The 72,089-nt window shown below is 35.2% G+C and overlaps 2 protein-coding genes across 3 annotated transcripts; both read right to left on the reverse strand.

The window, feature by feature from the left end:
* Positions 1-41,271: 41,271 nt before the first annotated feature.
* On the reverse strand, positions 41,272-45,333 carry LOC131039731 (receptor-like protein kinase FERONIA). Of its 2 annotated transcripts, XM_057972571.2 has the most exons (3): positions 43,750-45,333; positions 41,644-42,602; positions 41,272-41,535 (listed from the first exon to the last, which is right to left on the reverse strand). In XM_057972571.2, the coding sequence occupies exons 1-2, from the start codon at positions 45,306-45,308 to the stop codon at positions 41,666-41,668; spliced, it is 2,496 nt and encodes an 831-aa protein (XP_057828554.2). In that variant the 5' UTR covers positions 45,309-45,333; the 3' UTR covers positions 41,272-41,535; positions 41,644-41,665. The 2 variants fall into 2 exon arrangements, with proteins under 2 accessions (XP_057828554.2, XP_057828553.2); XM_057972570.2 differs by having other exon boundaries at positions 41,272-42,602.
* A 3,222-nt stretch (positions 45,334-48,555) lies between these two features.
* On the reverse strand, positions 48,556-52,351 carry LOC131039737 (receptor-like protein kinase FERONIA). Its single transcript, XM_057972576.2, has 2 exons — positions 50,718-52,351; positions 48,556-49,514 (listed from the first exon to the last, which is right to left on the reverse strand). Exons 1-2 carry the CDS (start codon positions 52,244-52,246, stop codon positions 48,581-48,583), a joined length of 2,463 nt encoding a protein of 820 aa, XP_057828559.2. The 5' UTR covers positions 52,247-52,351; the 3' UTR covers positions 48,556-48,580.
* Positions 52,352-72,089: the final 19,738 nt, after the last annotated feature.

A 72,089-nucleotide genomic window follows, 5' to 3' on the forward strand; every position in this document is an offset into this window, starting at 1 on the left:
AAGGGGTCACACATGCATGACCCCTTTGGACCACATATGACCCCTTATAACATCCTAGTGTACATATGGCATTCCCCTTAGGATTGCATATTACAAATTTTATAATTTTATAATCATATGCCCATTACAAAAATACAATGATCTTTATTTTTTTGAGATATGGAGTTCAATAACAAATAATTTGTCAAAAAATTTAGAGAAGTTGCATTCCATTTTGTAGATCTATAATTATTTATACGTTATAATAAAATATAGGTCTAATTTTTTTTGTTATTGGTCCTTATAAATTATACACACACACACACACACACACACATGTATGTATAACAATTAGCTCATGTCACTCCTACCTTGAGCTCTGAGCGTGTGCGTAGGAGAGATTCTTTCGATGTTGTTAGTGGACAGATTAGTTATGGTTTTTTGTAGATATATGTACATGTATGTATACATGTGATGCCCTCCTAAATGGCACAAGGTTAGCCAATGATAAACAACACCAAAGACACAAAAACCGTTAGTGTTAGTCAATCAAAAACTAATCTATGAAGGCATACCAAGAGAGACACTAAAAGCATGCTAATGTATCTAATAAACGAAAGAAAGATTATGAGGCATCTCCAACTACCTCTTAGCATGGCCTTAGCTCCTTCTCCCTTGTTCCTCTCCTCTCCAAGTTCCAAAATAGTGTAGCTCTCAACAGCTTTTTGCACTATGGATGCTTATGGAGGATTGAGATTTAATATTAAGCTTCAAATATGAAATGAAAAGCTAAACACTATGCTATTGATGCTAAAATGATTGATTTTACCAAAAAGACAAAATGTTAGATTGCTTATGCTAAATGCTCTCTAAAATGTCTATAGCCTAAATGCATACAAGTTTTCAGGATGTGGATTATGAAGGAATGGGTTCTATTTATAGGAAAAATGGAGCAATGGATGGCCAGGATTGAAAGGTTTAATCAAGGGTCAAGCTTGAAAGTTGGGGATCCATGTGCACAATTGGCACCAATAAAATAGTGACAAGTGTCAACACAGGATTGGGTTGAGAGAAGAGGTTGGAGGCATTAAAGACCTGAGAAGACCTCATGGTTATCAAAGGCTAAGGGTCAAGTCTAAATTAGGATTACCCACTGGATTTAGGAGTTAATGCAAGGATAAACCTTTGTGCAAATGATTAAGAGATAATCATGGTCAAAGCATTAAATGCTTGATGAGACCTTTGGGTTGGGTAGAGGTTGAGTCAAAACAAATGTTTTAACCATGTGGGAAGGTTTGGGTTAACCATTAATGGTTATTGGAGACTTTGTGGATTAAGTGGTTGAAAGTTGAAAGCCTTTAAAAGTTATCAAAGACTTTGAGCCATTTAGTGGTTGAAGACTTGAAGCCTTTAATGGTTATCAAAGACTTTGAGGCTTTGAGAAGTGACTCCATTTTGTTTAGGAATGTGACAATAATTAGGGGATGGATTAGGCTAATTAGGAAGGGGTTAGAAGAATCTAGAAGGGGATTAGATTTTGCAAGTGGATTTGGTGGGTGAGGGAAAATAGGATTTTATTTAAAATAAAAATTCATTTATTTCAAAATGTGTGCAAGTTGCATTTGTAGGAAAATGCAAGTGGGGGGGGGATAATGATTTAAATAAATGTTTTATTTAATTTATTTAAAAGAGGAAAAGGGGATTTAATTAAATAAATTGATTTTATTTATTTAATTGAATGGAATTTGATTTAATGAATTAATTAAAATAAATTGCATAATTTATTTAATTAATAGAAGAATGTTTGGGGATGAATTAATTAAATATTAATTTAATTAACTGATTGCTAGTAGATTTTTAATCAAATAAATACGAAATATTCATTTAATTAAAATGGACAGATTTGTGTGACTACATTTGCCCCTCTTTGAGACGGTGCGGTTTATCGTGTCATTTCAAAGAAAGAAAAATAGGTGTGAAGAAATGCCCCATAAAATGTTAATTTAATGGGTGGTATGCCCCCTCGAGAGATGGGCCGAAATTTTTTGAAAAATCGGGCGATCTCTCGAAAAAGAATGAAAAGTGGAGGGGAGGTAGAATAGAAGAAATTAGAACTAATGATGAAAGAATGGGAGAAAATGGAGTGAATATGAAGAAACAACAAGCCAGCGAGTACCCTGAGGTCATGCAAGAGATACATAGTAGATATAGTGTGGGGTTTGGATTGATGCTATACAATTGATCAAAATTGGTTGGACAATCTGGTGCAATCGGTTTAATTGCCCCGGTCAAGTCAAAGTGTGACAGTTGATGTCAATTGGTCGCTTGGACATGATAAAGTCTGAGTAAGTGAATCAAAGTGACCTGATGAGACTTAGGCAATTGATGCAATTGCCCGATGAAGTCAAGGTATATGAAGCAAAATACTCGTTGAGACGTAGACAATTGATGTAATTGTCCGTTGGATTGTGTTTGATTGGTTGATCAATTGATAGTGTGTGCGTGGGATGGATGATTGTGGTGAATCATAGCAGCCCCGTTGAGACTAGGTCATTATGATAAATGCCTAATGTAGTTTAGGATTACCATAATCGATTACCTGCTGAGACCCGAAGATACTTGATTAGAGTATCTGTTGATAGTCTAGGTGTGTGTGAGTCAATGTACCTGTGCAACCAGAGTAACTTGCTTGGCTTATTGGATGACTTAGCATAGGAAACACAATCCCTCCTATTTAGAGATGGATGGTGATGAACGTGGCTTGATTGGGTTGATTGAGAAACGATGTAGGGTATATGATGCTGATTATCGAGATGGGGAGGGTTGGGGGGGTTCGATGTTAGAAGAAATGGAGGACCTATGACTCATTCCTATGGAAGAAGAGGAAAATAGAGTATGCATTATTATGACTATGTATGCATGATATGTAGCTATTATGAATGTATTGATGGGTGGAATGCAACGAAATGCAATATATACAGATGAGATGAGATGACGATCCATAGTGCTCTATTTTCATCATTGAGCTTTAAAATGTTGGAAGAGAATACAAGCATCTTGACATAATGATTCAAGATGACCAGAGTATTTCTTACATGGATTTGATATAGCAAGTTAATACAAGCAACTTGATATAATGGATCAAGTTGACCAGAGTATTGCTTGCGGAACAGACAAGGATTATCTCTGTTCATGCATGACTTGGATCGTCCTCCTTGATCTTAGGCTGATCATATCCTTAGACAAGTGCATACCGTACTAAGAGATAAAAACCTTTATCCAGTTTGGATGAGGTAGGAGGAACCAAAGAAAAAGCATTGCACCTGCAAACAAATAATATATACATAAAGAATAAAGAATAAGGATCCTTGGTAATGGTTCATGCCCATATGGTCGGGGTATACGCTATAGTCAGCAAGCCGTAATGATCTATGACTGCATTTTGCATAAGATCACGTAGCTTAGTGAACTTCCCACGTAGACACCATTAGTACATGCCCCAGAACTTCATCGGAAGTAATGTGCAAACGATACAAAACAATGCTGCAAGATCCCGATACAGATAAACAAATGATTGTACTCATAAATCAACCAAGTATTTGATAGCTTAACATAATTTTCTTGTCAAAGAAAACATCATCTTGTCTTTGTTTTTGATAAGGAAGGATGCATCCTTGTTGAAAACAGTTTGATTGTTGATGTTGATTGTGTGGTTGATTGGTAAATGGTCATTGTGTGAGTAGTTTGTCAATGTTTGTTTTGGTATCTCCATGGATGGGTATGTTCAAGGTGTTGCCATGTTTTTGTGTGATTTTTCAATGGTTTTGTCGATGTTTTTGGATTTTGAATTGTTTTGAATGTTTTTGGTATTTTTGCGAGATATTTTTGAATGTTTTTGGATTTTTGATGATTGTTTGAATGAAGAACTTAATGAATCATAAGACAATGTAGAATCCACTTCCATCAATAGGTTAAGGGTATTGCCCCCAATTTTTAGACCTGACTATGAAAAGGTGGGATACTAGACGCATGGAGTATTTTCTTAATGACAGATGAATAACAAGCCATGGCTTTGGATGGATGGATGTATGTATGAAGTAAATGTGATCGCAACAAGTCCGAAAGACAATGGAGCCATAGCCCTTACGAGTGGCGCCTGTTTGCCAGGTTTTCACCATCGCACTTACCCAAGGTGCCACCAGAGTGGTTGTTCACCGTTTGGATGCATGATTTTTCTTTACTTTTTTGAATGTTTTTGTATTTTCTTCAGGACATTTTTCTGAATGTTTTTGGTATTTTCTGATATGCAGGGGAGCCTGATGCTTTGTACAGCTTTATGTGTAAAACCGTTTGAGGTGCATGCTATTGATTGGATCTGCAAGCGGTTCTCCTTTTGATGTAGCCAGCTGATATGCCCCGGACCCGAATACAGCAGTGACAACATATGGGCCCAACCAGTTTGATTCAAACTTGCCTTGATGTTCTTTGTTTGGTTGGTTGTGACGATTCTCTCATAGAACAAGATCACCTACCTCAAATGTACGAGATCTAACTCGATGATTGTAACTTCTGCTCATGCGCTGCTGATAGGCTTTGAGGTGATTGTATGCAGCTTGTCGCTTCTCATCAAGTAACTCTAAGTCCTGTAGACGAGATACTCTATAGGCTTCATCATCAATGAGATTGTGCAAGGAAACTCGTAGTGACGGTATCTCGACCTCAATAGGCAAGATAGCTTCTGCATCATAGACCAATGAATAAGGAGTTGCACCTGTAGGGGTTCGAATGCTAGTTCAATATGCCCATAGCGCTGGATTTAGTTGAACATGCCAATCACGACCGGCATCATTGACTATCTTCTTTAGGATCCTCAATATGTTTTTATTGGATGCTTCGGCCTGACCATTGCCTTGTGGGTAATAGGGAGTGGAAAAGTGGTGTTGGATATGAAATTTCTCACAAAGTTCACAGACATCCTGATTTTTGAAAGGGAGACCATTATCTGTGATGATGGACATGGGCACACCATACCGGCAGATGATGTAGTTGAGGATGAATGAGGCGATCTTCTTGCCGGTGACTTGGGTAAGTGGAACAGCTTCGATCCACTTTGTGAAATATTCGGTGGCGGTAATAATGAATTTGTGGCCATTGGATGAAGATGGATGAATCTTACCCACAAGCTCAAGGTCCCATTGACAGAAAGGCCATGGTGTCGTGATTGGTTGCAGTTCCTGAGCTAGTGCATGTATCAGGTCGCCATGAACTTGACATTTCTTGCATTTTCTGACAAAGTAGTAGGAATCCTTTTCCATAGATGGCCAATAATATCCAGCTCGCAAGAGTTTCTTGGCGAGTGATGGACCACTTGAATGAGTCCCGCAAATTCCTTCATGTACCTCTTCCAAAGCCTTTGTTATCTCACCTTGTTCCAGACATCGAAGGAGAGTACCATGAAGACCGCGTCGGTATAGGGTTTCAGCAATAATGGTATATCGAGCAGTTTGGCGAATGAAGGTTTTTCGTTGGTTATTCGATTGGTTGGGAGGAAGGGTATGATCGCGAAGATAGGTGTAGAACTCACCGTACCATGGGGATTTAGGACCGACAAGGCGACATATCATCTTGGATTCAGGGATATCATAAGCGGGGATCCAAAGCTGTTCGACCAAGAACTCATAACGTGTTGAATTCTGTGGAAGATCTAGGAGAGATGCGATGGTAGCCATAGCGTCAGGAGCTCGATTCTGATCTCTTGGTATCTGCTCAAAAGTGATAGTAGTAAATGATGTCTTTAGAGTGTCCACCATTTGCTTGTATGGCATGAGTTTATCATCTTTGGTCTGATATTCATCAGTTGCTTGTCGAATGACTAGTTGGGAATCGCCATATACTTGCAGTTCTTGTAATTTCCATTGGATGGCTAACCTAAGTCCTGTGATCAAGGCCTCATATTCTGCTATGTTGTTAGTACATGGAAATGTGAGCCTATAAGACTTCGGGATGCTATCACCCTGAGGTGCGATAAACAGAATACCTGCCCCCGAGCCGTGCCTACTGTATGAACCATCAAAATATAGTTTCCATGGTTGTACTATTGTGATCATGAATATCTCTTCATCTGGAAAATTGGAAATAAGAGGATGATCGCCTATGAGTGGTGCATCGGCCAACTGATCTGCAATAACCTGACCTTTGATAGCTTTACGGTCTACATACTCGATGTCAAATTCACTTAGAATCATCACCCATTTGGCCAAGCACCCTGTCAATGCTGCTTTGCTGAGTAAATACTTGAGTGGATCAATCTCTGCGATGAGTTGTACCTTGTGCGTCAACAGATAGTGCCTCAGTTTAGTGGCTGCTAAGATTACTGCTAGGCAAGCTCGCTCAATAGGTGTGTAATTGAGTTCATAGCCCACCAGTGTGCGAGAGATGTAGTAAACAACACACTCTTTTCCTTCTGCATTATGTTGTGCCAGTAGTACACCCAATGCTGTACTTGTTGCTGAGATATAAAGTAACAACGGTCTACTTGGATCTGGTGGCATCAACAATGGTGGATTCATGAGATAGTCTTTAAGTGCCTGAAATGCTTGCTGGCATTTGTCATCCCACTGAAAGCGGATGTTCTTGTGTAGCAGGTGTGTGAATGGGTGACACTTATCAGCCAATTGTGCAATGAATCTTCGGATGGATTGAAGCCGCCCTTGAAATGTCCTTAGCTGACTGATATTCTTTGGTGGTGGCATGTCCATGATTGCTTTTTCCTTTGCTGGGTCGACCTCAATACCTTTGCTTGAGACAATGTATCCTAGAAGCTTCCCGGAGGTCACTCCAAAGACACATTTCTTTGGGTTGAGTCGAACATGGTATTATTCCAGTCTATCAAATATTTTATCTAAGATGTGGAGATGTCCTTCTCTGGTGAGTGATTTTGCTAGTAAGTCATCCACATAATCTTCCATCATGGTATGCATCATGTCATGGAAGATGGTGGTCATTGCTCTTTGATAGGTTGCTCCTACATTCTTGAGACCAAAAGGCATTACATTCCAGTAGTAGGTGCCCCATGGACAGGTGAAGGCTATCTTATGTTGGTCCTCTAGTGCGATCTTTATTTGATTGTATCCTGAAAAGCCATCCATGAGTGAAAGCATGGCATGTCCTGCCGTTAGATCCACTATGATGTCGATATTTGGAAGGGGGAAGTCATCCTTAGGATAGGCCTTATTCAGATCTCTGAAGTCGGTACAAATGCGGATGCCCCCTTTTGGTTTGCCAACTGGCACGATGTTGGAGATCCATTCTGCATAATCAATTGGTCTAATGAAACCAACATCCAGGAGTTTCTTGAGTTCTATTTTGACTAGCACTGCAATCTGGGGATGCATCTTACGAAGCTTCTGCTTGATAGGTTTGGCTCCTTCTGCTACGGTGAGGTGATGCATGACTAAATCAGGATCAAGCCCAGGCATGTCCGCATATGACCATGCAAAGTTGATCTGACGCTGCTGGAAGAACTCTATAAATTTAGGCTGTTCCTCTGGAGTGAGAAGAGATGCCAGATGTATAATATGAGGATTTTCAAGAGTCCCCACATTATACTCTTTGGTTTCCTCGATGAGAATTGTTGATCGTTCCTGTTGTGTACTATCAGGGAGAATGTCAAACCCTTCATCCTCAGGCGCCTCGGAGAGGTTTTCACTGTTGGATACGCTCTTTCTTTTTACTTTTGTCGGATCAAATAGTGTCACAGTGTGGTTTTCACTGGAAGATCCATGTTTTATTGTTATATTTTTGTAGCTGAAAGGTTTGGCATCCACCCCGAAGTATGCTGCACTATTAAGTTCGATGGCGAATCCAGCTTTGTGATCCCCGCTTGGTAGGTTATCCCTTAATTCCAAAAAGTCAATGATAGCCTCATCGTTTTGGAAGAAGTCAAGACATGGGGGAGTTGGTTGGTTCCATTCGATGAGTTCAGGGTGGACAATGGGCATTACTTCATCGACTAGGTTAAGTTCGTTAGAGGTATCAGTGAGGGTTAAGATGTTATGGTGAAGGTCGTTGATGGTACTTTCCCTGTCAGAATCAGGCGTAGGATGAGACGTAGGGTCTGTGGAAGATGTTTCCAGTTCAGGAACCCAAGTGGTCTTTATATGTGCTTCTCCATAAATAGGGATGTCTTTGTGTGGGGGAGGTGGCGATGTGTCTTCCTCATCTGAAGTGTTAAGCTGTACTGAATCAAATTCCCACTCATGTGAGTCGGTCTCTGAATCACTTTCTAGCATCCGATTACTATACCATACTGGGATGTCTTTGGAGTTAAACACGGCAGGTGTGATTGGTTTATGTATCTTTGTAGTGATCGGTGCTGCAGGAACTGTGATGGGGTTTAAAGGATTTGTCACTGGAAGTATTGGCAGTGTTGATTTAGTGACTTCTGTTAGAAGGGCTGGTGCCATAGATGCTGCTGCGGGTTCTGATATAGTTGCTGCTGCTATTGGTGTTATTGATGGGATTACTGGTTCGTTTGGTGGGATGATTGGTATTGTAGATGGTTGTGGTGGGTTTGTGAGCCTCGATGGGGCAGTGGGGATAGTGTTTGATGGTGCTTTGATTATGAAAGGTGTCCTCTTTGCAGTAGGCGGGCAAAATGGTTTGCTAGGTTTTCCTTTGAATCTGAGTTTAGGAAGGATCTCTTTTTCAAAACCTAGGCCTGTATTACCTTTGGGCTTGAATTCTGGTAGCAGAGGTTCATGTTGTCCTTGTTTGCAGTATCCCAAAGCACTCTGACCATCATATCCCATTCTTTGCATAATGAGGAGGCCTTTGCCATATTGTTCCGTAGGAAGTGTAACTTGTGGTTTGTCAGTGGTGATGGGATCTTTATAGATCCAGTCCACTAGGTCCTCATCTTGTGTTTCTTCCTCTTGACTCTTTCCAAGGACGAAAGGCGTCAAGGCACATGCTGGCGTGATTAGTGGTTGCTGGAGTAACTGTTGTGGTTTACCATGTGTTCTAGGAGAAGTGGGCATTTGTCCCACACAAAAGAGCTGACTCAAGTTGTATTCTCCAGGACCTTCCTCTGCTATTTTCATCTTAAGCTTTTCTTGCTTTGGTATAGTGGTGTTCGAACTGGCAAGAGAGGCTGGACTTATATATGATGTGGAGGAAATGGCTTCTCTATTATTAGGAACAGTAATCTCTGGTTGATGGCTGATATTATGGCAAAATGCAAAGGGGTTTGCATCGCCCAGAATTGTGATCTTTGTACCGTTATGTGGGAACTTGATACATTGATGGTAGGTGGATGGAACAGCTTGCATGGCATGTATCCAAGGTCTCCCTAATAATAGATTATATGGCAGAGGAAGGTCCAGAACCTGACAGGTGATGTGCTTTACCACAGGGCCCACTCGGATTGGTAGTACCACAACTCCTTTGGATGAACGCTCTGCATCATCATAGGCCTTGATGGTGATCTTCTTGCGAGGATCCACTGATTCTATTGCATATCCCAATGCTGTGACCAACTATAGTGTACAAATGTTTAGGCCTGCTCCATTATTGATCAAGACTCGCTTGATCCTGTGTTGGTTGATAAAGCCTTCAATGTGTAGCGAAGCATTATGAGGTTGTTGGAAGGAAGAGTTGTCACTTTCGGAAAAAGTGAGACAAGGTGATGACTTTAGATTTCCAACCATGGCTTGAAATGGGTCCGTATTCAAGTTTGCAGGGACTGACGCCTCTTGGAGTGCTTGATCCAAGATAGTTTTATGAGATGGTGATAGGCGCAATAGCTCTAAAATGGATATAAGCGCAGGCGTTTTATCTAAGTGTTCCACAAGATTGTACTGCTTTGGGACGGAGGTGGTGCCCTGTGGAGCTGCCTTGATGGTGACCTTACCACGACGTGTAACAACATTGCAATTGGAGGTGGGATTTTTGAAGGTTATGGTTACAATTTGTTCACTGGCATCATACAGATGATTGACAGTGTAATTATACGCAGCTTGCGTATAATCAGTGGTATCAGTGCCTCGCCGGGAAGTGGAAGGACCCCTTTGATCTTGTGATGGAAGTGGATTCTTGAACATTAGATGATCATTATTGGTTGTTTTTGGGTCATGCCCTTCAATTTCAATTTCTCCTCGGTCAATAAGATCCTGAATGAGATCTTTCAATCGGTGACAATTACTTGTCTTGTGTCCTCTTCCTTGATGGAACTCACAATGTTCCGTATCTCTCCACCATGCCGGTTTGACCTGAGGCTCATAGTTTGATAGCTTAGGTAGAGTGACCAAATTTTGAGAGAGGAGTTGTCGCAACACTGTTTCAATGGGTTCCCCTAAGGGAGTGTATGTGCGTTTTTGTTTTTGTGGACGAGGTCTTGGTTCATCATGAGACATGATGCGACCTTGATTAGGAGGAACATTTGTGCTACTCTGAGGTGGAGGATTTTGTCCTGCAAACTGAACCACAGGTTGTGCATTTTGGATAGTCTGAGCATCCACTACTCCATCATTGACGACATTCTTGTTTTTGTTCCAGAAGTTCGGTTTATCACTATTGAAGCGTGGGCGAGGACCATCTTTTGGTTCATTAAAGATTTTGATGAGTCCTTTCTTGATGAGTGCCCTTTCACATTTTATACCTTTGGTGATCATATCGTTAAAAGAATCTGTGTCTTTGACATCCAGGTGAAATTCCATTTCTTCGTTTAAGTTGGAAATGAAAATTTCCACTAGTTCTCGTTCAAGTAACTGAAGAGAACGTCTGCTAGACATTTGGCGCCATCGTTGCAGGAATACTGAGAATAATTCACCTGGTTTTTGTTTGGTGTTGCATAGATCAGCCATGGTGATGTCGCGTTCAATATTATAAGAGTAATGAGATAGGAACTTCTGGATGAGTTCCTCAAATGTTCTAATGCCACCTGGTAGTCGGGAAAACCATGATGTGGTTGTTCCTCCCAAGCTTTGGGGAAAAAGGCGCATTAAGTATGTGTCTTCATATGCGACTTTGAGACAAGCGGAATGAAATTCTCGGACATGATCGCGGGGATCTCCCTTTCCTCTATATTTTTCGAATTTTGGTGTTTCGAACCCGCGTGGAAAGGGTGGCATATAAAGATTCCTATCAAACGGATAGGGACAGATGTCGTTAAGTGAGAATTGATTGGTCTTAACACCACTATGAAGTTGTTGGGCGAGATTCTCGACTTGTTGCCGCAACATCTCCATTTCATTTGGAGGAGGAGGTGGTGGATTACCTCGAGGAATGTTATATCTGATGTGATTTCTACCTCTTTCCTCCTCATGGCGACTTTGTCTTTCTGATGCTTGTCTTAATTGGGCAAGATCAAAGTCAGAGGGGAGTTTGGCTCCTTCTTGAGCGAGTTTTAAAAAGTGAGCATCTGCGTTGCTCCTGAGTATTTCATCAAACAATCTGTTAAAATGAGGGTTATGCTGAACCCTTTCGATTGTTGAAGGAGTGGGAGTACTTGGGTTTTCATCATTTATATTTCCTCCAAGTGCTTCTTGAAATTCATTGAGATTTTCGTCTTCTTCTTCCTCAATTTCTATTTCTCGTTGCCTTGTTCGTGATCGGGTTTGAGCCATTTTGTTTGCAAGTTTGTTTTGAAGTTGATTGAAGATGATGATGAGTTGGTGATGAAATGAAAGATTGATGGTTGGTGATTTGTGTTGTATGGGGATCTCTAGCACTTTAAGGTAGATGTAACCGAAATTCCTTCTTTGAATTGCTTGTTTGTTTTGATAAGATTTGATGTGATAAGGTGTAGAGAAATCTGAGATGTGTTACAGATTGGACTACCTAGCAATGAGAGGATTCACTCATGAACTAGTTTTAACCTGCGTAGATGTGTCTCTTAGGATGAGCTTATCCTAGATGTAGAAACAATCTAAAAAGTGATGTGATGTGTTTGATTTCAAGCAATATCTAAAAAGGAATCTTGGGACAAGAACCTCTTAATGATTTTAGAGTTTTGGGATGGATTGATGATGAAGTGATGATGTATGAATAAGATGCTGGATGTTTTGTTTTTCAACTTTCAATAAAAACTTTGTGTCACAAATGGGACAAACTCTTCTTCTTCCCTTTCAGGCATTGGTGGCACTTCTCGAGCTGTGTTGTAGGTGATACAGATGTTTGGGAAGAAATTGGGATTAATCTTTCCTCCTTGATTTTTGTGATAACTCAGAGCTCTATATTGCATAAAAGCTCTGCGGTTCAATGATTCTGAATCAAACTCGTTTGTTTTACCTTGAAGGTATAGATGCATGTGATGTAGAAAGACTCTATGAGAGACAAAGATTTGTCGATTGATATAGAAGAATTTCCTCCTTTTGATTAAAGCCTTTGAGCTCAATGGTCTTCTTTTCAAGTTGATATTCTGATGACACTTCTTCTTTCGCAAGATGTGAAGAATGGTCATAAAAGTTGTGACTCTGTGTTGTTTGCACTTTGTTTTTGGTATTTTTGGTTGTGTTGACCGATGTTGGATGAATACTGTGTTTGTGGGATTGATTTTCTGATTTGATGTTTCTTTGACAAGAAAACAAAGCAAGCACACAAACACCAAAATGTTGCCTCAAAGGCACAAATGAGTATGGGTCTAGATCAACCCAATCTTTGGACTTGTATATGACCCTTCCTTTAGATTTATTTTAAGGTGTATTTCCAAAGCCTGAAGTCGGCTCAATTTGCACTAGGTCTGTAAAACGAACACACTTCAAACACTTTTTATCCCTAAGGTCAAATGGCCAGTTGTGATAAATTTAGCCCACGTCTTGATATTTCTTCGACTTTGGTACTACATACCTTATGAATCCCGCCGTGGTAGGTAAGGATGTGATATACTAAGTCTTGCACGAGCATAACAAATAGATGATCCCTATGATGGGGGAGTCACCACTTTTATCAAGCCAAAAGTGACTTTTCAAAAAGCTATGTTTCTACTCAAGGAAATATGTATGGTGAGTATCTTGGGAGCAAAACCATCTATGCTCTTGCACTAAATTATATCTCAAATATCCTCAATCAATAGAACAGGTGGGCTACTATTTAAAGGTGTTTAGTCATGTTCGATGTTTTTGGACATAAGTTCATTCTGCAGTGACTCACTTAAGAGCCTTGTAACTGGTGGTGGGGCCCATTTGTCCTTTCGGCCAGTTACACTGTAGGAACAACTATACCCAAGGCTACAGCTTTCGCTCTTACCTGATTTCTATAGCGGCTCGAAGGATTTACCGCTCGAGGTCGTTCCCAAGAGTATCGATCCCTTGGCAGGCCTCTCTTAAAAAGATAAAATTTTGAGTGTTACTAACACTTTTCTCTTGCACCTAGGACCACGAAAGCCAAGGGAGAGGATAGTGTGTGTTAGAAGTAGGACCACCCGACTGACCTTTGTGCACAAGCTTGCCAAACACCAAATTCACTTGTTCTTTTTAATCCATCATTGCAAATGTGATCTAACTATTTGGAGATGTTGCTCCAATAGCCATGGTGTTCTTTTTAACTTCAAAAGAAATGTGTTTTGTAATCTAGAATTCGAAAATCCTGGTCAACTTAATGGAAAACACGTTTGCTTTGAAGTAAAAATCATTTTTGCAAAGAAAATCAAAACAAGTGGTTTGTAAGTTTTTAACTGCACCAAAATTTGAAGTGTGGCTTGTGATTTTTAGATTTGATGCAAAAAAAGAACTTTGTTTGGTTGATTTTAAGCACCAATAGAAAGATGAGTCCTAACTAGAAAACAATGAAATTTTTTTGTTTTGTAGTTTTATGCAAGAAAAGAACTTTGTGTATTGCTTTTAAGCACCAATAGAAAGATGAGTCCTAACTAGACAACAAAAAAAAAAATTTGTGTTTTTCAGGTTCTTTTTTAGCACTAAATGACAAATTTGTGATTTTTATGGTGAGTTGTTTAACCTGCATGAACAAAAACAAATTAGTAAAAATCGCTGTTCAAGGGGGGCTTCCACAAGCCTAAGATACTCAATTTTTCGGTTACAAGGCGACTTGGACAACACTCTGTCGCAATAGCGCTAGTCTGTGTTTTTACAGAAGCGCTAATTTATACAATAGCGCTAGTCTGCGTTTGAGCAGAAGTGCTAATTTAAACAGTAGCGCTGAAAGAACAGAAGTTACAGAAAGACAGAAGCGCTAGAATGTTTCCAATAGCGCTAGAATAACAACAGAAGCGCTAAAAAGATTTCAACAGCGCCGAAACTTTTATAATAGCGCTATTGTAAAAACAATAGCGCTAAAAGAAAAATTGTCGGTAGCGCTGAAACGTGTGCAATAGCGCCGAAGCGCGACCTGTGTGGCACTTTCAACAATCAAACATGTTAGTTGGGTTAAAAAAATTTGTTTTTTAGGTGTTCGATTCACGTCGGGTTCACCAAATGATGCCCTCCTAAATGGCACAAGGTCAGCCAATGATAAACAACACCAAAGACACAAAAACCGTTAGTGTTAGTCAATCAAAAACTAATCTATGAAGGCATACCAAGAGAGACACTAAAAGCATGCTAATGTATCTAATAAACGAAAGAAAGATTATGAGGCATCTCCAACTACCTCTTAGCATGGCCTTAGCTCCTTCTCCCTTGTTCCTCTCCTCTCCAAGTTCCAAAATAGTGTAGCTCTCAACAGCTTTTTGCACTATGGATGCTTATGGAGGATTGAGATTTAATATTAAGCTTCAAATATGAAATGAAAAGCTAAACACTATGCTATTGATGCTAAAATGATTGATTTTACCAAAAAGACAAAATGTTAGATTGCTTATGCTAAATGCTCTCTAAAATGTCTATAGCCTAAATGCATACAAGTTTTCAGGATGTGGATTATGAAGGAATGGGCTCTATTTATAGGAAAAATGGAGCAATGGATGGCCAGGATTGAAAGGTTTAATCAAGGGTCAAGCTTGAAAGTTGGGGATCCATGTGCACAATTGGCACCAATAAAATAGTGACAAGTGTCAACACAGGATTGGGTTGAGAGAAGAGGTTGGAGGCATTAAAGACCTGAGAAGACCTCATGGTTATCTAAAGGCTAAGGGTCAAGTCTAAATTAGGATTACCCACTGGATTTAGGAGTTAATGCAAGGATAAACCTTTGTGCAAATGATTAAGAGATAATCATGGTCAAAGCATTAAATGCTTGATGAGACCTTTGGGTTGGGTAGAGGTTGAGTCAAAACAAATGTTTTAACCATGTGGGAAGGTTTGGGTTAACCATTAATGGTTATTGGAGACTTTGTGGATTAAGTGGTTGAAAGTTGAAAGCCTTTAAAAGTTATCAAAGACTTTGAGCCATTTAGTGGTTGAAGAATTGAAGCCTTTAATGGTTATCAAAGACTTTGAGGCTTTGAGAAGTGACTCCATTTTGTTTAGGAATGTGACAATAATTAGGGGATGGATTAGGCTAATTAGGAAGGGGTTAGAAGAATCTAGAAGGGGATTAGATTTTGCAAGTGGATTTGGTGGGTGAGGGAAAATAGGATTTTATTTAAAATAAAAATTCATTTATTTCAAAATGTGTGCAAGTTGCATTTGTAGGAAAATGCAAGTGGGGGGGGATAATGATTTAAATAAATGTTTTATTTAATTTATTTAAAAGAGGAAAAGGGGATTTAATTAAATAAATTGATTTTATTTATTTAATTGAATGGAATTTGATTTAATGAATTAATTAAAATAAATTGAATAATTTATTTAATTAATAGAAGAATGTTTGGGGATGAATTAATTAAATATTAATTTAATTAACTGATTGCTAGTAGATTTTTAATCAAATAAATACGAAATATTCATTTAATTAAAATGGACAGATTTGTGTGACTACAACATGCGTTACAATTTATATTTAAATTTGTATTTAACTCTACTCGGATTTGATGTACATGTGTCTAGAGAGATAGATATATTATATTTAATATTTAAATAAATTCTACTTTTGCAGGGTTCTATTGAACATCTAGACTCTCACCAGGACTCTCCCTCAGATGGTCACTTTGTTCGTGGCCGACATGATCCCTGTTGATTTGCTCCAGACTTTATAGCTCATTTGTTTATCTTTTTATAGACTTTCATATTATATATATTCATGCATGTACATGAAATTTAGACTAGATTATACTTTATACCTAGTTTGTGTTTGATCAGATTATATATATTTCATGCATGTATGAAGTTTAGACTAGATTATACTTTATACCTTGTTTGTTTTTTATTAGATTATATATATTTCATGCATGTATGAAGTTTAGACTAGATTATACTTTATACCTGGTTTGTGTTTGATTAGATTATATATATTTCTTGCATCATGTATGAAGTTTAGACTAGATTATTCTTTATACCTCGTTTACATGTTTGATCAAATTATATATTTCATGCATGTATGAAGTTTAGACTAGATTATACTTTATACAATTTGTGTTTGATCAGATTATATATTTCATGCACATGTAAATGTTAGATTATATATTTCATGTGCACATGTACATGTTAGATTATATATGTACTTTATGTTCCATGGACTGGATTATATATATCGCATCATTTGTATTTGAAGATAATTAAATATATATATGATTGAATGCATGTGCATGTTAGAAATACTTATGTACACTTTAAATATATATGATCAAGATGCACATGTTCTCTAAAACTTTCAAATTTATATATATATGTGACTGAATTTACATGTGTACATGTAGATAGATTACAAAAAGATTGATTATGTTTATAATTTATAAATTTTAAATTTTAAATTTTACTACATGTAATGTATGTACATACAGTAGATATGCATTAATTTAAAAGAACATGTTCAAACAAAAGAGTATATCCACTCCAATGAACAATATAAAAATCACACTTGTTAATTAATATCAAATGAATAAACTAAACTTAATACCATGTACTAAATAGTTCACATGGTATGTGCTTCTAGGTATGTATACAAGTTAAATAGTTCACAACATGTACATGTCCTAATTCCATATATCACTTTTACACATTTACATACATTCTAATTAAATATGCATTTTTAATTAAATTATTTTAACTAGTGACTTACAAATTACATGCATTTAGAATTAGATACAATACTATATACATGCATTTAGAATTAGATATCTACTATATACATCCTAATCAACTGCATACATCACCTGTCTTTTAACACATTTTCAACTTGAATACACATGTCCCAATTTACTTTACATACGTGCACACATAAATATTATTTTTAACATACATACAAATTAACTTCATACATCCTAATTTGATATAATTAAAAATTTCATGTATTTAAACTTTAAAAAAAATATGGTCTAGACATGTAAGCCATATATATATATATCCAAGTTTCAAAACAAGTTAAGTTCTAGAATTTATCAAGTATTAATTCAATTCATGGGTTGAACCACATGTACTTTGGATTACTAAATATATATAGTTCATACCACATTAAGTGGTTCAAAACGCTCTTCAATAACACTTAATATGTTGTCATGATCTTCATTATCTAGTCTCCACTTTTGAGACCACCCGCGACATGTAACTGTTTGAAGAATTAGGCCAACAATAATGACCAAGTGGCTATACTGATATACCTTGTTGTCAATTTGGTATTCAGTGAAATAAATCCCGTGTTGAACAATTTTAACTTGTTTGAAATATGTCCCTTGCACTACAACTGAGCCTACATGTACATGTATATAAGAAATTTGAGAAATTAAAAATTTGCACGTAAGCGATTTGTACATACATATTCAAATCAGTTCAAAACTGTGGGAAATGACATTCCATCACTCATTTCAGATTTTGATAACTTCTTTCTCTCTTCTGTGCAATGCAATAAATAATAACTAACACCTTCTATATTTCTATCTTTTGCTATGACTGCAAAAATATCTCCTGCAATTTGAAACAAGTTAAATAAATTCTAAACATGTCATTTTTAAGGAAATATTTACATGTACGCAACATTTTTTAAGGAAATGTGTGTGTGTGTGTGTGTGTGTGTGTGTGTGTGTATGTCATATGTACCTTTTTTAATCAATCTAGAAATATGATCATAATCACTAGAAATCAAAGGAATGTCTTCAAAGTTTTCGTCCTCATATGAATCCTTGTATGTGTCAGAAACATCTAGTGGCACCAATTTCCATTCACTAACATATCCAAGCTCTTGATTCTTGCAATCAACATAGTTTTCCAAAATGCAATCAGAACAAAAACATGAATAATCCCTAGTGTATAATGTCCATGGGCGATTATCTGTACTCATGACACAATGCAAAGCTCTTGTCCTCTCCATGCTCTTGTATCCATGCATTGATCTTCTATACACATCTGCAAAATGTACATGTGTACACGAAAATGTACATGTAGATCAAGTTGTTAAATTGAAACATTTGAACTAGGAACATTTTTTTTAAAATTTAAAAAATTAAAATAAAACACTAAAAGAGAACACGTACCGGTTATCTCCCAAAACACTCTATATGGAATGGGTTTTTATGTTCTCGATGATGATTCACTAGGATAATTAGGTTGATCAAAGTGTTTCTTACACCATTCAACAACATCATGTGCATCTTCTATACGATCTCCTGTGTAATTTATTTGATGCTTTCTTAGAGCACATTTGATACAATCTCCTGCACCATCATATTCACCCTTTCCATGACCACTCTAAAAAAAAATCCAAACATGTGGTATTTTGTCATTTCGATGATATCTACATAGTGCATAAAATGGCCTCGAAGATTTGAATTTTTCCGCACATACATCAGACAAACAAAATGTTTAACTATTGTTATGCCTGTCTCTTTCAAATATTCAAAAAATTTCTTAAAGCAATGTTGTACAAAAAGTGTGTCATGCTCCTTATCATCACTAATATAGAAGTGGTACTCTTTCTTAATGACATGATTTTCAAATGTACTATCTCCACCATCCAAATTCATTTGTGCATGTCGATAACACACATGCAACAAAATAGTGTTTTGCTTTGAAAAGTAATACTCTAATTGAATCTCTTTTTGATGTGCAAAAGAGTAATTCTCTGCGAAGTCCACTACGGATAGAATAGTTCCAAGTGGGAAAGTGTCTCTTAATCTTTTAAATTGTTCTGCTTGCCACTTGGCAAAAAAACCATGGCATATGTATGGTTTTATCAACTTACGAAAATTTTCCATAAATGTTCCAATAGGTATTTCCTCTTCTACATAATCTAACCTTGTAGATTCCTTTCCAAATTGTGTTTCAATTTTTTTGTACTCATAACTCTTACAATTTACCATCTTCCTCATGTCAGTATCTTCATCTCTCAAAGGCAATTTAGCCAAGTCCCCGCATGTTCCACAAATTCCTCTTATGCAATTTATTTGACCGGTTGCATTATCATCTGATTTATCACATAAGATGGATGCTATGAATTGACTTGTTCATTTAGGAGGAGCATTTTCATAACCATCACTATCTTCTCTAATCTTTTGAAACACCTGATAGTACAAGTCAAATTCGATGTGAAAATGACAACAAGAAGTTTCGAAAACTTTGTTTAACTTCACATAATATGGCCTTAATCGTTCAAACATGGTTTGCCCAATCTTTATATGAGGGTTTGTTTTAGTAAACAACACATACAATTCATGTTTTGTTGTGTCTATCCAATGTTTTACATTGAGATCATAACGATCAGGACCAATCCTTTGCTTGATAAAATCTCTATTGTTTGATGAAGGACGAGTATTATCATTCCAAAAACTTGTCACAAAGTTCCTAACAACATCTTCAATTCTATCAGAATGAGGAGCTCTACACATAATTGCCCAATTCCCTTCTTAGGTAGTATCATCCAAACTCTTTCTCCTTTTAACATATTTTGATATTGTCCTTCTACTAAAACCAAACTTAGATGATAGTGAAGCGGTTTGTCTTTTTTGAGGCAATCTTTCATTTACTAAAGATGTCAACATCACTCTTCTTGAAATGGTCTTATCTACTATTTGAGATTTTTTACCAATGTTCACCAAACCTTTCTTAACATTATCAACAGTAGATTTTTGTAGCTGAGAAGTTTTCCTCTTTTGACTTGTTGTATCTATACCCAACAATTTCAGTGGATCTATTCAGTCTTTACAAGTAAGTACAATTGATAACAATTGAGCTTTTTCTAGTGTAGTATCAAGATTGTTGAAATGAGACATTATTTCTTTTGCACTTTTATTCATTGACCTCCTTTTAGTATGTCTAGGTTCTTTACTGAGACATTTCAACTCATCCACATCCATTTCAAGTAAATGATCTAAATTTTTATAAGAAATATTTCTCTTCACCTGTTTAGCTAGATCCACAATATGCTCATCCATACAAGTGGTAGGAGGTAAGGAGCCTGACCCCTCTCCTTCAACCTCCATTGGTTCAACTTGGACAATCTCCTCCCTATGTTCATCAACTATATCGTGTTCTTCAATAGGTTCGTTTGCCTCAACTCCCGCTTCAGAACTCCCTTCTTCTCAAGCCCTTTCTGCACATAATTTAAGATGACAGAGAATATTTTTAATGCAACGAAATTTCGAGTTTAATTTGAAACCAAATTTTCAAGACATTTAGTAAGACGTTTAAAAAAATTGCAACCAATACATATATCTTGAAGGAGATCAAAATATCCCTATCGGTTGAATAATAGTAATAATAACTTTTCTAAATTTAATAATATTTTTCATTTAAACTATTTAAATCAATTTAGAGGGAAATCAATAATTTATTTAACCTAAATAATTTAAGTTTACTAAGATTACTTCAATATTTATAAAAAAAAAACAATTTGACCCTTAGTAAAGGTAAACTCAAATTAAAACATAATCACAAATAGAATTCAATATTTATAGGGTTTGATTTTGTATAGGAAATAAGATAAGTTTCAATCTAGTCTACTATTCAATTAATCATAATGTTACAGTTCAATGTGGATTTTTATTTGATGTTAAGGATAAGGGCTTAATTTGGCTTAGTATTCAATAATGTAAAGTACATTTTATTATGGTTTGATATAAAGGTTAGGGTTTATGGTTAAAGTTTAATTTGTTTTAGTGTGAGGGTTCAAATTTGTTTACGATTTATATTCAATTTTATATATGGTTATCATTTAATTTTTTTTTCCTTTTCAATAAGGAAAAGGGCTATTATTCAATATAAATAAGTGTTTAGGTCTAGTTTGGGTTACTGTGTAATTAAGTTTACCATTAGGATTCAATTTTGTTTAGATAGTTTTAGGCTTAGGTTTAATTAGGTTTAATCTTATAGATAGGTATTTTATTTACATTCACAATTAGGGTTCAATATTTAGTTTTTTGTTTTGATTTGGCACGTAGAGTTGGTGTAAGGTTCAAATTGATAGATTATTCAATTAGGTTTAAGATTAGGGGTGAATTTGGCTTAAAGATTTGTGTTAAAATTAGGGTTCAATTTGGTTTATTATTTAATTACTTTCAGGGTTAGTGTTATAACTCTAATTAAATTAGGTTTAGGTTTAAAGTTCAATTTGTTCTCAGGTTAGGATTAGGGCTCAAATTTATTTAGTGTGCAAGTAGGTTTAGAGTTAGAGTTAAATTTTGTTTAGTAATTAATATTTCAAGAAGATGATAATTATTTTAATAATTTTTTTCTGATGTTTAATTCTAGATTTACATGAAGAATTATAATTAGTTTATTATTATCGTTTAATTTATGTTATTCCTTGCGTATAGTGTTACGGTTAAATTTTGTTTTGCGTTAATAACAAAGAAACATAAACATATAAAGTGTAAAGAAATATTGATGAGTTATTTTGAAAACCTCAATCTCTCACTAATAACACATAAAATAAAATTTTGATATTATAAATTCCAATTTTGAAAATTAAAAGTACAAATATTTTGATGCATGCATACGATAAAGGTGGTCATATTAATTTGTTATGTCATAAAAAGTGGACTATAATTTGTCACATGTGTATTTAAGACCTATTATTGCATAATAGACCTCCTAATTTATCACATGTAATACTTGTCCTAATATGAGATCTGCATAATATACCTATCTTAAGGGGACTCTTGAGTATAATCTGAAATGTTTTTGCAGACATGAAGTCATATAAATAGAACCTAAATTATGACATAATAGGTTCTAAATTTATGTCACATTTAAGACCTATAATCAATGTAATAAGTCCTAATTTATCACATAATAGGCCTTGTTATTAAAATTAATATGACCACGTATGCAAAAACATTTCACATTAATATACTTGACTCCCCTCAAGACAGATACAGTATGTGATATTAAAGGACCTATCACATGAAATTAAGTACATGTCTTAAATATTCAATATAAGTTAAAACCTAAATTATGACATAATAGGTCTTATTAATTTTATGAGTTAATAGGTCTTATCTATTATAAATGGACTTAATTATATAGGAGAAAAAGTCAATTACACAACAAGCAAGTTAATGGAATTTGAAATTTGCAAATACACATATTATTTCAAATTAATTATGCTTTCCAATTAAAACGAGATTATTTTTAATCCGTCTATTTCCAATTAATTTAATTAAGATTATTTAAATTAATTTTCATTAAAAATATTAGATAAAAAAATATTGAACTAATTAATACTAACAAATAAACACTATTTTTGGTATGTAATACATATAAAATTAAATAGAAATAAAAATAAAAATACATACTTGCATCATGATATCTTTGTCTTCTTTGTTCTCGATATCTTTGTTCCATTTCGGGAGAATAATTCCTTGAAGTTTTATTTTGCATTCTCTTCTTGTTCCCCATGCTTTTTAAAAAACCTTCAAATATCTTCAAATTATTATCCTCAAAATAATTTTCAAATGTCTTCTCTCATCCAAAAATGTGAATTATTTTAATCATTTGTGTGTTAAAAAATGAAAAAAATTATGTCTATTTATACGACTCTACTTAAATGTTAAAAAAAATATATTGCGTCGACCAGGGTTCGAATGAACGCTGACAGTTATAAAAGGTTGGGTTCGCGTTACAAAAAAGTGTGGATCAAAATTTAGCGTGTGGTTTCAAGCAAATGGGGGTTCGCTTGAACCCATTATGGTTCGAGCGAACCCCCCTTCGCTCGAATCCCTGTTCATTCAAACCCTCTTGTTAGAGGTTTCTCCCAAATATTTTAGAGTTCTAAGGAATTTCTGACTTTGGACCTCTGGTTCAAGGCACAAATGAAATAATCTTGATAGCCCAAAAATATTATATGGTAGTACTTGGAGCAAGCTTTCCAACGAGTATAATTTTATTGCATTTTGAATTTATTATGTTCTTGTTTTCTTAATTTTATGGAATATTGTTTTTTCACCAAACATGAACTTCTCTGTTCAACGCATTGGGAAAAATAGGAAACTAATTCAAAAAAATTCTGAAAAATATCTAAGCCCCAGGTATTGATGTCTTCTTTCTAACAAAAAAAAAATATTAAATTTCAATATATATAGAACAAGTTATGTGTTCAAACTTAAACCTATGTCTAAATTATGTCTAGTCGGACTTCAAAACTTTATAAAATGAAAAATATTGAACATATCACTATCAAACCAATTGCAAGCCTTGGATATTGATGTTACAAAGCAAAATTCAAAATAATTGTGTTTTTATCATTTATAGAAAAAAAGTTATGCATTTTGGGAGGCACATCACTCTTAAAAAATGTAGTTTGTTGTAAAAAACTACTTTTCGAGGGAGATGGAAATTTTTAAAAAAAATCCTTCAAAAAAAATTGAAAAAAATGTATATAGAATCTACAAACAAATGCTACAAATCACTAATTTACATCATCTTCAAATTTTTAATAGTTTAAAAGTTATAGTTCTCGGAAGTTGAAGATTATTTTAAAAATGTTCATCTCAGTGTCAAAAGTGGCAAAAAAGTGGGAACCATTATTGTGAGTTCGCAGCAGTCTCACGAGACAAGCTATGGATTGGTATGCACATTTGCCTGAGAATATAAAATCTTGGAATGAATTGGCCAAGAAATTCATTTCTCATTTCACATTCAACATCGACAATGAGATAACCATATCAAATTTATGCAACACAAAGCAAAAGCTAGGAGAACCATTAATGACTTTCTTACAAAGATGGCAAGGCCTGGTTAGTCGATCGTCACTTGACATACCAGAGGAACAACAAGTCAATTTATTTATTCAAAACTTGATACCGGAAATGATGTATGAGCTTAAATTGAAAGGTCCTAGTACTATTGCGAAGCTCATTAAAAAAGGAATGGACATTGAGGATTCTCTTATTGCTAAGGGGGTTATTAAAGTAAACAAAGACAACAACAATCCAACCAACTAGGGTGATAGGAATAAGTTTTGGTCCAAAAACAAGAATGTCACTAATGATGGTGTAGTTGATACAAGAATCGTAAGTGCTAGTCAGCCTAAGTTTGTTATAAGAGGACCAAGTGCTTTTAATGCTTCGACTTTCCAATAGACGCAAAATCAAACAAGTAACATTATCCAACAACCATTAAATCAACAATGTAATCAACATCAAGAAGGTCAACAACAAGGTCAACAACGTAGACCTTTCAGATCAAGAGACGGGTCTCCCCGTCTATTTACACCATTGGGAGATCCTATTGAATAGGTTCTGAAACAGTTGATTCAATCTAATTTCATTAAGTTGTCGGATATCAAAAAGAAGCCACTAGTAGAACCACATTGGTGGAATGATAATGCATATTGTGAATATCATCGGTCTAAGGGACATAAAATTGCATCATGTTTTCAACTAAAACACCTTACTCAAGATTTTCTCAATCAAGGTGTGATTGAGGTAGACTCATGCACTAGAACTTCTAACACTGATCATACAATTTTCAAGACTCCCTTACTTGATCATGACAAGGGAAAAGCCTCCTCTTCAAATTCAAATAAAAAAGGCAATCTAAATTATACTAGCACAAGTCACAACAATGCCATTAATTTTTTTCGTGCGTCAGATGAGTGTGTGTCAACCATAAGAATAAAAGAACAAGATCCCTCATGTGCAATGACCACTTGCCGATCCAAAATAGTTTGAAAAGGAGCACTTTCCAATCCTCCTAAACCAACCCCAACGAGCCAATACAATCTCCTTGACCATTTGGGAAAAACATCTACACAAATTTTGATCATTGAGTTGTTAAAAATGTCTCCCATGCATCATGTTGTCCTAGACAAAGCCCTGATCGAGTCAATGGTACCTAGTGATATTGATGTTGACCAATTTCAATCTAGGATACGACACCTTGCAACTTCCTAGCATGTTGCCTTTTCATACAAAATATACCTTGCGATAAAACCCATCATAATGATCCCCTCCATCTTGAAGTGTTCATCCATAATTACAAAATCAGACAAGTTTTGATAGATGGTGGAGCAGGCCTAAATGTATGCACTATGAGAGTCATAATTGGCCTTGGTTACTCTGAAAATGACATAGATCCTTCAAGGAAGATAACAATAAAAGCCTATGATGATGTTGAACGCCCATCGAAAGGAGTGATTTTTTTGCCTATTAGAGTAGGTCTAGCAATAGAGAACACTTTGCTACAAGTGCTATAATTGGATCTCCCCTATAATATGATTCTACGTCGTCCATTGATTCATGCAATGAAAGAAGTTCCTTTCACCAATAACCAGTGTCTTAAATATTCATACAATGGAACCGAGATAACAATTCCTGGAGATCTTAATCCATTTCAATTTTATGCTAACCTGAAGGATACTCTGCAATAGCAAGTCCCAGTAAATAGAGAGGCGTCCTCGCCTAATTATGTGGATCCCAATACATTGTTAGAATCTGTCAAAGGTAAGATGAAAATACAAGATCAAGATTGCAGAGAGTATTCAATGTCCCAAACATTCCTTATTGGCAAGCTACCTATGTCACCAAAATCACATGGAAAACCACATTTGTTGCAAAAGGAATCCAAAACAATCATCCAATATCAACCTCCCACTGCATTTACAAAGCGGAGTGAACTAAACAAAGAAACTTTGGATGATGACATATCAGGATGGCTCTATAAAGATGAAGCAGATACAACAAATACTCCACCTATCAAATTTCCAGTAGAACAATATGGAAAAGGGTTTACCATAATGCAGAAGAAGGGATATGATGGATGTAGTGGTTTGGGACCAGACAAAAAAGGAAGATTAGAGCCTATCATTCCCAAGATGCGACATAAAACTTTGGGTTTAGGTTTTGTAGAATTGTGAATCAAAACCTCATCAACCAAAGTGACTACATGTGAAAAAGGGTGTGATTCTGATGATGAAATGACACCTGAGGACACCCATTCTAAAATTGACTCTAATGAATGGGAGTGGGACTCTTATTCCTCCAACTCCTATGCCCTTGATAATGTCTTCATTGACCCTGACAATTTGCCTATGGAAGACAAACATGAAATTCCTCCTCCCCCCAAAACATGCCCTAAAGCTTGGATAGAATCATTTTGGAATCCTACCACTCAATCTAACATAAGTCGCTCAAATAGTGATACTACTGACATTCATATCTTTACTATCTCAATTGAAACCTTTACTGAAACCGATGATGACATGCCCCTTATATACCCACAACTTATCCAATGCGACCAACAAGGACCACTTCAATTAGACTTCTTTGAAAATGATGAGGCAATAGTAGAATTCCTTGAGCTTAGAGAAGGCATACCACAAGGTGATCACAAGGCTGGATTTGCTATTGATTTAGATTTCACAACATATTTTGGGGAGTCAACTCCATCTTCTAGTTGCAAAATTAAAAAAGAAAATAAAAAAGAAAAAAATCAAAAGAATAGGTCTCCAGGTGAAAACCGCAAGGCACCCTCTGACCACAAAAAAGTAAAAAACAAAGGACGTACCTATGGATGATTATCTCTCTAAGGCGCCCAAAGGTGGAAGATTGGACATAACCCCGTTAGGTAAGGACAAATCAACATTACTTGTGGAAATGACCAAAGAGATAAATTTGGGTACACTTGACAACCCCAAGGTCATTCATTTTGCTACTTCATTGTCAAAATAAGAAATAATAGATTTTGTCAAATTTTTCCTTAAGAAGCAGATTAATTTTGCATGGTCTTACACAGACATGCCCGACCTCGATCCATAACTAGTCCTTCATCATCTACCACTGAAACCAGGTGCCAAGCTCATCAAACAAAAACTGAGAAAAATGCATCCGCAAGTGCTAGATGTGGGCTTTATAAGACCAATTGATTGCACTGAGTGGATCTCCAACTTAGTGCTAGTCAGCAAAGCAACTAGGGTCATCAAAATTTGCACTAATTTTAGAGACTTAAACAAAGCATGCCCTAAAGATGACTTTCCTCTGCCAAATATTGACATCATAGTAGACATGACAACTAGATATGAGATGTTGTCACTAATGGATGGTTTCTCCGGATACAATCAAATCCAAATAGTTCCCGAAGATCAACACAAAACTGCCTTTAGATGTGCTTGGGGAACCTATTGTTGGAATGTGATGCCATTTGGCCTCAAAAATGCAGGAGCAACATATCAGAGAGCCATGACAACAATTTTTATGACTACATGCATACAATAATGGAGGACTATGTGGATGACTTGTTGTGCAAGTTAGTTACTAGAGATAGTCAGCTTGGTATTCTTGGCATGATTTTTGATAGAATGGAAGAATATAAGCTTAGGCCGAATCCCAAAAAATGTGTTTTTGGTGTTACATCTGTAAATTATTAGGCTACATTATTTCTCAAAGAGCCATAGAAGTGGATCCCACAAAGGTAAACGCAATTATGAATATGTCTCCTCCTACAAATCTCCGTCAGCTAAGAAGCCTTCAAGGCAAGTTACAATCAATCTGGCGGTTCATAGCTCAATTGGCAGACAAGTGTCACCCCTTCCAACATCTACTGCACAAAGGGATAGTTTTTAAATGGACCGATCGTCATCAACATGCATTCCAAGCTTTAAAATATTATCTTCTATCACCACCTGTCTTAATGCCTCCCATAGATGGAAAGCCCTTCATTTTGTATATCTCTACAACAAATACAACATTAGGATCTCTTTTGGCCCAACAAGATGAACAAGGCAAAGAGCGGGCTATTTATTACATTAGTCGGACGTTAGTGGGCTATGAATTAAACTATTCTACCATTGAGCAGACATGCTTGGTAGTTGTATTTGTAGCTCAAAATCTCTGACATTATATGCTAAATCATAAGACCTTATTGGTATCCAAGATTGATCCATTGAAATATTTGCTTAGAAAAGCATCTCTCACAGGTCACCTAGCAAAATGGGTCATAATTTTCAGCGTGGTTGATATTGAATAAGTTGAAAGAAAAACAATAAAAGGACAAGTCATAGTTGATCAACTCGCAGATGCACTTGTCCAAGATGATCATCCAATGTTGACTGATTTTCTAGATGAATCAGTCTTTGATGTCACATCTTCTAATGAATGACAATTATTTTTTCATGGATTCCACACTAGATTTGGCTCAGGGGTAGGTATCTTATTTGTAACCCCTCAAGGTGATGCTATTCCAAAATCCTACAGGATAAATTTTGCTTGCACCAATAATATTGCAGAATATGAGGCTTTGGTTACTGGACTCAAAATAGCAATTCAGTGGCATATTACACATCTGGAGGTCTATGGAGATTCTTAGTTAGTCATCTGCTAAGTAAATGATGACTATGAAACAAAAGATGAAAAGCTTCTCCCTTATAAGCACATGGTAGAACATTTCAAGACAAAATTCATTGCTATCTAATTTAATCAAGTCCCTTGCCTTCAAAACAAATCAATAAATTATATGGTGACTATTGCCTCTATGTTGGATATGGCTAAGAATATGAACAAATGTGAATTTTTGGTAGAGCAGTTGCTGGTCCCATCTTTTGAAATTTCGACATCAGATCTGGTGTGTGTCCTCATTGGTCCTAACTCCTTGTGGTACAATGGAATCTATGAATACCTAAAATCCCAAACCATACCTCCAAAACTTCCTACCAACCAACATCGAGCCTTTATTAGACACGCTGCCAAATATGTCATCATCGGTGATACCCTCTATCGTCGATCCTTTGACCAAACCCTCCTCAGGTGTCTGGATTCTAAGGAAGCACAAACAAAATTATACGAAGTTAACGATGGCATATGCGGGGGCCATTTCACTGGTCTTAGCTGGCTAAAAAGTTGGTTTGAGACAAATATTATTGGTCGACAATGAAAAAAGAAGCCCATGACTTTGCTAAGAAGTGTTATAAATGCCAGATGTATGGAGATTACATTCACGCACCAGCACAAGAACTTCAGCCTGTCATATCTCCATGGCCCTTTTTTTAATTGGGGCTTGATCTCATTGGAAACATCCACCCGACATCAACAAACGGACATAAGTTTTCATAACGGCCACAAAATACTTTACAAAATGGATTGAGGCTATACCCATGACCTATGTCACTGACACACAAATTTCCAAGTTCATCTTGAACTATATCATATGTGGATATGGAGTTCCTCTTGCTATAGTCATTGACAATGGTCGTCCATTTAAAAATAAAGATGTTCGCGAACTCTATAAGAAGTTTCACATTCAACATCGCTTCTCAACCCCATATTATCCACAAAGTAATGGCCAAGCTGAGACATCCAATAAAACCATTATACTCAAAAAGGTTGTCAATGATGTTGGCTGAGATTGGCATGTGCAGTTAAATCTAGCTTTATGGGCCTATCACACTTCTATCCTTACCCCTACTGGTGCAGCACCTTACTCTTTGGTGTATGGTGCAGAAGCTATCTTACCTTTGGAGGTCGATATTTCATCCCTATGAGTCTCCTTATACCACCTAATAGATGATGAAGCATACAAAGTTTCTAGGTTGCATCATCTTGAAATGCTAAATGAAAGGAGTTAGACAACTTTGACACATTTGCAAGCATATCAAAACCTTATCCGTCGTACCTATAACAAGAAAGTCAAAGGGCAACACTTCAAAGAGGGAGACTTGGTCCTAAAAGTCAACCCAAGAATTCACAATCTACTGAGATTATCAAGGGAAAATTTGAACCTAATTGGGTTAGCACTTTCATCATAATTGCAACATATGGTTCAAGTGCTTATCAGTTTGCAACCCCAGAGGGTGAATCACTATCAGATCCAGTGAACAACATGCACCTCTAGAATTATTATACATAGGTTTCTTTTAGCAATTCTTCAATATGATCCTGAAAAAAATGACAAAAAAAAGTGAAAATGCAAAAAAAAAAAGGTCAAAAATAGTGAAGAAAAATCATTCACCCTCTAGTGAAAACCTGGAAAACAGGCGCCATGTGTAGCAAGGTCGTTTCTTTTCCGTCTACCATGATTCCCTATGTACATAGCACAAATTTTTATCACGCCTATCCATTTTGATTTGACCCAGTATCCTTCTCTAGGCTCATGATTGGTCAGCATCAATGTCTTTCTCGGTCGATTGCCAATCCTTGTACATATGTTTTCTATCCTGGTCACTGTACATATTTTGGACCTCACTTGGGGGCAAATCCATTCTCATGATCAATTGATGGAGTTATCATAGTGAACACCTCAGAGGCTATGACATGTACATAACTTATAAAGTCCTAAAAAAAAATCCCTAAAAATCAAATAAAGTCCTGAAAAAAATCCAAAAAAACAATACAAATAAATTCCTGAAAAAATCCCTAAAAAACAAAAAAAATGTCTTGAAATAATCCAAAAATTGCAAAATGTCCTTAAATAATCCAAAAAAAATTGCAAAATGTCCTTAAATAATCCAAAAAGATCATAAAATGTCTTGGAAAAAGAACAATAAAAAATAAATAAATAAATAAAACTCAAAAAACCCTAAGAATTGGAAAACATGAAAAATCCAAAAACAATCACTTTCATTTCATTTCACCAATAAACTATCCATTTTGTACCTAGATAGACATCTATGTGGACATCAAATAGATCACGCATTAAACATTACGCTTAGAAATTCACGCATTAATAGATGACTTGTTCAACCAACCAAGCATTCAAACTGATCGAACATGCCCTATCAATCAACAATATCAACATCGGTCCTTTGTCAACATTATTGTGGGTCTTATGTAGGGTGTGGTATACTCGAAACCAGACTGTGATATGTCTTAGACGGGGTACTGCATTCCCTAAAACTAGACAACATGATTGTCCTTTAAACACAACATTCTCACTTTTGGTAATGAAGATCAAGATGTTTGTTTGACTTGTTTGAACTTGTGAATCTTATTTTTCTTTTATTTATCTTTCATCATGTTCCTATGCTACTCGTTGATGTCACATAGTGATTTAGAGTGGCTAGGATGGCTCATGATCGTTTTTATTTTATTTTCTATTTGCGAAGTGTTTCTTAAATTTTTGGGGCACGTATGTCTTGGGTATCTGTGATAAGTGCGTTCTCTTTGTGAACACCGCACATACCTTGACCCTTGACACACATATTGTCTTAGATTGTTTTGTTTTTTTACTCATTCCTTGTCTGTAATGTGTCTGTTTTACGCAAAGGGATTCCATTATCGCCCTGACCTTCGTTGCCATGGTGCATCACATCCATTTTGCCATATCAAATAAAGGTTCTCACCTATTGTTTGCATTTGTGAAAGCAAGATTTCATCACATTAATCATTCTTCACTTCTCACTAGCGTTTCTTCTAGCTAACATTTCTCTATCCCATCAATCCTTCTATCTATTCATCAAATCAATCATTCTCATGCTATCTATTCCATCCGATCAATGGAGAATTTCTTCATTTGATATCAATCAACCATTTTTCTACAATCCATTAAAATTCTTCCCTTCTTATTAACATTTTTCTCTTTCATCATATTTTCTCTTTCTAACATTTCTTCTCTTCTTTCGAGAGATCATTCATTTATTTCATGCATAAACAATCTCTTGAGGGGGCATCCCACCTCCATATCTCAATCTACTAGGGCATGATATTTTTAATTATTCTTTGAAACAACACTCATAAATTGCATTGTCTCAATGAGGGTAAAAATGTAGACACTCAAAATTGGTCATCACTCCTACATCGCTAACCTAATTTTTAACGTGTCTTCTATGTCGCATTTGATCTTCATCATATGTCGACATTATGTCATTCTTCTAGTTTTGGTTCATTTTGAATCCAACCCTAATCAGTCTTGTTCATTCACATTTGGTCCTAAATCATTATGATTGGTATTTTATCATTTTCAAATCATTCGAATTGGTCTCATCTTGACAATTAGACTTAATACCCTCTTTGTTGATAATTAATTAGTCATTAATTATCAACCTCTTTATCAATCCATTTCAATCGGTCCTCTGTGACACTCTATCAGCCTTTCATGGCACTTTATCAATCGATCTTATCAATCTCTTATCAAAATCATTATCAATCTTGAGTCTTTTTCGATCTTTGTCCTATTTTGTTGTCAACCTCAGTCAATTGTAATTAATTTTTATTAATTATTAGCCAATCAATCATCACTATTAGGACCTAATTCAACAATCGGGTTGGTATTTTAAATTATTCAAATCATTTCCCCTAGGTTGATTAATTAAATAATTAATCAATCCCCTTTCTTACTAACATGTCCTCCCTTTTCAATAAATAAATGAATATTTATTAATTCTTTCACTTTTTTCCTATTAATTTTTTTATATATAATTGGCTAATTTGAGTTATATGTGGAATTAATAATTTTAAAATTATTAATTCCACCTAATTCAAGTTTAAATGGAATATTTGGAGTGCAAATGGAAAGTTTCCATTTTCTTTTTGATTTAACGACTTTTTCTCTTCACTTCTAATGGCAATTTCTCTTTTAACTCATCCTTGCACGAAATCTCAACCATCAGATTGAGTTGATCTTGTTAGTAGCAAAGAGGAGGAAAATGGAGAGTGGGGGGGGTGTGTTGAATCAGTTTTCACCAGATCTACAAACTTAATCACAAATACAGATCTGATAAACTGCAGTAATAACAAAGATAAGCAAATTGAAAGCACAACACAAAGATTTTGACATGGAAAATCTGGTTAAGAAAACAACCACGGTGGGAACCTACCCAGAGTAAGATGATACTCTATAGTAGTATGTGAAAATATTAAAATGGGGAATGCACATGCATTCAGGCACATTGCCTAGAGCTCACTGCTCAAAAGATAATGGCCTAGAAGGCTACAACCCTCAAGGAAGTCTCACTGACTTACAATAAGATTTGGACTACAATCCAGAAAATATGAACTAAAAGAATAACATCTCTAAATGCCTAATTACAGTTCCAGTTAAGCACAGATGTTTTCTCAGCAACACCAATCTTTGCTCAATCACAATGCCGAAGGATGAATCACTTGATCGCACATACACAACTCTCTAATAATGCAGACACAACCTCGATACTTAAATTACATGAATATATCACCTATATATACAAGTCATCAACCTTGATAACAAGGTTGACTAAACCCTCAACTCACAAATACAAAATTACATCACATGATACAAAGATCGACCACCGGACCAATATAATAATTTACATGTCATAACATGGACCTAATTCAAATTCCCAAATGCTCAACACCACCGTAAATCATGCCAAGATCAACCACAACATGCTACACCACCAAGAAAACTGTATAACACACAAATCATCACCGGTTCATAGAAACCATCAAAAACTCGCACAACGTTTAATGCGGATCACCAGAACAAATAGGACATGACTAGGAAACACTAGCAAGCACATTATATTTATCAAAAACAACTACACCAACACCACTCATCAAATCTTCATCTGTCAATGTCTGAAAGCTCAAGAACACACAACCAATCAGCAATTGTCACAAAGAAAGATAACTTGTTGAGCGCCCAATCAAGAACCATCTAAAATGAAGATACACAAGACCATTCCAAACAATCTCCCAAAATATCAGCTCAAGATCCGATCACACCGGAATATACCGGAGGATATACTGAACTTTGCAAAGCACCAAAACTGCAAAACCGGATCATAATATCTTCCTAATCTATAGTCATTGGAGAAAATCATAGGAATATGTTGACATCAATGACAGAAACATGTCCTAGCAGCATCAATGACCAACAATACCCAACATATCTTGTTCGTTCAATATGATTTCAAAGTCTATAAATTGAGCTCTCATTTCTCATTTTTGACAACCATGCTTCGAGTAACTTTATTCTATCTTTTTTATCTCACAATCTTGCTTGCAATTGCACTTGTAGGTTAAATCCACAAAATTAGATTTGAAGGTGAAAAAAGGACAATGGAGAACCATGGAGGAGGCACTTTGTGATTGGTTTGCGTTTTATTTCAGTGCTTTGTCTTCATGTCTTTATTGATTGAATTAAGATTTTATTTCATAGCTTGTTGTATTTTGTGGTTGCATAACTCTAGGCTTTGATGTGTTTTCCCATTTTCCTAGTTACAGATAACATAACCTAAAAAATTACAGATAATGAATACAAGATTCACACTAGCTAAAACACCTCTCAAGAACAACACAACAAATTTTGTTTATATTAAAATCAAAACTAAAACTTGCAACATATCTCCATCTTACAACACATGAAAAAGAAAAGTATAGGGAGTAAGAAGAATTATCTCTTCAAATCTATGCATCATTGGTCATCATATTTCATGCAAGGACTCCTCCCAAATCTCTCCATCTTTCTCCAAATCCTACAAGAGTTCTCTAAAAATGGAGAAGTGGGTAACAACCCATTCTATCCTCACAAACCCAATATAAGGTAGATTAACTTAGAATACTTGGATGGGGAGGTGACACTTGTCACATTCTCATCCTTTCCTCCATGAGGTTGTTTCCTCATTTAAGAGGGGATAAAAACTAGTACACCCCATTCCCCAAGTCTTCCCTCATAAATGAGGTATGGGGGGTGAGTTTGTACCCTCAACTCATGTCTATCTTCCAAATTCGTCACTTATCTTAATGAGTACTTTTGATTAGTGAAATCAAGTCCTAGGGTTTTTATTGCATGTCCAACAAGCCCCCACCTCAAGGGTATAGACCCTAGGGATCTATTTTTGTAATTAAAACATGGAAATTGACTCAAAAACTCACATTAAAGACCCACAATGATAAACCTCATTAACTCACCTATATCAAATAATAAAACCTCATCTCCTACAAAGTAGAAAATGCTTAAACTTATTCTCATAGAGGGAATTTGATTTGGAATAGGTGTTTCTCCCATAGTCCTCATTATTTTCTTGCACATAGCCAACACATTCGTAAGCATAGTTAGACCACAATAATAAGTCATATTATTTGATATTAATTTATTTATTTTTCATCAAGTTTACTAGGGAATACTAAGAATATTTTCGTACAATCATCTTATTTATAATCCCAAAATCTATTTAACCGTCTATTGAAGAAAATCACATAATAGTTTAGGGTTGTATTAGCTAAATGTAAGGCAAGGTGTTACAAGATGAAAAATAAAATTTATACAAAATACAATGAGGAAACCTTTGTTATATTATTATTTATATTAAACACAATATTTGATTTTATTAATTCTATTAGAGAGATATTATAATGTTTGCATTGCTTTAAAAAAAGATTATTTCATTGATTACTTTAATCAACTAATTAGACTATTTCCCTATAACCAATGTAAATTATTCTACTAACAACATATTATTAATTAAATTATTTAATTTATTTACTAATAATTATTCATTATCTACTAACTTAGATTATACTATAGATGTAATATAACTTCAATATTCTATTAGATATATTATACCAATTTGAACAAATGAAAGAATACTATATAGATTGAATACAACAGTTTATATGTAAATTTTATGAAGATGTTTACCCAATTTATGAACTTATCCACAATACACCAAATTAATTTTATTTTAATAAATGTCATTTCTATCAAACAAGCAAGCTTACAAATTCTATTTATCTCATGAGAGAACAAATCCCAATATCTATTCACAATGAGAGAACATTTGACCTTTGATAGTCTACCCACTTTGAGATATTTTTGCAATGTGTGAAAAACTCCCCTTTGAGATTCCACTATCCTCTTAGAATATCAAAATACCTCCTCCAATGTTAAAAGGGAACACATATTTCCTCAGTCGACAACTTGAACAAAATAATAAATATAGATACACTGACCACATCTCTTGTAATGATGATAATATCCACAAATACTATCAAGAATGAGTAAGCCCCCTTTGCTCAAAGAAGCAACACAAATTGATTGTACTTCTCAAACAACATACCATATCATAGTGGGAAACTATCTTCAAATGCGGAAATCCCCAAACCTCCTTCATCCTTTAGCACCCTCTTTAACATATTTTTTACTTTCTATCTACCTATACAATATTAAAAGCTTTAGAATTCTTGTTAGGTGCATGCAAGAGTTGTTGATCAATCCCATAAAAGCCCAAGAATCTCCTACAATGAAATTTTTCTCCCACTCCATATTAATAATTATAAAAATGTAATGAAGATAGATAATTAATTAGATGTAAAAATAAATTTGGTATAACATAAATGAGAAAATATTTGTTAGAAAGTTAAGGATGAAACCTAGGACATATTAAGGTCATGATAATTGTCTTAATCATATGATACAAGACTCAAAAAGTAAATTAAGACCTAATTTTAAGTATGTAAGTGTGAAGAGGACTTATTATGAAACTAGTTCGGTAATTAACCATCTTCACACCAAAATCCCCTTAAGTGCAACTTAAAGAGTATAAGAAAATATGTAAAGAAGCAAGGATGTGTTCTATCTACAAAGCCATATTAGGTACCCATATACAAAAAAAATCTCATGAATATAGTAACTTTGGAAGAAAAATCGACAAGTAAAAACCATCTTCTAAAAGATAAAATATGCAAACAAACACAAAAGAAAGGACTCAACGTGAACCCCCAAGAACTAATTATAGCACCAATGATAATAAATATTCCCCATATATGAGAGAAAGAGAGATACTATATAACCTCCACACACTGTAATATGACAATTGATTTGACAACTTTCTATGAAGACTTGAGAGTTAAGATTTGTGTTTTCTTTTTTAGAATGGAAAAAATAATAAAATAGTTTTTTGGTTGATCTTTTTCTTGGAAGCTAAGATAAGGAAAGAATTGTTTTCCTTGGGGATTTATGCACACGAAAGGATATATTTTATTAAGATCAATAAGATGAAGTTGGAGCCATCGATGAATGCTTTCTTCAAGTTTTTGCTTTGTTGAAAATGGAGATTATTTTCTTTGGCACCTAGCTTATAAAGCTTGATTTATATGCTTTGTAAATTCATTATTGTATGAGAGATTCTTGAAGAGATTTTGATTTGAGAGCTACAATTATGTTGTTCAAATTAGTCTTTGTTTTGGAAGACTCCTTAAGAGAATTAGCTCAAATAAATTGTACTATAATTATTCACTGAATAATACAATTGAGTTGTGGATGTTTTGGAGTATGGGTTTTTTTCCCAAAAGGATTTTCCCACATAAATTATTGTGCTATGATTATCTGATTTTAATTGTTTAAATTTGATTTTAATTTGTCCACATAATTGCTTTGTAATTGAATAAGGGTTTGAAAGAATTTTGCAACTCTCTCTTGTGTTAGATTTGTGTAGGAAGTTGTTTCCGTTTACTTGAATTCCTTTTAGTTGGTATTAAAATCTATCCGACTTTGTTTCATTTGGTGGGTTGAAGGTTTTTTTGGTACTAATCTAAGTTTTGCTGGGAGCTTTGCAAAGAAAGATTCTATAACCTTATTGAAGGAAAAGATGGTAAGCACATCTATAATTGAAATAGAAAAGTCTAATGGTGGCAATTTTGAGTTGTGGAAACCCAAGATGGAAGATAAGCTTGTTGATAGAAATTCATGCGCACAATATCTGTTACAAAACCAACTTCAATAATCCAAGAAGATTGGGATTTAAAGGATCGAAAAGCCAAGGATTTGGTCAAATTCTATTTGGTTGTTTTAGTGCTCTTGAAAGTCCATGAAGAGAAGAATGCAAAGGATCTTTGAAAAATCTTGGAGATGTTTATCAAGAAAAACCTTTGGTAAAAAAGTTGATCTTGAGAAAGAAACTTTATTCTTTGAAGATGGAAGGAGGATCCATTGGAAATCACTTAAATGCTTTTAATATGAGTGTCGCATAATTGGGTTATGTTGTTGATAAGATTGAAGATGAAGATTGATGCATGCTTATGTTATGTTCTTTGCCAAAATTTGAGGGATCACTTGGTGATGGCTATTGGAAGTAGTATCGCTACCAAGTTCAAAATGGATGAGGTGGTTTCATTGCATTTGTATGAAGAGATGCAAAGAAAATAATCTGAAATGGCCAATGAAGCCCTTGTTGTTCATTCCACACCTAAAGAAAAAGGCAAGAAAAAGGACAATAAAGTAGAATCTAAATCTTTGAGGAGATCTAAGTCTCCTAGAATGTCCAAGGTGAAATACATTGGAATTGTGACAAATCTAGTCATATCCACAAAGAGTGCAAAGAGGAGAAGAAAAAGAGAGGTAAAATAAATTTATTTGATTTTTGCCTCTAAAAAATCATCTTGTGATGATGCAGATGCTTTTATCGTAGCTTGCATTAGATGATGTGTGGTTGATAGACTTAGGAGCTTTTTTCCACATGACCCCTCATAGGGGTTGGTTCTCAAAGTATGAAGATTATGATGGTGGGAAGGTGTTTCTAGGTGATGATTCTCATCTAAAAATTGCACTTCATGGAAGAGTTAAGATTAGATTCCTTGACGAAAGAGTGAAGGGGATTGATGGTGTATTGTATATCTCGTGTTTGGCACAAAACCTTCTTTCTATGAGTAAATTGAATGATTTAAGTGTGCATGTTGGTTTCTTGAATGGATGATGCAAGGTGACTAAAGGATCTATGGTGTTGGCTAAGGGTGTTCAAATTGTGACCTTGTACAAGTTGGATGCATGCATAGTTTAGCTCAATAGTTCTTTTGACATGTCAAAGGAAAAATCTTTGGATTCTACATCCTCATTGTTAGATCAAGAAAGAAGAGTTTTGTAGTAGCTACATTTGACGTGGATCTGACGAATGTGCTTTTTGGGTACCTAAGGGTGCTCATGCCCTCGAGATGAAACTCCCAACAGAGAAAAAAATGTTGTGACACCATAGACTTGGTAACATTAGTGAGAAGGGTCTTAGAGCCTTGAAAAATAAGCTCGCCTTGTTGAAGGCCTTGACGATTGTAGTCTTGAGTTCAACTTTTGCAAACATTTTGTATATGGAAAAGAACACCGTATTTCTTTTTATTCCACTTCTCATAAGTCTTATGGGTTACTGGATTATGTGCATGCAGATGTTTTCGATCCTGTGAATGTTCATTCTTTATCTAGATCTATGTACTTTGTCTCTTTCATAGATGACTATAGTAGAAGGGCAAAAGTGTGATATTTCAAGAGATGACACCTTCCACAGTTAAACTATAGCCAGAGAAAGAGGAGAAACAAAGTAAGGAGGTAGTTCCTGTTGGTGTATGTGTTTATTACTTAATTTTACTTAGGTAATATTATACAACTATACATTAGCTAATAATGTTAGGTACACCATTTTTTGTTGCTAGGAGTGGTTATACCTACTCTCTTTTATGATTGAGACACATGTCCTTATCAGATGTTCTCTCATCTCCCGTCTTTTGATTTATAAGCACAAGCCTTGTACATTGTAACATATATATTATTGGTGAAATATCATCTCAGTTGTTGGTTCTCTTTGTTGTGAAGGTTATTTTAGTTTGTAGTATAGGCTCCTAGGTGCGTAAATAGTTCGAGTTCCACTTACTCTAAAAAGAGATGAACTACGTACTCCTATTGAACCCGATGATGAGGATAGATCTAATAGCTCTAATAATTCAAAAGAAGATGAAGAACCTAAAACTCAATATTTGAGGAGGTCTACTCATGATAAGCAATGATCCAAAATATTTGGTCATTCACTGAAAAGGTTTGGATATTCTTTGTTGGATTCTAGTTGCATATTTGCTTTAATTGCTAACATTGATGAGTTTAGGACGGTTAGAGAGGTTATGGGTGTGAGTGATGTTGATTCCTAGATGAAGAAATGACTTCATTGAAAAAAAAATGATACATGAGATTTGGTGCACTTGCCCGAAGGATGAAAAAACCCATTATATAAATATATAAATTAATTTAATTATGAAAAACATACAAATATTCTCATTCCCTTAAAAAAAATTATAAATCACTTAATTTTCAATAAAAATAAAAGTTTCTTTATTTACATATGATTTTATCATATTAAATATGTTAAAAATTTGAATGCAATAAAGCGAGAACTATATACTTTACAAGAAAACAACAAAGAAAAGACTAAAAGCTTGTTAAAAAGGCATAATAAAGTCAGTTCTTATAAGAGAACATCCATACTAAGTTCATGACCGAGCAACAAAACTAGGCAGTCAAATATTATCTAAATTTTTAATATAATATAATATTAAATTAAATAATTAAAATACTAAAAAAATAAAAGTTCTTGTATAGTACGTAGGTATATCGATACTCTTTTCTATTAACAAATGTTTGAGAAACACTAGTGTAGTGGAAGAGTATTCATGGTTGCTTCTGTCAATTTATCAAGCCTTCTATATATTCATGTGTAATATCTAGAGTTTGCTCGCCATTCAAAAGCATTGATGTAGTAAGAAAGCATTCATGATTCCTTCTTCCTTCTATATTCAAGTGTAATACTTAGAGCTGGCTTGCCATCCAAAAACACGATGTAGTAAGAAAACATTCATGATTACTTCTTCTAATATATAAAACCTTCTATATTCAAGTACAATAACTAGAACTTGCTTGCCATCCAAAATACATTTGTCTAGTATCATAGACTACCAAAATATATTTGTTTAATATCATAAACTATAAAAAGATTTATTTCCATTTTCATTTTTTTTTTGATCAATAAAGACAGAGCCGAGTTTTATATTAATTTTGCATAATTACAGTATTGACATAACTGAGTGGTATAGCATCAAAAAACCCTTCTCAGCATTTTTCAAAAAAAAAAAAGGTTTCAGAACAGACAGAAAACCAAAAACACCATAGTTTATCATATTTCCATTTTCATGTTTATTAACATTCTTTCTACAATCAATCCATCAATAGTTTTAGGCTTTAGCAACCTACTATGCACATGATCTTGAATCTTCGGCCACACTGAACATGCCTTCAAGACCCAAAGCATATGACAGCGAAACAACCAATGCTACAAGCTGTCTTTGATCAAATTCTTCATCTTCATATAAGCTCTCTTCAATGTTTATGACAATGTCACTTGACAGATCTGTTTCTGCTCAGAATCATACACTATTAAACATTACTAAATATGAAAAATCATGATTAACGATCCACCACAATAATTGCTATTCCATTTTTTCTCTACAGATATTTCATATACCTCCAAAAAGTGGCATATCGATTCAAACTTCGTCAGAAACAACACCACAAGTAGTTTCTCTTTGACATGTTGCAGTTTCATGTAATTGCAGGGCAAACTCCAAGTACCACACCACATCTGCCATGGAAGGCCTCTCATCACCTTCCTCTGCCAAACACTTCTTTCCCACCTCTGCAAACATCAGAAGAGAATCTGAGGTTATGTCACCTATTAAATTGGAGTCTATCATTTGCTCCACTGTACCCCCTCTTAGATGTTCCAGAGCATAGTCAGATAGATTCATCTTCTTCCCTGACTGGGTAGACATAACAGCAGGCTTAGCACACAACACCTCAAACAAGACCACTCCAAAAGAATAGACATCAGATTTCTTTGTAAGAGTTGACCTATAGAAGTACTGAGGATCCATATATCCATAGCTCCCTTTTGCCACAGTGGTTACATGGCTCCGATCAAATGTGTCCACTGTTTTGGAAAGCCCAAAATCAGAAACTTTGGCACTCAAGTTTTCATCCAGAAGAATATTGGTACTCTTCACATCACGGTGTATGACCATCTGGAATGCCCCACAGTGAAGATAGTCAAGGCCCTTTGCAGCACCGATGCATATCTCCAGCCTCTGCTTCCATGACAAAATAATACTTCCTTGGTCCTTTCCATGGATATGCTTTGCCAATGTTCCTTTGGGAGCATAATCATAAACAAGACACATTTCTGAGTTCTGGTCACAGTAGCCTATGAGGTATACCAAATTCTTGTGCCTAAGCCTGGACAACAGCTCTATCTCGTTCCTGAACTCGCGAAAACCTTGGAGGGATTGTGGATTTGCTCTCTTCACTGCTATTCTGATGCCGCCACTGATTTCTCCCCTGTAAACTTTTCCGAATCCTCCTACCCCGAGAAGAAGTGAGTCGTCAAAGTTGTTGGTTGCATCTTGAATCTCAGAAAAACTGAAGTACCTGCAACATACAAATCAGACAAAATATCTATGAATCAGTGAGACACACATCACTGTTTGCAACATATGGATTTGTGCTGGTTTAACCCTTCAGAATAAAATTAATGTAAGGATAGAATTGGTTTCAAGTTGAATAAAATTCCCTGGTTAGCACCCCTTCTGTTGGAGGATTACTATGCTTGAGACGCTTGGATGTTCAAGGATAATTCCAAACAGTGATCATAATGTTTGACAACCAAGGCAATGTTTAAAGAAGAACCCTCCTAACACACAGTTGGGGATATGCAGACTGTCAAGGAAGAACTTGTTGGACAGTGGACACTATAGAAGGAGACAATTCTATTCAACTTTAGAGATATATTATTTATTTATATCAAAGATAATTCGAACGAAATATTTACAAACAGATTATAAAAATTGTCTAAAACAGTTTTGTTTATTGTTGTGCATGGTCTCTGGAGCTGCTCCTGTGTATGCTCTCTCAGGAACTGTTGGGTGTTGTTGCTGCTGCTCTGCATATACTTTCCGGAGCTGCTACTGCAATTTTTTTCTGTAGCTACTGCTGCATTTCAATTCTAATTTGTTCTTCCACCATAACCTCTTCTTCTCTTTTGTTTTCTACCCTTTTTTGGTTTCAACCTATTAGTAATTAATTTCCCCAAAATTCTTCAAGTTCAAAAACTGACTCAAATATGGACGTAAAAATAAATAAATGAAGTTTGACGGATGCAGCACGATGGAATATTTCCAAATCCAAAAAACCTTGAGCAAGAATAATGGACAGGTCAGAACTTTATTTCTCTGACTCAAGGTTAGGTGATTTCAATAGAATTGACACTGCTTACAACAGGAAAATCCAATGGTATTATCAACATGAATGTTGAGTGGGGAGGTGAAGATGTTCAGGTTAAAGTTAATATTGCTTATAAATAGCAACCTCAAGATTATCATCAAAGATAGTTATAAGGCAGTTTCTCTTGGGGCAAAGTAACCTAAGGTAACCGTTCTGGATATTTTAGGAAGAAAAGCTACATTAATCATGTTGAAGCCTTGTTGCAAGATTGATGTAATATTTCTACTTCATGAATTAATATAACACCCATCTCTCTCACCATAGAAATTAAACATAGATAACAAAACTAAAATACCTGCAAGATATGCTAGCTGCAGAAATCGATACATAGCTGTAGGATCCCATAGATGCATTAGATTCAGTGTTCTGGGTTGAAGTAGTAGTAGTCGTACTAACTCCTCCATGACCAGCAACAGCACTAAAGGGCTTGTCATGGGAGCCCTTACTATTCTTATTTTTCCTTTTCAGAGCACACCATAAACCCATCAAACACGGCGTAACTGCAACAGCGAAGCTTCCTGATACAGTCCCTATGGTATGGCCCTTACGCTTGCTACTGCTGATGCTGCTTTCAGGCCCTTTTGCTGAGTTTTCTACAACTTCCTCAGTTACCACAGGATTTAGTCCTGCGAAATTTCCAGAGCTGTCATTGAGCTTATATATTTCCAGTCCATTCAGAATAGCATTATAGTATTGAGGCGCTGTTCTGCTGTTGGGACACAACACCACCCACAGGTCTGTAGTAGCAGATTCATCTGCAGCGACATAGATGACATAATCTCTGTAAATAGGGTGGTTTGACCCTGAAGCCGCTTCAATGACATCGAAGGCTTGCTCTACAGTTTGATTGTTGATATAAATGTCAAAAATCCTCTGGTGGGCTGCTGCGAATTGAAGCTCACAGAAGTGAAGACGAACCAGGTAACTGAAATTGGCATCAATATTGCTAAAAACCCAGGTTAAATTGAAGTTGAGGTTGATTAGGGAGCTTGGATCCATGGACCTATAGGAGGCATATACATCTTTAGGCGCAAGTAAATCTGCCTGTTGGATCTCTGTAGAATTTTCTACTTTACTACCCATAACAGACCCAATTAAATACCTCGAATCTTCAGCCCAAGTCCTCCCATACTTATCACCGGAAGGGCTTATGGTTTGCCCTCCCACGTTCAATCTGTACATGTTCTGCAAGGCAGTGCGTAAGCCTATGGAAAACGGGCTTTGCTGAAAATTCGGGCCAGGAAGAATGACAGGCTTCACAAACAGCAGATTTGGAACAGATATGATTTCCATTGCGTTGATGAATGCATACGATTTGTGGCTGTTTGCTTCAGGTGTGAAGATAATATCAAGCCGTTTCCGTTTGTTGACAGGAATACAAAATTCCATGATAACATATGGCTGTTTTAGAGTCGCTGCAGGGAAATTGCGGAGCAGAACATATGGCCCGCAGTTGACGGAAAAAACAGAGTCATTGAGATTGTGGGTGTTGTAGGAGGAGGTATAAAAGTGGAAGCGCAAGAAATGCTTGTGGGTAGTGTCTGAGATTGGGACAGTGTATGTGGATTTTGCTGTGAATAGACGGGCTGTCTTGTAGAGAGTTTCAGAGGGCAGAAAAGGACCAGAAGAAGCTGCTGTCTCAGTGTTGGTAGATGGAGCGAATTTATTTGCATGGTCTCCAACAAATTCACGTCCATCCTGTGACAGAATTGTGTGCGAGGAGCCACAGTTGAGAAGAATTCTGTCCTGATCTGCAGCATAACTACAAATTGTGAAGGCAACGAATGCAGAGCAGAGAAGAATTTTATCCAGAATGGTCGACATAGAAAGGGCAGGCAGAGCTATACTTGTCATTGTTACTTCGAATTGTAATGATGAGTTTTTTAATAAATGTTGAATAATATTAAAATACAAAGAATAAGAGCTGTCACTAGGTAATTGAACGAGACTTTAAAAAATACGTAAACTGTTGATTTTTTAGGGAAACTTTGTAGCAGATTCTTTCTTCTAGATCCCCTTGGATCATTATGGCTGATGGTTCTGTGTACGAGGCTTAAGATTTTAATTGCGACAGATATAAATAGTAGAAGATTAATTAGAATAGTATTGTTTTTTATTTTATTTTTTAAGATTTTTATTTATTTACAAAGAAATTATGGATTGAAAGGAAAGGAAAGGAAAGGTAAGGATCTTTTATAGTCCACGATGATGTGAGCAATCTGTATATGGATCTAGAGATGGCTTATACCAATATGAGACTACCTCATACTCTTTGCGGGAGACATCTAACAACGCTACAAACGAAGTGTACATACCTTACCCCCTTGTGAGATTTGAACTTGTGACCTCTCTTTTAAAAGCACAAATTTTCTTTGATGGAGAGGATTCAAAGTATTCTCTAAAGTGTTTAAAAATTACTAGTTAAAAAGATATCTTAATGGTGTTTATTTCTTTCAAATAGTTTATTAAAAGCATATGAAATGAAAAATGAATGTGAGAGTTTATAGGTACTTTAGTTGTAAGTTTATATTTTATTTGATTATTTAGATTTAATGGAAATATGTAGTAGTTGTGCATTTTATAAGTTTACAATTTTTGTGTTTGAAAAGTTGATGTTGGTAGTAGAAAACCTGACTAAATGTATATCTATCAAGTATTTGATTAACTAAACATGATTGTGTTATAATGTTCCCTATTCCACCACCAATCCTTGAACCATGTACCCTTTCCACAAGGTATCTTCTAAACTTTCATTTGCATTTGCATTAAAAGAAGCATAGTATAGTACTCGGTTTTTTCATACATCCTTATTTCTTTTATGTCATTTGGTCATTTTAGTCATTTCTAATATGTGGGAGTCAAGTGTTGAATCTTTTTTCAATAACCCAATCGAGTAAATTTACAATGTTCTACAACTTTCCTCTTGTGAATCAATATTGTTTGAAAGGCAAGGTATTTACAATCTACGAAGTTTTCGATTCTTAATTCTCAATTTTATTCCTCAAGCTTTCTAGTTCTTTTTTTTTGTTGGTCAAACTAATGTTGCAATTGTGTCAAGCTTGTGTTCTTCTAGTGTTTCACCATTTTCAAAGCAAAAGTTGTTCAAACACTAGCACAATGTGCAAATGCTTGAATGACATGAGAGCATCTTGCTTGAATGATGTGTAAGCATCTTGCAATACTTTCCTATTTAGCAACTATTTTTGTTATGAACTTATTTTCCCTCTCTTAATATATTTATTATTGCAACTAATTGCATTATTGAAACCTAATGTCAAACATATTTTTCTAAGTTGTTTGCAAATAGATCTTTTAATCTAGGAGTATGTTCTCATGTCATCAGAATGGTGAAATCCAGTGAAGAATTGTCTAGATAAATTGGGCACTAGAAAGAGATGTTTACTCACCTGTATAGTTGCATAAAATTGACTCAGAAAAAAAGATGTTTTGTACATAAATTCTTAACTTGATCTTGTGGATACATGGTATGAGGTTGTCTAGAGAATGAAGAATGTTCTTAGTACTTTGGCACAAAGAACATTGTAAGGTTATATAACTTGTTTCTAAGATAATATTCTAAAGTTAATAGGCACAAAGAACATTGTAAGGTTATACTACTAGCACTTGTGCCAAAGAGAAATTGCACTATTGATGTATATTAACATTTTTTGACACCTCAAGACATGTCAAAAAAATAATAAATATAACAAAGATAAATATTGTATAAATTACAATTGATATAATTATTAAAATGTGAAAGTAGTGGTATACTTGACAATCACAACCATAGGTTCCACGTGATTTCTTTCTTTCTTCTTATAATCATTTATCATTCTTTTGTCATATACAAATATTTGCACCATCACCTAACGTAAGCTTGTACAACGATGTTTCTTGTTTTGGAGGATATGCCATAAATGAATGAAATACCTAGAAATATTTTGTATTTAAAAGTAATTCATAAATGTGGGAGTGGATAATTGACCATGAACTAATTAAGAGCCAACTATAATAAATGTGAATAAATCTGTTTTGCATTGCCCTCAAATGTATTGCCTTTGAAGACTCTTTAAATTGACATCCAAAGAGTTTGGAGAGAACCAAACAAAGCACAAGAACAATCTTGGGGCATTTGTAGTATATTCCATGTGTGTGAAAGCTTTGCCTCTTTCCATGCTATGGCTTTTAGCTTGTAGAAAACTTCATACAACACATAATTTAACTCTCTTGAAATTTAATTTGCATCAACAACTAAGAAGATAACTTAGTAGTCAACAATGAATGCACTCAATCTAATTGGCTTCTTAGATTAATCACTTTCAAAGATTCTAAAAACATATTATATTGCAAGAACATTTTGCACAATTTAGATTTCTAAATTAATTTGAGTCATTTGTATATAGTTAATGTAATTTTTACATTCTAAGGTCTGTCCCCTCCAATATATTCTTCGAAGTATATTTCACTATCAGGTGTAACCATTGCACCTCTTTTTGGTGCAAGTTCTAGTATTACGATTTTTTTATACACAACTATAATATGAGATTCTATATGTTATTATAAAAATACTTCCATTCAAAAAGAAGACCATGATTCATTTAGAATCTTCAAAAAAGACAAAAGCTATCTCTATTGATTGTGTTAAAAATTAGATACAATAAATTAATAAGAAAGTAAAAAATTAGATCTTATAAACTAATAGCAATAACAATGTATCTTATAAGAGAAATAACAAAGAAAAAAGGTAAAACACATGTTCAAAAAAGCATAACAAAGTCAGCTTTTTTAAGAAAACATCCATACCAAACTTATGAATGAATAACAACAATAATCAAATATTATCTAAAATCTCAATAAATCTTAATATTTTTTTTGGTCTTACTCTTTTCTTCTTTGATGGATCATGTAGATTGATCCGAAATGTTAAGAAATAAACTCACACAGTTATTATCATATATTATGCACAACAAATTAAACTACATAATTAAAATATTAGGTAGAACAAACTCTTTGTAAGGAATCAAAGATACTTAGTCAGGACAAACTCATGAGAATTATATAATATTAAACAGGAAATCATGATTAACGATCCACCACAAACTACCTCTAAAAAGTGGCATATCAATTCAAACTTCATCAGAAATAACACAAGTTTTTTCTCTTTGACATGTTGCAGTTTCATGTAATTGCAGGGAAAACTCCAAGTACCACACCACATCTGCCATGGAAGGTCTTTCATCACCTTCCGCTGCCAAACACTTCTCTCCCACCTCTGCAAACATCTGAAGAGAATATGAGGTTATATCACCAACTAAATTGGGATCTATAATTTGCTCCAGAGTACCATCTCTCAGATGCTTCAGAGCATAGTCAGATAGATTCATCTTATTCCCTGACTGGGTAGACATAACAGGAGGCGTAGCGCACAACACCTCGAACAACACCACCCCAAAGGAATACACATCAGATTTCTTTGTAAGAGTCAATCTGTAGATGTACTGAGGATCCATATATCCATAGCTCCCTTTTACCATAGTGGTTACATGGCTCCGATCAAATGTGTCCATTGTTTTGGAAAGCCCAAAATCAGAAACTTTGGCACTCAAGTTTTCATCCAGAAGAATATTGGTAGTCTTCACATCACGGTGTATAACTGTCTGGACTGCCCCAGAGTGAAGGTAGTCAAGGCCATTTGCAGCACCAATGCATATCTCCAGCCTCTGCTTCCATGACAAAATAATGCTTCCATGGTCCTTGCCATGGATATGCTTCGCCAGTGTGCCATTGGGAGCATAATCATAAACAAGACACATTTCTGGGTTCTCATCACAGTAGCCTATGAGGTATACCAGATTCTTGTGCCTAAGCCTGGACAACAGCTCTATCTCGTTCCTGAATTCGTGAGAACCTTGGAAGGATTGTGGCTTTGCTCTCTTCACTGCAACCCTCATCCCATCACCGATTTCTCCTCTGTAAACTTTTCCAAACCCTCCTATCCCGAGAAGAAGTGAGTCATCAAAGTTGTTAGTTGCATCTTGCATCTCTGAAAAACTGAAGTACCTGCAACATACAAATCAGACAAAAGATATCTATGAATTAGTGAGGCACACATCACTGTTTCCTCCGTGATCCCAAAAATATGGTTTTGTTCTGGTTTAACCTTTCAGGCTTCAAGACAAATTCAATGTAAGGATTAAGGATTGGTTTCAAGTTGAGTGAAATTTCTGTCAGAGGGGTCCTTTGCTTGAGATGCTTGGATGTTCAAGGATAAATCCAAGCAGTAAGAGCATAACGTTTGACAAGGCAATGTTGAAAGAAAACCCCTCCCAGTCCTAGCACAATGACAGAGTAGGGTATACGTAGACTTTCAAGGAAGAACTTGCTAGAGAGAATAATAAAACTTAAGACAATGGAGACTATAGAAGGAGACAATTCTGTTAAATTCAGAGATATAATATCAAAAATAACTCATACAGAATGTTAACAATAGATTTAAAAACATGTCAAAAAATATTTTTGTTTGTTGTTGTGCATGCTCTCTGGAGCTGTTGTGTATGTTCTTTCTGGAGCTTTCGTTGTGTATGCTCTCTCTAAAGCTGCTGGGTACATTCATCTAGAGTTGTCGCTGCTCTGCATGTATGTACAGGAGCTGCTACTGTTTTCTGTTTTGTGTAGCTGATGCAGCTGCATTTCAACTCTAATTTGTTTCTCTGCTATAACCTCTTTTCTCTTCTTATTTTTGTTTTCCACTCTTTTTTGGTTTCTAATTACCAGTGTACCTACAAGAAGTTAATTTCTCCCTAAAATTCTTGCTGTTCAAAATCTGACAGTCAAATATGGGTGTCAGAAATAAAGCATTCAAAAATAAATGAAGTGCGGTGGATTGTGCCAGATGAAATGTCTCCAAGCCTAAAAAGTCTAGGACAACAATAAAGGGCATGTCAGAAATTTGTTTCTCTGATTCAAGCTCAAATATTTTCATGGGAAAGTCCAATGGAATTATCAAAATGAATGTTGAGTGGGGAGGTGAAGATGTTCAGGTGAGAGTTGATATTGCGTATAAATAGCAATTTCAAGATTGTCAATTTCTCTTGGGGCAAAGGAACCTAAGGTAACTGCCCTGGATATTTTGGGAAGAAATGTTCCATGTAATCCTGTTGAAGTCCTGTTGCAAGATTGATGTAATATTTCTACTTCATGAATTATTATAACATCCATCTCTCTCACTATAGAAATCAAACATAGATAACAAGACTAAAATACCTGCAAAACATGCTAGCTACAGAAGTCGATACATAACTGGAGGATCCCGTGGATACATTAGATTCAGTGTTCTCGGCTGAAGTACCAGTAGAAGTTGTAGTCCCTCCTTTGTGACCAGCAACAGCAGTTAAGGGCTTGTCATGGGAGCTCTTACTATTCTTATTTTTCCTTTTCAGAGCACAGCATAAAATCATCAAACACGGTGTGAATGCACCAGCGAAGCTTCCTGATACACTTCCTATTGTATAGCCCTTATGCTTGCTACTGCTAGTGCTGCTTATAGGCCCATTTGCTGAATTTTCTAAAACTTCCTCGGTTACCACATGATTTAGTCCTGCAAGATTTCCGGAGCTGTCATTGAATTTAAATATTTCCAGTCCATTCAGAATACCATTATGGTATTGAAGCTTTGTTCTGTTGTTGGGACACAACGCCACCCACAGGTCTGTAGTAGCAGATTCCTCTGCAGGGATATATATGACATAATCTCTGTAAATAGGGTGGTTTGACCCTGAAGCCACTTCAGTGACATCCAAGGCTTGCTCTACAGTTTGATTGTTAATATAAATGTCAAATATCCTCTGGTCGGGTGCTGTAAATTGAAGCTCACAGAAGTGAAGACGAACCAGATAACTGAAATTGGCATCAATATTGCTAAAAACCCAGGTTAAATTGAAGTTGAGGCTGATTAGGGGGGTTGGATACATGGACCTATATGTGGTATATACATCGTTGGGCGCAAATAAATCTGCCTGTTGGATCTCTGTAGAGTTTTTTCCTTTACTACCCATAACAGCCCCCATTATGTACCTTGAATCTTCAACCCAAGTCCTCCCATACTTATCATCTGAAGGGAATATTATTTGCCCTCCCACGTTCAATCTGTACATGTTCTGCAAGGCAGTGTGTAAGCCTATGGAAAATGGAGTTCGCTGAAATTTATAGCCAGGAAGAATGACAGGCTTCAAAAACAGCTGATTTGGAATAGATATAATTTCCATTGCGTTGATGAATGCATAGGATTTGTGGTTGTTTGCTTCAGGGGTAAAGATTATATGAAGCTGTTTCCCTTTGTTGACAGGAATGCAAAATTCCATGACAACATATAACTGATTTAGAGTTGCTACTGCGTGGAAATTGTGGAGCAGAACATAGGGCCAGCAGTTGACAGAAAAAACAGCGTCACTGAGATTATGGGTGTTGTAGGAGGAGATGTAAAAGTGAAGGCGCAAGAAATGATTGTGGGTGGTGTCTGAGATGGGGACAGTGTATGTGGATTTTGCTTTGAACAGACGGGCTGTCTTGTAGAGAGTTTCAGAGGGCAGAAAAGGACCAGAGAAAACTGCTGCCTCTGTGCTGGTGGATGTAGCGAATTCATATGCATCGTCTCCAACAAATTCACGTCCGTCCTGTGACAGAATTGTATCTGAGGAGCCACAGTTGAGAAGAATTCTGTCCTGATCTGCAGCATGACTACAGATGGAGAACGCAATGGATGCAGAGAAGAGGAGAAGCAGAATGGTCGACATAGAAAGGGCAGAGCTATGCTTGTCAGTGTTGCTTCGAATTTTAATGATGATTTTTAAGGAAACTGTTTAGCTGATTCTTTCTTCGCTATTTCGGATGGTTCATAATTGCCGTTGGTTCCATGCAGGGGGCTATAATTGACCCATGGCTATAGGTCCAAAATAATGCAACAATTTTCCCATTTAAATTTGAATTGTAAGGTAGTTATAAATGATATTCACCTTTTTAAATCATAATATATTATTAATTTATTTGCATTGATTGTATCTTTTCAGTTATTATTATTATTATTATAATTGTGACAACATAAATATAATTTTTTTAGACTTTAAGAATATGATAATACATTTGATGTAAGTTGACAATACATGATAGTTAATGTACGAGTTGTTTATTTGGGATCCTACTTCCAATATAATTAATTGATTTATTGACTACAACATATTAACAACTAATACTTTACCTAATAATGCGAATACTTCTAATCCATATTACCCTAAACATTAACTATCTCACTCACATCCTCATCCAATTTATGTGATAATATAATAAATGGTTGACGAGTTTTGAATACTGCCATCCAATTTATATTGGAATATTGTTATGCTTGAATTTTAGCATAATGAGTATTAGATGGTTGAAAGCATTTATCTATAATACAAAGAAATGTTTAAATAACATGTATTTCTATTTTTCGGTCCAATTTAAAACTAGTTGGAATTAGACGAGTACGTATTTGTATATAAATAAATGCATTAGTATCTAATATGCTTTGTTTGATTTTATGCTAAATAATATTAATTTGTAAGAATGAGGAATACAACCTTCAAATTTAATTAATTGTGGTATTCAGTAGATGGCTTCAACACAACTTCTACATAGCAGAAATTGTTGAAAAGATAAATGGCATGCAAGAAATAGGAGGTGAGTGAACTAAAAAAGACATTATAACATACATCTTCTAATAGATAATGTAAACAAGAATGAATTTTGAGAGGATGTTATGTAGGAGAAGGCATATGGTACTCAATTTTTTGGCAGGATGATGGGTAGTGTATAAAGTACAATTGACAAGTTACCCAACAATAAAATAGTGTATAAAATCAAATGAAATCAAAACTTGTAATTCAACTATTGAGAACTTTGTAAATTTACAAAGATTTAGAAACTATACAAAATATAGTTAAATCCACACTTTAAATGATAAATTTTCTTGTTTAATTCTCTCTAAAAAATTTGCATAGTATAAAACAACAAAATTAAAAATTTGAACATATTCTTTGAACTCATTTTTTTTTTGCATTTTCATCATTCGTGATGATATCTTGAAGCACAATGTGGGAGTAGTTGTGAGACTAATGAGAATTGGATAATGTGTTCAATTTTCATTGTGTACTATGTACATGAATGCCTTCAAACATCTAATTTAGGCTATGCTCTCATATAGGCATGGTGAAATCACTTTACAAGATATGTTGGTTTAATGACAAATGGATAGCAATGCACATATTCACCCCACATGTCATAGTATTGATATTTTTAGATCTAATCTTGAATTAGAAATAATCTTTTAATCCATAGAATAGAAACATTGATGTTATGTCTAGGTTTAAAACTTGAGGCCTATGATTGTCATGGTGTTATAATCTTTGTAAGTATGCAAACATTCCAAGAATGTTTTGACATAAAATCAAACTGATGGAGTGGATCATATGTGGAAATATAAATCCCTATACTTAAAATTAGTCTAATAAGATGCATCATGCATGGCGGTGTGAATCTTCAACCTACTTATTACTATCAACAAGTGATGGGAATTGAACTAAGTAATGATTTTCTAAATTTTTAATCTAAATACATTGTATATTAGTTCATGACAATGACTACTACTTCTTATTTAGGATTATGTTCAAAAGTTTCCTTACTATATGCTTGTTTTGGAGAAAACCTTGGAAATTATTCATATGTTTTTAGGCGTGTTCACCCAATTGCATACTCTAACAAAATTGTCATAATATTACTCAAACTGATATTTGTTGCAATAAGATCAAATGGTCAATAAAAGAAATGGGACTATAGTCAAAAGGATTTGTGGATGATAGGTGAGGTATAGATTCCTAAACAACTTTTAAAGATAGATGAATAATTAATTGTTGGTGGATGACACAATTTTATAAATATCATATGCATTTTTAAGACTTCATTGCTAGCATTTATTGATCAATTGAAGATTAAAACATTATATTAATTATAGAGTTGTGCATTGATATAAATTGAAGAGCGGATCACCTTGAAGAAGCTCCATAAACTAATTTATAAGAATATTTCCAATAAAAAGGCAAGGCATTGGAAAAATGTGCAGTGGAAGATAAATTATGGAAATCAAAATAGGAGATGAAATGTAGTAAATCTTAGAGAATAAAAACTCAGTGCCTATTTTAAGGACCTCAATTCTAACAAATGTCTAGTCATAAAAGTGAAGCAACATAACATTTTAAAACTACTAGATTTGTAAATATTATAACAAAAATCATAATAAAAAATATATCAACTTTATTCAATCCATTTAATTTAAAGCGTATAACTTTTATATATTTCCATTAAATTTCAATAACTTAATAAAAGGACACTTAAAAGTGAAGTACTTTTTTTTTTCATTGAATCAATGCAAGAAGTATACATATATTTAGGCAACCAATATTTTGCCAAAAATTGAAATTAGTTATAATACCACTACCAGTCCAATAAAACCCAAAACAACCAAACATTTAGAAATGGAAATGCATAGTTAACAATTAGATCCCATAATAAAGGAGATTGAATTTTAGAGTAGCATCCTAGTTGTTTGCCTAGACATCTTCATCCATCAATGGTATGTCTTGACCTAATTAGTAGCTTACTCCAAGTTGTTAAAAAGTTATCAAATAAAACATAGAGATCATACTTAGCAATTTTAGTAGTTTTCTCTTCTATCACTCTTTAAGATTATATACATGTTCTCTTATATTTCACCTACATATTAAAAACCTATAAAGGATACTCCATCTTCCCTGTGGGTATTCTACCAAGATCCGCATGACATGAAATACATATAAAAAGGATAACATAAATATTATGCTAAAACATCACACTAATTATAGGTGCAAACACAACATTTTATTGCATGATGTAAATGCCAACAATGAGAAAGAAAGAACAAAGGTGTGGTTAGGAGAAAGATTGGGAAGTCAAAATGATAAAATGGAAAAAAAGGATGAATTTTAAGGAAATTTGAAGAGATAATTCAAGGGGTAGAAACTATATAAATTTAGGTAAATTTATGTATATTTTTAAATGAATTGTGAGACAAAAATAGAAATAGGTATCTTGGGATTTCTAAAAGAGAAAGATGAGATAGGGGTGGGAAAAGGAAATAAAATGGTAATTAAAGGAAAGCTATATTGAAGTAAAAGTGAATATGATATTAAAAGTGTCTAAGATATATTTCACAAATGGATTAAAGATTCTAAGAGAAATTAGAGGAAAACTTTAAGGAAAGACTCTTTATGGCTCACAAAAGAAAAATAATATTTAGATTGAAAAAGGTAAAAAAAATGACATGAAGGATCACAAATTTGAAGTACAAATGAAGGTGACCGATTTAATATTATTTTGATAAATTGATAAGGATATATAAAAGAAAAATGAAACTAAACTATTGAATTTGATCTAATCTCGAATGTGGTGTGATATATTATATTTTTGTTGACCCACATAAGATCACATATATTCTAGAAACATATATATTTCATTAACCTTGACATATGTATTTCAATGAGAATCTAAACACAAACCTAGATCAAGTTGATTGTAAAATATTACAAAGCTACAAGCAAACATATAAATTGTGAAAAATACAAATAACAATGAAATCTAATATAAAAAATAGAGACGAAAATAAAATTGATTTATAACTAAATGAAATTACATACAATATATACTTTACAAGAACAAGTCAAAAATTTAAGTCTCTCAAAGAACTCAAGTTAGGCACAAGTGAATAAGTGACGTGCTACAATTTGTAATTAGATCTACAATCAAAATAAAGTGCACAAAAAATAATATAAATTAACTCAACAAAAAAATATATTCCCATATACAGTTTATTCTCCAAACATTTGAATAGTTGACAAATGTTTTCTTTATTATTCTAATTATATAATATTAAGGAAAGAGTTGCAAATAAATGGCCTTATAGTTTTCAAGTCCGATGAGAATAAATAAAAGGAATAAAATTAACAACTGAAGATAAGGAAAATAACAAGGTTTTGTATAACTAATTATCCTATCCTATCCCAAGTGATTAAAAATAATTACTTAAGTGAAATTAAATAGCATGCACAATATTATACTTATATTAAGACATTTCTTTAAGTAATTAGTTTTACATTAAAATGGTGAACACAAAATGAAGAAAAAATTGGTTAGGGGAAAAACTTAAAAGATTAAATACAACCAACTTGATGTGAAGTGCACATGTTGAAGTTTGCAACACAAGCACCTACAAGATCAAACGACAAACAAAGAACCTTCCACAAAAGAGAGTTGCACAAAAGAATGCTATATTACTCACAAGCAAAGAACACAACATGAGTTGCAATTGTACAATGAGGTGCTTATAAATAAAGAACAAAGCTAAATTTAGGAGAACTAAACTTCAAGCATGAGGAGCTAAATAAAGTTGAATTCTAAATAAAGTTAGATGTATAAAGCTAAATCAGAAGCAAGCACTCCTAAGTGAACTTAACCAAAAAATGAAAAAAAGCATAACTAGTTGTAAAAAAGCAATTAAGAGCTAAATATGCTCTAACACCCCCCCCCCCCCCCCCCTCGCCTTAAGTGAAACTTAGGGTGAGTTAAAAAAAAATTCTAAATGCATGAATGCAAGAAATGGGTCCTGACAACAAAAGGCTTGATTAGGTACCCATGTACAAACTTATGAAGTATCTCTAAGTGGAGAAAAGGAGAAAAAACACTTTTGGAAAAAAGCCCTCTCCAAAAGCAAGAGATGGAATGCATATAAAAATATGAACTGCTAAAAAATGAATGAAGAACCAAGAGGCCTCAAAGTAAATGTCCTAGAAGAATGGGAACATGAAGAACATCCTCAAAGCAAAAAGAATCTACAGACAACTATCAAATGATAACTATTGTGGTGCTAAATGAAGAACCTCATTTGAAACCAAGATGATGATCAAGATCAAGAAGACAACAATTTGCATGAGTGCTCCCAACTACACTAGTTGAACAATTAGATGGAAAACAAAGGCAAAACCATTTGTCAGTTGAAGATACAAATGACACATGAAGTTGCATGAGTGACCCCAACGACACTACTCAACTATGAAGGAGTAAACTACTAGTAAAAAATGCAGGTGCCAATAGTCTAAAGACCACTGATCAATAACAAAAGATGAAAGGTCGCCTTCACAAAATTGGAATGCAAGAGTGTCTAACTCTAAAGCACAACGAAGGAAGCATTAGCACCAACAATAGAAACCCCACCATAATTCTCACAAGGGAGAGGCATGACAAGTTTGGATTGAAACTGTGTGTCACCATGAAGTGCATGAAGGATAATCTGAATATGCTCAAGAAAGTATCCGTAATTGAAAAAGGGCATGCAACTAATGCACGCACGCATTGGAAAATATTCTCTAGGATTCAATGTTGTCATAGAGGAACACTAACTAGACAAAGGTGTTATGGAAAAACAAAAGGCTTTACACAACCCCTCATGGCACTTTATAATATAGTGCATGTACAAAATAAGGTACAACATAATGTGCAAAATCTTAAAAAACCATACACAAGAGTGGCACTTTATCTAAACATGTCTATAAGTAAAGAAGTGCATGAAAAGGATGTTCAAAATGTAGGACAACCCAAGAGAAGCCATCCAATACAAACAAAAAGATTCTAGAAGCTAGAATGACCAAGTAATTAGCCATGAAGTGAAAAAACGTAAAATACTAAATAAAAGTTACTTGTGGCAAAATCTAGAAAATCTAACAACAAATCTAAATAGCAAAACTTTGAGAGATTTCCAACAATATGCAGAAGTCAAAAAACATAGACCATTTACCCAAGTTATGGCCCCAAAAACACGAAAAATAAGGATGACTTTGGAGGCCTGGTATTGAAAATTGGTGTAAATATAATCAAACCAATAAAATCATATTGGCATAGGAATCATCTTTTCAAAAATATGTCATTTGCTCGATTTCAACTCCGTATGATGAAGTTATGAGCAAAAAAGAAACTACTATTTTTTATGGTTTGGAAGGCTTAGAGGGTTCCCAAAAATGATTTTTTTTAAATAGAAACTTTTCAAAAATAGTAATTTTCCAAATAGTATGCTTATATTTATATTAATTTTAAAAATCTTTTATGATAAAATATTAAAATTAATTAGAAAAAGAATGTACATTAAAGAAAAAAATTATCTTTTACTATTTTATTTTTTTGATAAGAATAATTGTAATGTTATCTTCTTTTTTAAGGATTAACTTTCATAAAATAAAATTTTTATTATATAATTTATGTCTTTTCTTAGAGTTAAAACTAATAATTAAAAGACATTAGAATTAATTTAATTTATAATTTTTTGTTTTATTAAATTTTAATTTATTGCAGAATAATTATATTTAAGTTTTTCGTTCTTTTTTATCAGTCAAACTTGGCAATGGCAATGTGACACCGAACCCACTGGAACAACAAAGACACGAGCCTATGCTCACAGTGGCCAAGCAAGATTTGAACCTTGGTGGCACCATTAACAATGCCACACCTTAACCAATATGTTGTAGGATGAGCCCCAAATATATTTAAGTTTTTATTTCTATTTATATAATAAAATAAATTTCACCTTAAAAATTAAATTAAAAGTTTAGAGCGAGAGAGAAAGATAGAGAAACTAACTTTTGATTACTTGTTTCATGTCATCAATTTAAGGATATCACGTGTCCTTGGGGAGTTATGCTTAGGGTAGCATGTCATTTGATTATTATCTGCTTCTCTATCTCTCTTCCCCATCTATCCTTCCCATTATATCCATCTCTATCTCTCCCTCTTTCTTTCCCTCTCTCTCTCTTTGTCCCTCTCTCTTATCGCTCACTCTTTTTATCTCTCTACTTCCATAGCCTCTCTTTATTTCTCCTTCTCTCTCCCCCTCTTTATCAATTTTTTAATATCTCTCTCACTCACACACGCATTCCCTATTTCTCCCTCCCTATCTATATATCTCTCACTCCACATACACACACACTCTATCTCTATCTATATTTCTATCTCTCTCTTATACACTTCTCTCATTTCATCTCTCTCACTCTCTCTCTATATATATCAATTCATATATATTTATCTTTCTATCTCATTATCTCCCTCTCATTGTCTCTCCTTTCTATCATTTTCTCTACTTCTTTCTATCCCTATCTCTCTGTCTATTCTTCTTTCTATCCCTAACACTTCATCTCTCCCCTTTAATCTATTCTTTAATATCTACCTACTTCTCCTCTCTCTCTCTCTCTCTCTCTCTCTCTCTCTCTCTCTCTCTCTCTCACACACACACACACACACACACACACACATTGTTTCTCCTTCCCTATCTCTATCTCTATCTCTCTATCTTTCCCTTTCTTTATCTCTCTCTCTCTCTCTAAATCTCTTTCTATTACTTGTCTTTGTCACCTTGTTTCTCTCACTCTTTCCCCCTTCATCTATATCTCCATATATCTCTCTCAACTCTCTATCTATATGTCATTATCTCTACCTCTCTCTCTCTTATTCACTCCATCTCTCTTATACAATATGTCTATCTCCCCCTTGTTCCTCTCTATATCTCTTTCATACATATCTCACTATCTCTCTCCCTATCTCTATTTCTTTATCTATATTTCCTTTTATCTATATCACTCCCTCTTCCTCTTTCTATCTATTGATTTCTGTCTTCTATCTCCATCTATTTCCATCCATATCTTTCTCTACCTCTATCTCCTTGTCTCTCTATTTATCTCCCTATATCTTTATCTCTCTCACTATCCATCTCTCTCTCTCTCTCTCTCTCTCTCTCTCTCTCTCTCTCTCTCTCTCTCTCTCTCTCTCTCTCTCTCTCTCTCTCTCTCTCTTCTTGTATATCTATATCTCCCTCTCTTTCTCTTCTAGTATATGCTTATCTCTTCCTTTATCTCCTCTTATTTCTCTCACCCTCTCTCCATCTCTAGTTCTCTCTATTTGTATATCTCTAGTTCTCTTTATTTTCTCTCTCTTTATCTCTCTTCATCTCTCCCTCACTCTATATCTCCTTTGATCTCTATCTCTCTACCACTCTATCTCACAATCTATATATATTTGTAATCAAGTGCGTCTTTCTTTATAGACCTCTATATTTCTCTCTCTATCTATCTTTCTATCTATTTTTCCCCTCTTCCTCTCTTCTCCTCTATCTCTAGACATGTCTCCCTTTACCCATCCATCTCTCTCCCTCTCTCATGTTGGTGTGAATAAGGACATATACTAACTAGTTTTTAGTTAGTATCTATTCATACATGTTAAGCTTACTTAGGATAACTTAGTTGACACATGGAACTCTCATTTAGTATTGTTCATGTTAGTTATCTTAGTGTCATCCTAAATAGAAATGAGTCACAACCCATTATTTAATATTAGTTTCATAATGCATCATGCATTTAATTTTGTATCAAGGGTAGCTGTAACTACCTCATCATCTCTCACCAATATAAGCAAGGCTCATTTATACATTGTATCATATCAAATCATCTTAATCATTTCAATTTGATCTCCATTGTTCATTCTTGCTCATGTTGCAACATTCTCTTGTGGTTGGTTTGTTTCTTGGTCAATCCCTTGAAGTTTGTAGCTTCATGATGGGCACTTAATATTTTCAACATCTCTCTCCCTCTCCCTCTTTTTAGAGCACTATATTTATCTCTTTTCTTCTCTATATCTATCTCTCCATATTTATTCTTTCATCTATCCCTTTATCTCTATTTGGTTATATCTCTATCTCTCTCTACCACTATATATCTCACTCTATATATCACTTTCTATCTCTATCTTTATCTTTCTATGATCTATCTTTCCCTCTATATCTTTCTATTTATTTTTCTCTTCTACATCTATGTAATTCTCTCATCTCTCTTTTTATCTCTCCACATCTCTCTACTTTTCTCCATCTTCCTCTCCTCTTTCTCCACCCCCATCTCATCTCTATCTCTATCTCGATCTTCTTCTCTATTTTTATCTCTTTACCCGTCTCTCTCTTTCTCTTCCCCCCTCTATTTATCCCTTGTTCTATCCCTATCTCTACCTCCCTCTCCCCTTCACCCTATTGTGAACATAGCATGAGATTGAACTAGTAATGGAATTTGACTATCTTCCTACTTCAAAGGTTTTATTTTCTAGTTATGATTGGATCCTTATAAGAGGATGCAAAGTGGATTTGAAGCCATCACTTCTCCATTGAAACCTTTGTTGCACAAACAACGCCATTTTCTAAATGGCCTACGAATTGATCTCATGTAATACACAAATTTATGCAAAAAATAGACTCAATTTTTCCCTAATTTATCTTTCACACGTCTTCAACATACCCATTGCACACCAAGGTGCAATTGTTAGTTCATATATATGTTAAGAAATTTTTATACACAATTATAATATGAGATTATATATACAATTATAAAATAGAATACGTTCATTCAAAAATAAGATTATAAGTCATTTAGAATGTGTAAAAAAGACAAAAGTTTTCTCTATTGAATATGCTAAAAATTAGATACAACTAATTAATAGCAATAAGAAAGTAAAAAATTATATACAATAAATTAATAATAATAATAATAATAATAATAATAATAATAATAATAATAATAATAATAATAATAATAATAATAATAATAATAATAATAATAACAAAGTAACTTATAAGAAAAACAACAAAGAAACTATTGTAGAAAGCATGTTAAAAAAGCATAACAAAATTAGTTCTTATAAGAAAACATCCATACTAAGCTCATGATTAAGAAGGAGACTAGTCAAATATCATCTAAAATCTTATTAAATATAATATATTGAACTATGTAGTTAAAATCTTACATAAGACAAATTCTTTGTAAAGAAACAACATATTATCAAGAAACAAAGATACAACATTTGAGATCATACTCTTTGATTCATGAGAATTATATAATATTAAACATAACTGAAAATCATGATTAACAAACCACCTCAAAAAATTTGTACTCGATTTTTTTTCTCTTACAAATACTTTATCTACCTCTAAAAAGTGGTATATCAATTCAAACTTAATCAGAAATAACACCACAAGTTGTTTCTCTTTGACATGTTGCAGTTTCATGTAATTTCAGGGAAAACTCAAAGTACCAAACCACATCCAGAGTACCATCTCTCAGATGTTCCAGATCATAGTCGGATAGATTCATTTACTTCCCCGACTGGGAAGACATAACAGTAGGCTTAGCGCACAACACCTCAAACGACACCACCCCAAAGGAATATAAATCAGATTTCTTTGTAAGAGTCAACCTGTAGAAGTATTGAGGATCCATGTATCCATAGCTCCCTTTTTCCACAGTGGTTACATGGCTCCGATCCATGTTCCTATCGTATAGCCCTTATGCTTGCTACTTACAGGCCCTTTAGCTGAGTTTTCTACAACTTTCTCAGTTACCACAGGATTTAGTACTGCAAGATTTCCGGAGCTGTCATTGAGCTTATATATTTCAAGTCCATTCAGAATATCATTATAGTATTGTGGCGTTGTTCTGCTGTTGGGACACAGCGCCACCCACAGGTCTGTAGGAACAGTTTCATCTGCAGGGACATAAATGACATAATCTCTGTAAATAGGGTTGTTTGACCCTGAAGCCACTTTGGCGACATCGAAGGCTTGCTCTATAGTTTGATTGTTAATATAAATGTCAAACATCCTCTGCTTGGGTGCTGTGAATTGAAGCTCACAGAAGTGAAGACGAACCAGATAACTGAAATTCGCATCAATATTGCTAAAATCCTAGGTTAAATTGAAGCTGAGGTTGATTAGGTGTTAGGCCCATATAAAATTTTCATTCCATATGCGTCCTTATATGAAGCAATGCTTGTCTAATTCATCGGTCAAGAACTTGCTTAAATTTTTGCTTATGTCATTCGCTCCTTGTTAGGTTCCACTACCTTGAACTTGTACCTTGAACTTGAACTTGAACCTTTTTGGTTCAAGGTTCAAAGTTCAACGGGCGTTATTTCGAATATTTCTCTTCTCGCGCAAATTTAAGCTTTGCTAGTTCTTGTCGGCATTTTGCATTCTTTGAACTTTGAACTTGAACCTTTTTGGTTCAAGGTACAAGGTTCAAGATTTGTCATGTTAAATAATATTTTGTGACGATTCCACAAGGCTCTGAGTTTTATGTATAGGTTCCTTGAAAGATATGCGACTTGCCACGTGCTGACGGCACAAACTTTGAGAACATGAAAGACGGCCACCGACGGAAGGGATTTTTCTTTCTCTAATAATTTGAAATCTGTCATTTATGGCAAGTATGTGTGAGGATTTGTTGTCAGAGAGGAAGTGCCTTAACGGTTAAAGGTGTACCTTGGCGCAATCATTTCAAAGTAAGGTCACACGAACAAGGAGTAATGAAGGCAGCTTTAGTCATGATGGGTAAGATTTTCTCGTTTTTAAAACTGAGTAGTTGTTTCGTCGGGATTATTATTTTCTGGAGAAGATTTTGAGAAGGAGTTTTCGGAGTGGGAAAAATAGGCTATGATAGGGGTTTACAGAGGGCAGAGGAAGGTATGTTAAACAATTTTCTAAATTGCTGCAGTTTGTTTTAAAAGATCTGGGTGTTCTTTAGCTGCTTGTTTTTGTTTTCACTTTCCTTCTTCACCTGGGATTGATTCGGGAAAACCACAAACCAAAACATGAGGCCTGTTTTACCCAAATTGATGAGCTCGTCCCCCCTCGTAAATTCTTTACTGGAGTTGGGTGATACAACACTGGTTCAGCTAGATTTAGATGTCTTTCTGGAGAGAGTAAAGAATTCAACCACAGACCCCATGAGGAGAGATGTGGCTCAGAGCGGATTATTAGAAGCCACTGCCTTTCCCACAGCTGCTCCCTGCCCTAAGTTAGTCTTAGAATGTATGAATCATTATGATAAGGGCAATAGGTGCATAAGGAAAAATGATGGTGAGGTCTTGTTGTCTATTGATGGACAGACGGTAATGGCAGCCATGGGTATTCCACACCAGGAACCCTATGAAGACTGGACCGTTGGTAAATCTCATGGGATTTTTTCTAAGAAGAAGCAATATTATAGAATTGTGATTGCACAGAATTGGCTCTTAAGGTTCCAAAAAGGGGGCTCGAGGCCTTTAACTCGTGAACATTTGATCCCAGCAATCTGGGACTTGGTCATACTGCTGAGCAGGGTGAAGGGTAATTCTCATTCTTTTTATTGGGAAGACTGGATGTATTTCTTCATTTAGGTCACTCTGGATAGAAGTCGGTTTATCGACTGGGGAACTGTTATTGCGGAAAGGTTACACGAAGGCCTGAGTAATTATCTTGGAATGCCTAATTTTTATATGTCATCTTACCTGTTATATATGCTTGCTTGTGTTAGAGAATGGCCAAGGTTGTCTCACGTAAAATGGGTTCAAGGCATGAGGATTTATGAGTATCATCCTAATCTGACTTTGAAAGGGTATGTTGATGATTATCTCTGTTGGAATGATGTTTTCGTTGGGAGGCTGACCTTTGAATTACAGGGTAATTTGCATAGAAGAATGTCTTCAGAGGCAGTTGAGCTTGTTAACATATATGGCAGTTTCTTTATACAGTTCAACCATTTCACTTATTTAAGAGTCAGAGGATTTAAGGGTGAACCCTTTAGACTTCCTAGGTACGTTTCAGATTCCTGCATTCTGATTGAAGTATCTAGACAACTCGCTTATGTTGCAAAAGATTATGGTGAGGACTCTGACACAAGTGGAATTTTTCCCATTGATTTAGGGCATTATAGTTGTAGGTATGTTTCTGATGCATTGAATCTTGAACTTGAATTTAAGAGGTTTCATTTGAAGTCCTTTGTAAAAAGGGATAACTTTGATAGAAAGGGTTTCATCGCTCAGTATGTGAAGAAAGTGGTACCTGATCAGCATGTTCCTCAGTTGGAAGATTATTGGGAGGGTTGTCAGGATGAATTTGAAGTATGGAGAAGGAGTTGGTCTAGACTAACTTTGAAGCAAATTCATGATATGAAATTGCCTATGGATACCTCGGGTGTCACCACTGATGATGAAGACATACTTGACTCAGAGTTTATGAAACAGGTCCATGATGAACCTCTTCCGGAAGTAGATTGGAACAAGAAGATGGCAGATAGTATTCAGTCTCACACTCTCAGTGTAATTCGCAGGACGGAGAATTGGCTTAGGAATTGCCGATTTCATCTGACACGAGTAACTAGTTCAAGAAGCAAAAGTGGCAAGAGGAGTACTACAAGTAAACCTTCTGTTGTGACTAACATTCCTATTTCTGATGCAGGAAAAGCACAGGCAAGGATTAAAGAAGAGAAACTTGACCTCGGGATTGAGACTTCTATTGCCGGCCGAGTTACCAGATCAAGATCCAAGAAGGGTTTCAAGCCGCAAGTTTCTCACCTCATTCTGGATTTGGACCCAGAGGAAACACCGAGCAAGATGACATCCCCTATTTCCGAAGCGGACAAGGTTTCAATTGACATAGATGCTATCTTTCGAGACTCAGGAGCACTCGAAATCCAGTCTCATGTAGACCATACCACGCCACCACCCTCAGCAGGGTTTCCGCTCATGCCTTCAAAATAATTGACCCTAGCACCAAAATGGCTAAGTGATTTAATCACCAAGAAAAGGAATGTAGTTCCGATTTCAGTATCGATGGAAGACGTCGTGAGCAAATGTTTGGGAAGGTCCACAAAGCCCAAAAAGTTAAAAACAGAGGCAATGATTGACTTTGATGAAAACACAAAGCATTGGACCACAAACATTGCTAGACCCGAGCCTAACAAAGATGCTGCTACGGCTTCAGAAGCAGACTATGTTGTTGAATGAATAGATTTGGGCATCGGAACCAGAGCCATGGATGTGAAGCACTTGGAGACTTCCACCAAGCGAATTATCTCCCGTACTTGGAAAGATGAGAGGGACAAGGCTGAGTTGAAACAAAGTTTGACGCAAATGGCCCAGTATATCCATGCTTTGCAGAACACCCCCTTGCCGTTGTCTCAACATTCAGGTCCTTTTAGTCCGAAATCATCTAATAATCAGAAATTCTTGGATGAAGTTCAACGAAATAGGATGATTGCTGAGGTTTTCTCAAAGTGGTTCACCTCGATCATGCATCAGGCAACTAATTACATAACAAACTTGGTCTAGATTTTTAAGGATGCCAATGAGGTCACCAAAGCCTTGGATTCTGACTTGGTCTCGTGGCAGAAGGAAAAATCTAAGTGGGCAGTGATTTCAAAGCAGATGCAGGATATTCAGCGTTATGGTCTTATGAACTTTCTTGCTGAAAACCAAGTATCAAGACTAAATGAAGATGTAATGTTCATTTGCAAGGAGAGTATTGAGTGGCACAACCAAATAATTGAGCAAGGTTATAATGAGTCAGCCAGTCTACGTGGAGAGTTAACAGCCTTGAGGTCGACCATGCAGAAGGACTTACATTGCGTGGATGTTCAATTACTTAAAGAGGACAGTGAAACTCTGGAAGACACTACAGAGATGATTAACCAGTTCGGCAGCCACATCAAACAGATCAAGATAGAGAAAACCTTGTCCGTGGAAGACTTTACGAAGATCTCTAAAGTGGAATCGATGCTCACTGTTTGCCTCGATCATCTGGATTCACACAGAGATAAAGTGCAAATGGTAAAGAGGAAAAAGGAGCTCTGGAAGCAAAGAGTTATTCATATCAGTTTGCCACACGTAACTATAATCCAGGAGTTTTCAAAAGTGCACCGAGAGTGGAGCGCGGCCAAGGCGGTGATGGTGTCTATCCAAGACACCAACCCAAGTGATCTTACTGGAACTGAGCAAACTGCATGACTAGCACTGCTGGCAGTTGTTTGCCAGCGTGTCTAGTTATTTTCTTTAATTTCGGTTATACAGTTAGGGTTGCTTTCTATTAACTCTGGCGAGTTAATTTTACTTGGGTTAAAAAGAACTATTGGGTCTGGTGACCTATAAATATCTTATGTAATGACTTTAAAATGGTTCACTAAGTTTTTGGAAGAAAGACTATCTGTAAGATTGGCTAAGAACATTTTGTGTATGAAGAAAGTAGATGATCATCAGTGAATGTGATATCTTATTAACAGTTGTTTTCCGTTTCAAATCTGTGTGTTTGATTTTGAAGTTTGATTTCTGTGTAAATCTATTTCGATGAAGGGGCTGTTATACTTTCTTTATGTGCAGAAAACTATTCACTAAGTTCATCTTTATAAGTTTTTATTTCCATTTTGTTTTAGTGTTCATATGAAGTCTATCGGCTTTATATAGAAAATTATATATAAATTAGTGCTTGCATTCATTTTGTATTGACTGGTGTATGCAATTGCCTTTAAGTGCTTTCTGGTGAAAAACATTCTATTGAAGGTATGTAATTTGGAGCCGAATGAATATTCACTAGAGGGAGTTGTACCTAAATTCAGAGGTTAATCAATTAGATGATTTTCCAACTGTTTGGTAAAAGTTTGTTTGCTTTCCTACGCTTCACAGTGCTTTGAATTAAATAGATAAGGAAAGACAAATCTATTTACCAACATTAGGGAGATAGGATTCATGGACCTATAGGTGGCATATACATCGTTGGGCGCAAATAAATCTGCCTGTTGGATTTCTGTAGAGTTTTTTCCTTTACTACCAGTACCCATAACAACCCCAATTATGTACCTTGAATCTTCAGCCCAAGTCCTCCCATACTTATCACCGAAAGGGGATATGGTTTTCCCTGCCACGTTCAATCTGTACATGTTTTGCAAGGCAGTGTTTAAGCCTATGGAAAATAAAGTTTGCTGAAAATTAGGGCCAGGGAGAATGACAGGCATCGCAAACAGTAAATTTGGAATGGATATTGTAGACACCTAAAATTGTCCTATCTAATTAAATAAATAAAATTTATTTAATTAATTACTTTAGCCTAATTCCTCTATTAATTAAATAAATCTTTATTTATTTAATTAATTCATTTATCCTCTTCTAGTCTTATTTTTCATTTAAATAAATACATTTATTTATTTAAATTATCCTTTTCCTAAATTAAATAAATATTTTATTTATTTAATTGATCCCACTTTCTCTATTAACTAAATAAATTTTTATTTATTTAATTAATTCATTAGCCTTTTCCTACCTATGACACATGTCATTCATCTCTTAATTCATACACTACCTACCCTCTCATTATTTTCTTATTTTTCTCTACCTACCCTCTAATCATAGCCGACCATTTATCTTTTACACCTCTCAATCTTATCCCTCCATTTCATATAGTGTCTTCTATATAAGGAGATGCTTCCTTCATTATCAAACCCTGACTAACTAACTCAATTGCGCACTCGACTACACTACGCCTTTGCACTTTCATATGCGATCCTACTTGCAACCACATTTCCGTTCTTTGTTGAGCTCTTGTGCACATAAAATCTGAGAGCAAATATATCAAGCAAGATCAATGGAGATAGGAAGAATGGAGATCCAAACCCTATTGGACATGTGATGGTATAATAATCTTTGTGATTTCATTTGATTTGCATTGTCTTAGGTAATCTTCATATGTTACGGTGGATCTTTGTTGTTGCTAGGCTAGGGTTTGTGGTTGAATTCATTTAGCCTTTCAATATTATTGTTGTTATCCATTTTCACCGTATATATTTTGGCACGCCCGTGGGACTCTTGTCCCTTTTGCATTTAACATCTTTTGTTGCAGATTTTGTTTTGAAGTTGCAGATCTGACATTTCCAACAACATTTTGATATTTTCGTGTCTGGGCACTTTCGGATCGCATTTTTGATTTTCTGCCATGTCTGTGACATCTGGAACCGCGTCTGCGTCTTCGACAATATTTTATTTTTTGCAGATTTTGGGAAACGCATCCGTGTTTCGTAGTCGCGTCTATGAAGTCTTTAGGTGTGTCTGCTTTAGGGAGCCATGTCTGCGTTAGGGAGCCGCGTTTATATCGGATCTAGGTGCGTCTGTGTGTTCTTGCAACGTCTGTGTCTGTGACAACTACGTTTGTGTTCGGTTGTTGCATTTTTGGTTTCTTTGATTCAGTTTTGGTCATTTAAGTTTCAGATCTGGTTCATTTTGAGCTAACATTTTCAGATCTAACTAATGAAATCGGTGCAGCTTGTCTTGAAAGCAAAATCGTTTTGTTGAAGGCCCCTATTTTCACAAAGTCTTTTGGATCTAAAATATACCTAACTTGTGTGCTTGCAGGAAGGGGTGATCATTTGAAACAATCCAAACTACTAATAGATCTTTGTTGCAGGACCTTGGCAAGGGTTTTTGATCTTTCATTGTGTGCCTTGTTTTCATAGACTAGCAAACACTTCAATTGGTGCACTAAAATTGAACCATTGTCTTTTGTGTTTTGAGCAATAGGCTCTTTTTGTTTAATCTTTAGAGGGTCTGTCTCCCCGTGTAGTCATTAGGACTACTAGTGAGGAGAGAATGACCCAAGTGGTAGCAAAAGAAAAGCCATCTTCTTCCAAACCACTATAAATAACTATATCCATGGGGAAAACTATGGATAATGTGTGTTGATTAGTTCATACCGACACTATGTCTCCCCATAAACCCGTTTGATCAAATTTATTTGATCATTTGTAGGGCGTAACCCCTACCGGCTAGGAGCCTTCTGTATTTATAGAGCTGAAAGTGCCGCATGTATTGCCACACGAGCGGATGCCCTTACTAGCACCTTTTTGTTTTAGAAGCCAAAATCCTTCTAGTTGTTGGGGCAGGAGGTTGGACCTCTGGTAGCGGCCCACACACATACGGTTCTTAGTAGAGATACAAAGTTTGCCATGAGGAGTTTTCGTGGGGACTGATGCTTGGCTGCCCCGAGAAGTGAGTGTCGAGGGTGGAGCTAGTGGGGTCAAGCATCTAAGTATCTACTCTGAATAGCATAGCCTCGAGGGAATCTCCATGTGGGATCAACAACTATTGTCTTGGCCAGCCATAAGAATTGTGCTTGTCTTATTTTGAACAATCAAACATTCAAGACCAAACAACAAAACATTGTGTCTTTTGTGTCTTCAAGTGTATGCAAAGCATTTTTTTACATCAAACAACACACTTTTCTTTGAGTCATTTTGAGTCTAAACACTTACAAACATTGAGTCCTCATCAACACTATGGTCTCTTGTCACAAAAAACAGTCAAACATTCAGATTTGGTCACAACAAAACAACTTCACAGATTGAAAAAATTGCACAAAGTTTGTAGAAACACGTCTGTGTCTGACATACCCGCATCTGTGTCATCTAAACGCATCTGTGAAGGGCAGAGATGCATCTGTGTCTTTTGAGCAACATTGCAGCATCTCATAAATGTGCATGTGTCTGACAGATTAGCATCTGTGTCCTTTAAGCACGTTTGTGAAGTATACACTGTTCAGGATTGAAAACTTTCATAATTCAGCAAACAAGAACAGTCGATTTCAGACTTATTGATCTTCCTAGGTATCTCTTCAAGTTTTCATCTAGAATTCAACCTGTCTTTGGGTCTCACAAAGTCTATCATTGCTTTACACCTTATATTACATTCACATTTGTCTAAACTTGAGTCAAAAGATCACTTGCTTGTCCTCATCATACTTTGTCAACATTCTACATACAACAACATTTTGCTAAGTGGTCCCTCATCAAGGTCTATCACCTTTGGGTCTCATTTGGTCTTACTTAGAGTCAAGGTCAACTTACCTCATCAAGAGAAACTATCATCTCTTTGGAAGCCACACCTACTCTACTACATACATACTTGGTCTTACACTTTGGACATTGCAAGTACACCTCAGATTCACTTACATTCCATCCAACTCTTGGTCTTCCATACTCTTTTCCATTTTCATCTAGTCTCCCACATCTTGGTCAATACCTAGTTCATCGTTGAAACTCGTTCCCAAAAATCTAGGAGAGAAGCTAAAGAGGCTCAAGAGTCCGCAAACATGAGCTCCTATGAATATGACAATGATATCTTTTTCAATTCTAATCATACTACATTACCTGACATGGATACCTATAGAAACATTCCAAATGTTGAGCACATGGACACTACAAACAACAATGATACAAACAATGACAATATAGACAACTTTTCCGTACATTCAGCAAAAGTGGAAGACACCATTATGAATCCCCATTTCAATCGATTGGTTGAGGAAATAATGAGGAGAGATAGACAATACTTTCTACAAGTGATGGCACAAAGTGGAGCCAAGATCCCTCATGATTTTGACATGTCTCAAATAATGGAAAATCGACCTTTGCAACAACCTCACCTCAGCATGGATCAAAGGAGGCCTAATAGTGGAGGCAATAGAGGACCACATATGGTGCCTGAATCACCATCATCTTTATTTCAAAAACCTGAGGTCCCATACACACATGGTCAAGCATATGATACTCATCTTCACAGACCATCATGGAAGTCTTATGCAAAAAAATACACTCAATCACATGCCAATTCTAAGGATCAACCACCTAAGTAATTGGATAT

Source organism: Cryptomeria japonica, chromosome 6 (assembly GCF_030272615.1).
Source record: "Cryptomeria japonica chromosome 6, Sugi_1.0, whole genome shotgun sequence".
Taxonomy (NCBI): domain Eukaryota; kingdom Viridiplantae; phylum Streptophyta; class Pinopsida; order Cupressales; family Cupressaceae; genus Cryptomeria; species Cryptomeria japonica.

What these genes read in the sequence shown, in the direction of transcription:
- LOC131039731 (XM_057972571.2), bottom strand. Translation starts at nt 45,308, where the DNA reads ATGACAAGTATAGCTCTGCCTGCCCTTTCTATGTCGACCATTCTGGAT. An exon ending in GCAGCTAGCATATCTTGCAG is followed by an intron (nt 42,603 to 43,749) that starts GTATTTTAGTTT and finishes TGTATGTTGCAG; the next exon opens with GTACTTCAGTTTTTCTGAGA.
- LOC131039737 (XM_057972576.2), bottom strand. Translation starts at nt 52,246, where the DNA reads ATGTCGACCATTCTGCTTCTCCTCTTCTCTGCATCCATTGCGTTCTCC. An exon ending in GTAGCTAGCATGTTTTGCAG is followed by an intron (nt 49,515 to 50,717) that starts GTATTTTAGTCT and finishes TGTATGTTGCAG; the next exon opens with GTACTTCAGTTTTTCAGAGA.